This window comes from Cottoperca gobio, chromosome 24 (assembly GCF_900634415.1).
Source record: "Cottoperca gobio chromosome 24, fCotGob3.1, whole genome shotgun sequence".
NCBI classification, from domain to species: domain Eukaryota; kingdom Metazoa; phylum Chordata; class Actinopteri; order Perciformes; family Bovichtidae; genus Cottoperca; species Cottoperca gobio.
Window position 1 is genome coordinate 4,762,209 of NC_041378.1, and position 72,089 is coordinate 4,834,297.

Here is a 72,089-nt window from a genome sequence, read left to right on the forward strand (position 1 = left end):
CAAGGTGGGGATCTTCGCTAAACACAGGCCTGGGAAAATCTGTATTCTTCCACTACAATACTGGCTGATTAATGAATACTTACACGAACACTTATTCAATCTGAAATTTTCTGAAATTTTTTAACTGGCCTGGTTCCAAATTATAGTTTTTCTGATAACTGAGCGAAGAAAAAGAAATGGAGAATAAAGGGTTTTGGTCTTTGTCTCACACACACACACACACACACACACACACACACACACACACACACACACACATACACACACTTCTGCTCAACTTTTTGTGCCCTCTCTTTTCAAGAGTATTTCTATGACTGTGTCTCCTTTCATTGTTCAGCTCGCTCCCAGTCAGTAAGTCAGTCAGTTCGTCTGTTCTGTAATTTTCAGGTGTGTATGACTCACTGTGCAACAGAGCAGATTGATAGTCACACAGTGCCCATACTGGCACACCTGTGACGCTTGACAACAACCTTAGACTGTAGCCAGAAGCTTTTAAAATAAGCGTAAGTATTTTTGAATCACCATAGTAAAAGTAATGACACCCTCATGACATGATCCTCAGTACATATTGTCATTTATTCCTCATCAACATTTTTGGCAATGCTTTATTTTACCAGTCCCATAGTTTCTTATGATTTCATAAGACAATCGTCTCATAAGAGCTAATGTATATACAATTCATTCCAATGAGTTGCTAGAAAGGCCTAGAGTCTCTTAGCCCTTAGTGCACAGCAGGTCAGTTTAACAGGCAAACATGTCAAGTGTCTACAAGCAAACCAACAATTCAACCCATGAATAATACCATGATAATGAATGATATTAACTTGGATATAATTGTAGCAGTTCTTTCAATGAAGGTCCTGCTTATAAATTCAACACGGCTAACAAATATCTTAAACAGAAAAGTACCAGTGCAAAATAAAGCTACATATTTCAATTTAGAAAAAAGGATAGTCTGTCTTGAAACAATGCATTGGAAGAGTTCCTTCCTCTTGTCCATATTTGCTGCAATGTGATCCGTTATAAGTGCGACTCCATTGTAGGACAAAATCTGTAATCCTACAAAGATGCGTTTTTAAGAGCGCATTAAATTAGTCAAGCTACATAAGTGTCATCCAATGTTAGTCTTTTTAGAACAATTTCTTTACCCATAAATCCACTCTCCTATGAGTTACAAGATTAGTTTTTGTAATCTCAAATGCTTACTAGGGTATTGCAATAACACTATTTCCTTTGGTAATGTTGTGCTTATGGTTTCAGCCACCATTATCTGTAAGATGCACATAAATTGCTCTGTTTCTAGTTGACTGGGCCAGAAGACGAACTCTGCAGCACTTTGCTCCATTGAGCAGTTATGCTGCATATTTACCTCAGGAATCGACCTCAGTTAGACATTGCTAAAGGTTACAGAGTATCTGTCAGTGTAATTGGTCCTGTGCGACTGCAGAGAGGCACGCTACTCCACATTCATTTGTTTCAATTCCCAGTCTCCCTCCCTAACGTACAGTATAATCCTCTCCTTTCTCACTCTAAGTCTTGCTTTCTCTTTTTTCCGTATTTTTTATTGTCTCCCAACTCTCATTAAAGAGTACTACCCCATCCTCAGGGGAGAGAAAGGCTGCTGCAGGCAGGTAGTTATTTGGGATACACTTTTTTAGTGCGATTTCAAGGGCGTCATTGAGGCATAGTGGAGTGCAATGCTGTGTTGATACTTTATCACTTATTTTGTATTTGACCTTTTCCGGGTCTAATTAGAAAAATAGGAACATTATTTGTTTTCTTGAGTCTTGACTATCAATTTAGGGGGAATAAGACGCACATTGTATTGTGGTGAGCCATCTGATTGGGTGTCGAGGCTGAGCCCTTTGCGTAACTATGTTTGGATAAATGCTTATTTTGTAAATGTGCAATGCTTTATCTGTCATTTGGTATTTTGTGGGTTTGACTCCAATTGAATGACCTTTGTAAAAAGTGTGACACGCTTAAATTGTTTTTGCTGGCAAATTCCCTACGAGGAGGTTCATCTATATTCATGGTTTTTCATTTGCACAATTCATGATGTCTTTTAACGTCCTTTAACTTTTATCCACCCAAATTAATTGTATGTTTGTTCTACTTATACATCAGTTGACACTTCTCATGTGGCAGTATGACCTCCAAAAAACTACAGAACAAACTTAAAGGCCTCTTTAGCAGTATGTGTGTCTGCGAATGGGAAACCAAGTCAGACACATATACGCTCACCAACACCTGGCTTGTGAAATGGGAAAGACTTTTGAGTTTTTACGTTTGAGTTTCTGCCTATTAGGCTTCGAACACTTGTGTGTGTTGAGTGTTTAAAGCCAAACCAAAGCCCAGACGAGGATGTAATGCTGCTCAAACAGACCCGTCTGAGCATCACACAAACCACGTTAGAGTAGAAGAGATACTGTACTACCCCAAAGCTGCAGATGCTGCAACAAAACACCAAGAGCCAAAGAAAGATATTCTCAAATAAATTGTGGCATTGATCTATGCAGATACTTTGGTCTGTTAGTGCTGCTTAAAGCATTAATAATTACGTTTAAAAATCTCAAAAATAATGTGAGTTTTGAGAAAGTGTTCACAGCGAGGTCTGTGGGAAGGGAAGGAATCAATCGTCCTGTTTTTTCTCTCACACTCACATACGCACACTCACAGAAACATGTACTGTACATGTCCTTATCTCCATGGTGATACAAAGTATGGTCTGAAAGAGAGCGGTAGTTCAACGTCATGGACAAATCGGTTGACAAACGTATACGCAAGCATACTAAAGTCTTTCCTCAGCTCTTACATTGATGGCTGCAGAAGGCAATAGCTGTCACATCATTTTTTAAATAGTTTGTTGAGATGTTGTTTTTGTACATATGGTTCTACATTACATTAATCTCCCAAGCCCCTCAAGGGAAATTCTACGATGTGTGGGATGTTCAAGGTCTTTGGCAGCTAGGTCATGTGTGCCATGGATCCTTTGATGTTATGAAGTATAGTCCAAACAAGAAAACCACGCTGGTGCGTAGTTCACTCCACTCCTCTAATTTCCTCTGCTCTGTCTCTGAAGGCAAGGCAAGAAAAAAACAAAAAACATTTCTGGGGGCACGGGGTTCCTTTGGGGGAATATATATGTATATTCTTTTAATGGTGCGCAATCTACCCGCACTACACTCGCGATCGAACCTTTTGGGCACCCCTGCATTAGACAATGAATGCCTGCAATACTTCAACATTTATTATTGGTGTGGGTCAAATACAAAAAATGCTGGCTTCTACTATTCCCTGATGCAGCTCAATCTGAGACCCTCTCTGCAGGCCCACATATTATAAACACCAAAAGTTTGCAAACAACAGCTTTCTGGTAAAGATTTGAACTATCAAAGCCCAAGATGACGAGTCCTGATGACATAACTAGGGTTGTTTTGGGGAAGGTTTTATACAAAGCCAGAATAGACATAATTCTCAATTTTCCAGGCTGTGTAATACTCCGCAAGACTAGTAAACTGACCTTGAAGTGTAAAATTGGTAAACTTTTGAGAAAAATGTAGCTTCTGAATCAAATCATTGCCTCTAAGTGGTCTACTATGTGACTCTGCAGTAAAATTGGATGGTTTCCATTTGGACTCAATAGACTACCCTGGCTCTTATATAACGTGGCTCTCAAATATAGCCTCATTGTTATTGTTGGTTCCGCCTCTTTGTCTGTGTTATGAGCTTGCAGGCCTTATTGTTCTAAAATTCACAGAAAAATGATTTCCCATCGCTTACCTTTTTAATGTAAAATTTCAGACTCTTTGAGTATCTGAAATTAAGGTAAGATTTGATACTGTAGAACATGTGATGTTGGTTTTTTTCTAACTTGATCTGTTTTTTTCCCTGCTTTCCTTTCTACCATCATACTTTCTCTCCCAGTCCTATTTTCTCAGTTCCTGAGTTGGTCCCACCCAGACTGAATGGAGTTCTTTTTTTGCATGGTTGCAATGCAGACTGCTTTTTAGAGACTTCAACTGTGAAAGTTGAACTTCAACACTTTTTCTGTTCCTCAAGCTGCATAAAGGTACAGCGTCTCTACTATTTATTAAAGAAAATTAAGTTATGTTCTAGAACTTAGTGTTGTGTGATCGCTGCATCTACATGCAGCCGCCATAGTGAATATTATTTGATATAGGGTAGAATATTGATGCCAATGTTTAAAGTTCTATATAAGGAATATTGAACATTTCTACCTAGTATTTCATAGTAAAAGTTAAAAGGCAGCCATCTTTACAACATCTCATAAGCCGTAGGGTTCTGGTGAAATTCTACATACTTACTTTAATTGGTACCATTTATTTTATTGTCATTGATTTAAAATCTTTATTTACATTGAGTCCTATTCATGTTTTCTTTTCTTTTCTTTTTCTATAGCACCAAATGTATCCCTGAGACTCTCTCGTCACTTCACTCAGTGGGCATTATGTTGACCCTAATCTAAACCCATCAGCCGCCCATCCCTACCTTTCCCTCCCATCTCCCCTCCCCACACCCTTTTCCATCTCCATCATGACCAGTCTAAAACGTTCTCAGACAGAGCGCTCGGTTGGGGGTTCAGTGCCGGCTTCTGATGAGTTCTATACCCGCCGCCTGCGACTGCCCAATGGAGGGGCACCACCACCCCGCAGTGAGAGCGCCCACATCTCCTCCTCCACCACTACCGGCACCAACCCTGGTGTCCCAAAGATGGGGGTTCGGGCTCGTGTGGCTGATTGGCCCCCAAGAAAAGATGGGGGAGGAGGGGGTGTATGGCATATCACAGTGGAAACAGACTCACCTAGTTCTACCAACACCACCAGCTCTTCAGGATCAGGAAGTGGAGATAGAGAAAGACTTGTAGGAATGGGAGGAGGAGGAGGAGGAGGAGGAGGTAGTGGAGGAGGAGGAGGAGGTAGTGGAGGAGGAGGAGGAAGTAGTGGTAGTGGTGGCAGTGGAGGAGGAGGAGGAGGAGGAGGAGGTAGTGGAGGAGGAGGAGGAGGAGGAGGGGGGGGGATAGCCGTCACAGCCCACAGCAATCTGTCAGCCAAGCTGGGCCACCTGATAAGCCCACAGGACTCATCTATGCTGCGCAACATCCACAACACACTAAAGAACAAGATGCAGAGCAAGGGAAAGGACAATCGCTTCCTGTCACCAGATGGCTATCTGGGGTCACCTCGCAAAGGCATGAGGCGCATCCGCCAGCGTAGTAATAGTGACATAACTATCAGTGAACTGGATGTGGATGGCAATGAGGGCTGGTCCTTCTCCGGGTGGACACCCATGCACCGTGAGTATGGCAGCACTTCATCCATAGATAAACATGGTGTGTCAGGAGAGAGCTTCTTTGACATGCTAAAGGGATACCAGTCCTCTGAGGCCCCTGATCAGCGAAGCCCTGCCCCAGAGAAGCTAACAGAGCTGCTTACCGTGGCCCCAACAAAACAGGCTGTGCTGGACCTGCCAGATGGACCTTTAGGTCCAGCAAGAGGTAGTCCTGCCAGTCGTCTTAAGGAACGAGAGAAGCACTTGAAGAGGAGGTCAAAGTCGGAGACAGGTGGAGAGTCCATATTTCGTAAACTGCGCAGTGTGAAGGTGGAGGGTGACTCGTCGCGGGCTGGCTCAGATGCTGAAGATGGGGGGAAAGGGGACGAGAGTGGCCCACCTCCCAAACCTTGGGCATGCCAAAAAGGCTTTGCCCATTTTGATATCCAGTCTCTACTATTTGACCTCAACGAGGCAATCCATAGTCGGCAATCTGGGTCCAAACGCAAGAACACCACTACCGGTGCCTCGGCTGCTGCTGCTGCCTCTGCTTCAGCCACGTCCTCCCTCACCTCCAATCAGAGTGGAGTGTATGGGTCACCTTGTGGCTCACAAGAGGAGCTGAGCAAGGAGGGGGCAGGAGGACACGGCACCAACCCTGCCTTGGACCCTGGGGATGATAAGAGCAATGACTTGGTGCTCAGCTGCCCCTGTTTCAGGAATGAAATTGGTGGAGAGGGAGAAAGGAACATCTCTTCTGCTAAACAGGTAGGGTTTCAGCAAGAATAGGAAGATTAGACTTTATAAAAATACATATTTAAATATGGTTATTTGTCTTAATTTTTTGAAAATGATATCTAATATATCTAGGCTCTTCAATTTTAATCTTAATACTGCAGTCTACAATATTAATTCCTGAACTTTCTGGACATTTTGAAAACACCCAAGATTGAAGATTACTCAAAAGTTGATTATTACGGCATGTTGAAGATGTGCTGAAGATTAAATATAATAATGTTGTAACAACATGGTTGTCATCTTCCTCACTTTACTTTTCCATGTCTTCCATCCCCCCAGCCGGGCAGCATAGGTAGTGGTGGGAGCTCAAGCAATTCTTCAGGCAGTACAGAGGAAGGACCTTTGGATGCCACCCTCACTACTAATTTTACCAACGCTGGTGTGGCTGTGTTGGAGGCTTCCAAGGACGGGCCAAGCCAACATGCTGACAGGTCCAAACGTTACATTGTGGAACATGTTGACCTCGGCACCTATTACTACCGAAAGTACTTCTACCTCAGAGGTGAGCAAAATAGGATCGTTAGGGCTTCTCTAGATTCATAGTTCTTGATTATTGATATGTTTCTCCTTGTCTGGTGTGGAAGTTGTCTATCTTAAATGCTGTTGACTATTCACTGTATATTTAAATAATAATAACAAATAAAACTACTCCTGGGAGAGAATATTCCGTTTTCTGCTACCAGCCAAGCTTGTTTGTTTTAGACAATTGGCACAATATTCAGTATTATGCAAATGCTGCATCCTGTATTTCACTATGAGTAAGAGGAAAGTTGGCAAGCAGACAAGGAAGTATTATTTAAGTTATTTTTTTATATGCCAGGGTAATTTTTGTGTCCTTCCTTCCCACATTAGAGTAATATAATTGAGCTTTGGCAAAGTGGCAAAACCGTCCTTTAATTTCCCAAGTTCCCTTCCTTTCTGTAATTTCTTCCTCTGTTTCACATCATCCCTTTCTTTACATCCATGCCTCACATCCCATTGCTCCTCACCCCTAGAACACTGGAACTACCTGGGGGTCGATGAGAACCTGGGCCCAGTCGCTGTGAGTCTGAGGAGGGAGAAGTTGGATGAACACAAGGAGCATGGCCAGCAATACAACTTCAGGGTCATCTTCAGAATGAGTGAGGTACATGGAAAAGTACACATGACGTCTGTATAACGATATCTATTGTGTTTCATTAGCTTGATTTGTTGATTGGTGTGAAATCTCATTTGTTTTAAATTGATCTGCCCATTCACCAGGGTACACTGTATCTGTAGCTGTTCCCTCTGGACCCATGAATGTGTCAATATGTAGTACACTCTGTACTCTCTGTGAGTGATGTTACAGAGAAGCGTTATGATTTCAAACTGTGTAGGAGTAATATGGGATCAGCGCACATCCTTGCTTATTGAAAAACCCAGTTGGAGGGAGACATTTTTAAAGCTTCATCTCAAGGTTGTCAGATATAACTCAAGACCTTAGATGCCTCCGCCGCCATTCGTTAACACCACCTCAAATTATGTTTGATTTAATTTGTAATGTATTCTCCCAATTGTTTATTCACACTGCTTGATCCGAAGTTTGCAGTGATCAAAATTTCTTGTGTGAATCCTTCTTCGGCTTTGCTGCCATCCCCTCCTATAGACACTCTAGTGCCAAAGATCCATGTCCTCCTTCTCTAAGCTGAACACCCACCTACCATCTTTGTCAGCCTTCATCTGTGAAGGACTGAGCCGTGCCATTTCACAGCTAAACGAGACTAAAATAGTGCCAAAGATATTTGAGTAGAAAAGGGAAGGCATTGCTCTCGTATTGAAGAGCACTATGAGTAATAGCCCTTCCAATCTCTTGGGATGACGCACGACCTACTGTGCTGTGTTTTCCTCTATTTCTCTTTCCTTCTCATGACTCCCTCTCTCCTCTGTAATTGCTATTTTCAGAATGGGGAGCTGGGCAGGTATAGACATATATGTGTGTGTCCGTGTGGGAGTGAGTGGGATGTGCTGATGTTGAAGAGATAAGTCCAGTGTCCATGGAGGATGGCTATTGTCCTCTCTTCAGTGAGAGTCCTTCTCTTCAGTTTGTTTGAACCTGAGGGCACCAGCCTTTGGCCTACTATGCTACATATGCCCCTATGTGAAGACACAAAACATATAAGTGATTCTTGAGAGCCATGGGACCACTACGAATATCCAACTGTGTTTATTTGTTAATGATGGATATTCAGGTCCCGGTCCTTCTACAGTCCTCTTGATTTATTCATGGTTGTCCTCGTCGAGTTTGTTTTAGCCTTTAGCTTAAAAGTCTTCATAGTGGAAAGCACAGCAGCAAAACCTACATGCATTCTTTTTTTTTTTGCCTTGCCAGACAGTTTTCTACACTTTGTTTCCCTTGCACTAGCAGAGAACATGGTCTGGCAGAATCAGGTTTTAGCCTGGATTTTATAGAATGAAAGATTGGTTTCATGAACGATGTTAAGCCCATGATGCATTGATGGCTATGATTATCTTTCCTTCCATCTTTTCCTTGCACAGGCCTTTATGCCGTTCCACAGGCTTCCTTGTAGTTTTCCAATCATAGACTTACTAGTGTTCGACTGATGGCTGGTCAGCTAGTTTTGCTTTTGTTACTAGCTATAGGGGGATTTTTACACCAGCATACCACATGGAGCAGAAATGGAAGGACCCAACCAAAAATGGTCCGAACCAACACAGGAAGTATTCAAACAGCAAATATCAACTAAGTTAGACTAAGTCTGGTTCTGTTATTGTGACAAAGCATCTCCAGTACTGCAGTGCAATATGTTCTAAAGATAAAATCCCACTGGGAAGTGTTTGATAACGTTTAACACATTGTATTCAGTAGTTGTGACGAAACTGACCCAGAGAAATCTTGAAGTATTTTATACCTACTGATCAATGGAAAAACAAACTAAATGAATGGGCCATTGTTGTATTTTGGACCACACCTGCGATCATACCTCAAGCAGCACAGGTTTTAATAGTACATCAGTGGGGCTTCACTGTACGATTTTGATTGTTGACTGTGATCCACACATCTGCCATAAAGAACACCAAGACAATGCAGGTCACCAAAAATATAATGATTAACTCAAGCTCAATGAGAATGAGATTTATATAAGTTGTTGTCCTGATCCTTGTATTTCCTCTTTCCTTTTCTCTCCTGCCTCTGGTTTTGCTGTCTCCAGCTGAATACCCTGAGGGGCTCCATCCTGGAAGATGCAGTACCTTCCACATCCAAGCATGGCCTCGCTCGAGGCCTGCCCCTCAAAGAGGTGCTGGAGTACCTGGTGCCTGAGCTCAACGTCCACTGCCTGCGCCTGGCACTCAACACACCTAAGGTCACCGAGCAGCTAATGAAGCTGGATGAGCAGGGGGTAAGGAGACACAGTGAGGAAAAATTGAGTTTTAATGGGTGACTTTGATTACTCATATCCGAAATAATGTATTTGACTCATATATATATTTTTATACTGCAATCCATTCAGTAAAAATACAGTAGTTGCTCACACTTCATATTGTCATTATCAGTTCTCAAAAATATGATCCATTCAGCACAATTGATCATTCTTTGAACTAAAGACACATCTTTCCATTTGTGTTTTATGAATCATGTTATGTGTAGGAGTTTATTTTTCTAAAGGGGGATGTCTCACTGTGGAGCAGAATTATTTATTTATTTTTATATTTATGCCTAATTCATCCATTCATCCACACACACACACACACACACACACACACACACACACACACGCACATCTCGACCTTAAAAAGGAGAAAAATACAAAACAAGCTCTGTGATACTCCCTGATGCAATCATCAAAAGCTGAAAATGTCAAAATGATTTGTCTGGAAAATGGCACCACGATCACTGCATGACAACCCAAGGTGGTTATTCATAAAATGCCAGCATGAGTTCTCCCTAAAATGTCAACATGGTTACTCTGACATGATTTCTGCACAGTAATATACTAGTGTCTCCCCTTTTCATTGCAACGCTCTCCGTTCTCTCCATAGTTGAGTTTCCAGCGGAAAGTGGGGGTGATGTACTGCATGGCAGGCCAGAGCAGCGAGGAGGAGATGTACAACAATGAATCAGCTGGTCCTGCACTGGAGGAGTTCCTTCATCTGCTCGGGGAGAGGGTTAGACTCAAAGGCTTCACCAAGTACCGGGCCCAGCTGGACGCCAAAAGTACGTACATGCAGAGAAATGTCATGTTGTCCTACAAGTACGGTGGAAAAAGCTTCAGACGGTGTTACACTAACACTAAAACTAATGCCTAATCTACAGCAACAGGGAACAAATTGATTGACACACAGTATGTAGAAGATCTCATTGATTAAACAAGTGTTGTGTTCGGTCGCCCAGCAAGCATTTGATGGATCGTGGCATGCAGGAGGTGACCAACGCCTCTGACATGATGCTTATGTTTAATACCTGTTATGTAATATTCATATTGGTTGAAGCGCTGATCGTTTGGGACTGATATCAGGAAGACTGTAATATGTGAAAGTGATACACAAGTGGCAGCATAGTATCATCCCAGAGGTCCCAACTATTTAATAATTTGAGAAAAGTATATCAAGGTATGTGTTTCTGCGCACCACCATGGGGGTCGGAGTTCACGGGAGCACTCTCTTCTTGGAGAACATATGGCCTCTGAAAACATTATGTAGTAATCATTATTTTTAAAATTACAATTCATTACCATCAAGAAACTTGAATCATCAAGACAGGTTGCTAATTTTCTGTCTTTTTTGCACCATGTCATTTAAAAAATAATTTTAAAAAAACATTTATGAAAAAAGCAGATTGTGCAAAGGCACTCCGCCGCAGTGGGATGTTTAAGTCTTGAGTTTAGAGCAGATCCAGAGCCGAGCTCTTCAATAGAGGAGAAGTAGCCACTGTGGGTAAACCAGCCTAGTGTGCACACCAACTCTACACTTCATCGTCTACAGTACTACATGTAAATGCCCTCTCAAATAATCTCAAATCACGTTTGACATCATCAGTAATGAGTCATTTATATTAGGATAAGGACGTGCAATGTGAGGTGGAAATGTCTTGTGCTTCCTCTCTATGCACGGCCTTAAAAACAAAAGTTCCTTTAATGTCAGACAGATGGCTTTGGTGTCGGATTATCCTACTGGGGAAACTGATCCACAATGTGTTCTCTTCTTCTCTCCTTTTTTTCCGACCACCTCTGTATTTGCTATAGACGAGATTGATTTCTACATGATGTCTAATTTGATATTTAACTCCGTACTTTTTAAAATATCAATTAAGTCATCCCCCATAATGCTCTGTGAGACAAACACCCCCAGTCACTTTTGAAGGGTGTAATTAATTAAGGTAATCTCGCTAGGTTAAGTACGGCCTTTTAAACACCTTGTGACTATTTTGCTCTCTGAATAGAGCACATCAATAGACTTTGGAGTTGGTTATTAACATGCAGTGGCTCTTTCTAAGGGGAAGAGCCTGTTAAGAGCTCAGGGAACACAGGGCCATCTGATCAGCATTCACAGCAGAGGAAGATTGGGCAACATAAAGACAATGTCGGGTTAAACGTGTTCATAGTATGGTCATTTATAATGGAGAATTTCAGAGAGAATGAATGCATACTGTTTATTTTGAAGGGTTTTTCAGTTGCATGCTGTATGTCAGTGTTCCTGCAAATGTTATAAACACTCTTCCATATCTGAAAGCAGTAGTTGTTAATGGAAAAGGATATTTATGTTTTTACTAAGATTAATGCTAAATCTGTTTTACCTCGTGAAGCTACAGTTTTAAAATGTTTGTACACTGGCACTATTCTTATAAACATTCTTACTTAATATAAATATATAATATAATATAAATGTTTTCTGAATCTGCTCCAGAATATGATTTTACAGGGCAAATGTTAGCAGAAGAATAAAAAGTCTAGAAGGTTGTGATAATAAAATAATTATTGAGCTATAGCAAGTTCTGTCTTTAAGCCCCATGTGTGGTGCTAGAGAGGGAGAACGATAGCATCTGGCAAGTTCCACCAGTCACACAAACAAACACTACAATATATGAGAATGGTAAATGATCGGGGCGGGCGTGGTGGCACTTTGTAAATGTTCCTGCTTTTTTGGACCTTTGCCAATCACATCCCTTGACATGTTTACCCCTCAGCTGACTCGACGGGCACCCACTCCATGTACACCACTTACAAGGACTATGAGATCATGTTCCACGTGTCTACCATGCTGCCCTACACACCCAACAACAAGCAACAGGTAGGTTTGTGAAAGGGCTCACAGTGCAAACACACATAAGTCTTGATATCCACGAGCAAGTTGCAGCTATTAATATATACTGTAAACATGAAATTCAAAAGTCTTTTAGAAGCAATTGTATTTTCTAGATATCCAGTTTAATAAAACTCAATTCGTGCTTTCTTTGTCTTTTTCCAGTTACTGCGGAAGCGGCATATTGGGAATGATATTGTCACGATCGTGTTCCAGGAACCCGGAGCGCTCCCCTTCACCCCCAAAAACATTCGCTCACATTTCCAGCACGTCTTTGTGGTCGTGCGTGCTCACAGCCCGTGTTCCGACAACAGCTCCTACAGGTGAGATACTCGCCGTGTGTTTATCGAGCCGTCATATGGTGGTGCGTACGCTTGATTTCTCAGCACCAAAACTAGTTTCACTTACAGTGCAGGAAATCACTGCTGTGTTGTATTCCATGATTTTGTAAAAGCCAATACTTTAGTCCACAAGGTTCGCAGGAGCGTGTGAATGTATGTGACTAAATAAGTGATTGAAGAAATGCTTATTATCAGACCAATTATTTAACTGATGGCTTGTGAAAACAATTTAACAGCTGGTAAGAGGCGGTAAAATGGATTACGAATGACAATTAGGCATTAGCTTAATGGTGTTTTAAGCAGCAGCACAGTTAAAAAGAAGAAGAAGAAGAAAATAGTTTACTTTATGTTCAATTGTGAAGATACCTTTTAGTGTTTCTTAATTTTGAACGTATTCATGCAAAAAAAGTTATTTTATAATAGGTAGTCCTTTTGTAATGTGTCATCAATGGGTGTCATGATAACCTTGATATTTATAAATATTAAATAGTTATATCATGATTCAGTGCCTTTTTAAATCATTCTGTGCAGTTATCTCTCTCCACCTCCCTACACTATTTTGAGTAAAATCTTTTTGCCAAAAAAGAGACAAAATGCACAATAAACAATTTATTTATTCGACTGATAGGCGACGATCATGAATTCTTCTGGCAGCCTTCGTGTCATCTCATATTGAAGCCAGGGAAATAGATGCATTTTAAGTATGCACATTACTTTTCTTCATGAATCACTGCTGAAACAATAATGCTCTTATCTGCTGCTTCAAACGGTTGCAGTGCCATCACTCCATCATAGAACAGGCCGTGAGTGGTGAGAGTCCTCTCACCAGCTCACCATTTATTACCACATTGTCAGAGATATGCAATAGGAAATGCAATGTGCCAGCCTGGACTCATTTTTAAGAAATAATGAACTTTCTGCCTGTTGAGCTGTGAAGGACATTTCATTCTCTGTGTATTCCTGCCTCTGTCTTGTTAACTAGTTTTCTGCCATTCTTTCTTATCTCGCTCTCTGTGACTCTTCCTCCCTCTCCCACTAATGGCTGTTTTAATTGCTGTCTGAGCACATTGTGTGAGGTCTTAATTGTCCCCCATGGGGCTACTTCGTTACTGAGCAACAACACGCACGCGAACAAAGAGCCCAGCAGTAGAGTGAATATAGATCACATACTGTTTACACGTGCCTTCTGTGATTCTGAAGTAAGAACTTATTTCACCTCAGCTTTCAGAAATACATTTCCAATTCGAACCCTCCACGGGGGGATCTGACTACGAGTCCTTATGCACTGAGTAAGCATGACCTAAATGCTTTGAAGGTTTGGTGTGTACATTCACACACACACACACACACACACACACACACACACACACACACACAGGGAGGTGAAATACAGCGTACACTTAGTTTGTGTAGCTCGCTGAGACTCCCAAACGTTTTTAGAACCACGGCATCCCTTTAAAGTAAATGTTTTGTCCCGGCACCACGAGCCACTACAGTCAATATATCATGCATAAATGTAAACCAGGGTTACGTTACACTTTCGTCGTAAAAATTCCATCATAATTTATTATTATCTGTCATTTTTTATTTTAAATATTAATGGTAGTAACACATATTTAATAGCATTTAATTTTCATTTATTCATTTTTATAATTAATATACAGAATAAGCTTTTGGATCATGTATAAGAGCATGAAGCAAAAAGACACTTTTCAAGAAGCGGATTCCTAATTGTTTTCCCTGCAGTGACGGGGGAGGCCACGAAAAACTCATTGCGCCTAAACGGACAAATATGCACAAAGCAATTCTACGAAATGAATTTTGCCGTCTTCACCTCGGACACAGGACTTCTCATGGATGTTTTAATTCTGGTCTGAAGGCTGAACCCGCGGCGCTCTGCTGCCACACTGGAGACTAGAATTACCGCCACCGCTTCAGCCACCGTTTTGAAGTTACGGAACATTTAAACCAGGGAAGTGCTGAACCAGTGGAGCAGCTGCACCTCACAGACAGGAGGGGGGGGGAGGAGGAGGGGAGGAGACACGCTCCAAAGCCTCCTGTCCGCTGTGAATCACCCTCAGTGTTCATATCCAAATGATGGACAGCCTTCAGATTTCACCGTCAATGTTAAAAGAAATTCTGTCAAATATTCAGTTAAAGCGACCTCTGATGCTAATTGGTTATAACGTTTATTTATTTATTATATAATTCCACTCTCATATATCCACCTGGTTTTTATTTTCAGATATTTCAGCGCTGCTGCTGCTCCTGTATGTTTAGCAAAGATGATGGGGTTTTTCTTCAAAGCAATATATTGACATTGTGTCATTGCAAACAAACACTTAACATGAAAATGTCCTTTTTCTCCCACATAGATGCATCATCACAGTTATGAGACTTTTACTAGACTAAACAAACAAGCATCACATCGTACGAGGTAACGGTGACACTGAACGTGACTCCCTGTGCAAACATTTCATATGGTGTTAAGAATTACTCAGTTCCTTACGCAGGTTGATTTCTTTTATTATTACGGGTGTTGTGAAATGACATAACATTTTTTTTTAACACTATTAGATCCCATTGAAATCATTTTCAGGGTATGTAGGTAGTAGCGTCACAAAATGTCTAACTTTGAATCAAATTGTCATTCCAAGCCTAAATGACTATTTTAGAATATACAGTATATATTTTCCTGAAAAACAAAATCCTTCCCTGACCTCTTACCTCTTTTCTCACCTCAACACATGTGCCCCAGCCACTATGCAAACCTAAATTCTGTTTAACTAGGACTAGGTGTCACAAGTAGACTGCTGTATGCACCTTCCCCACATCCACAGTACACCTCTTAGCCACCCACTCCCAACAGGTATTGACATGTTCTTTTTCTTGCCCTGCCTCAGTGGGCAGCAGGTCGTGGATACTGGAAGAGCGGAGCTGCCCACACACTAGATATTTATAAGACCACAAATCACTGAAACCACAGGAATGTGCTCTTTCATTTCTACTGCCAAACCTCCTGCCATGCGGATCACACGGAAGCCACACAGCCCAGCAAAACCCCCCCATTGCACTACAATCTCCTTTCCCTCTCTCTTTTCTTCTTCTCACCCTCATCCTCTTTTCTCATTCAATCTCTCTTGTTTTCTCATTCAGTTTTTTTTTTATGCCCTCTCAGTCTTATTCTCTGGCTTTCACGCCTCTTCCTATTTCTCTCTCTCCATCGCTTCTCTCTGTCCTTGCATGAGTCACAGGTGTTTGCTCGACTGGCTCACAGGTTTTTGAGATCAGTACAAGTGCTTTTAGAGCTCCGGTGTAATGTGATGTTTGTAGTGATGGACAAGAATAAGAATACAAGGTCACCTTTTTTTTGATTTCAACCATTATTTCAGCCAGCTTATAACCACTTCAGCTCTCTGAAATACCCTGCATGGCTCATTTGTCATCTACAAAAAGGGGAATATTGCCTCGAGACTGTGTCGCTTACTTTGTACTTCGTATAAACTGTCGGTTTAAAAATTAAGATTTTATATGCTAGTATGCTGCAAGGTGAAAACTGTTTAAAAGGACAATTCTGGGCTTCGTTTTGTTGGACTTTGACTTTGAGCTTCCCCATTTCACATGCACATAGTCATGTGATCCATTGTTAATATCTAACATATGGATCAAACGAAACGTAGACCTTTTTAACTAGAAAGAAGAACATTCAAGTACTTGCATGCTCTTTGCATATCAAATGGAACTAGCCTTTAAAAGACATTTACATCAACCTGCTGATCTAATTACAATTCAAATATATTTAGTGTTCAGGGCTCCAGAATTTCCCATTTGTGGAAGTGTTTCAACTTCAGGATTAAGCAATGCATCTACTAATGTTGGCTGTTCAAGTTATTCAAAATCCAATTTACATACTTACGATATCACAGAATCCAGGATTTGTACCTGCTGCATGAAGTGTGTGGTGCACTCTATGCTTCATTTTAAATTCAAAATACAAAGTTACAGAGAAGTACAGTAAAGCTTTTAACCTCTAGGGACAAAATATGTTTCTTATGTGGTATAAACTCAGCAGTCGGGAACAAACACACAAGGCAAAACGTTTAAAATGAACTTTTTGAGCTTTGAATTTTTATCCAAATCTTTCTCGGTGACTGTAAAAATGATTGAAATAAGGTTCATATTGAAAAGACTTAAAGCGTTACTGTCCTACTTCAGTACATATGTATCCACACTGTGCTATAGAATTATGTGCATTCGCTCTTTCAACCAGAACAAAAGTAGTTTCTTCTCCTACCTCAGTCAGTCAAACCAGGAAAGGTGGATAATGATGTGTCAACAATTTGACGGTTAGTATAATTGAACACTCCGCGTCTCCGGTGAGGACAGGGGGTCTCCGAGGTATGTTTAGAAATATGTGGGTGACATTTTGACTTTAATTGCTTATTAGACAAAACGGTGCATGTCAGCAGGGATGTGTGGGATGAGGGCTCCGACTTCCAGTATCGCTAATTATCACCTGAGAGGGATCTTTGATTGAGCTCATTTGGTCATGAAGAGGTTGTGACCTGGACATGTGACATTGTGCTTCTTTTGAACATCTGCTTTCGACTGAGACGTTCAACAGATCAGGTTTTTGAGTCTGTTTGTCTCACATAACAGAAAAATGCTGTTTATTTTTCCAGTAAGCAATAATGTCCCGCACAGTCTTCAGCCACATGTTCCTTTTCCTTCACTCTGGGGTTTTTGGGCAGGAGATTTGGAATAGTACTCCCCCCCTCCTCGAACGCTCCTTCCTCTCCATGGCTGCTCATCTGAGTTCCTGACATACCAGACGGGGCAAACAGCCTCAGAAGGCCATTCCAGAGACTTAATCAAAGGAGAGAAGAGTTTGGAGGAGGGAGGTGGAGAGCAGGGAAAACAGGGAGGTCCTGTACATGCTGCAGGATTAGGAAAAGGCATACATAACCTCCACACAATAACAAATGTGTCAATACTTCTTTTGAACAGCATTCAGGCAGATAACGATAGCAGTAGACTGGACAACTAATTCGAAGCAGAAACCAAAAATATAGTTTTTGCAAGAGGAGAAAGACTGGAACTACGTCTGCTGCCTTTTCCACTTTAAAATTCCCTTTGAATGTTTTTGTTTTTGTCTGGGATGACAGATGAAGCACCAGTCAAGAATTGTGCCTTTTATCTTCCCCTAACTTGAGTGAGAAAACAGCGTGAGACTTTATATTAAACATAAACTCAGTTGCAGAATCTGGCAGCATTTTAATTTTTTTAATTTGAAATCTTAACGACATAAATACTTGCTTGGATGTGGTGGGACATTCTCAATAGATTTATTGTGTAACAAAGCACTGAATCTAAACCACAGAATCTATGATGTCAGAAACATATACCCACCCTATAACCCCTAACTGGGCCGAGTTGTTGGTCAATACTGGAACTGATTTATTAACCATCAATTCTTCTCTTCTTTCTTCCTGGTGTGCTCCTCTCTCTGCAGTGTGGCTGTCACTCGGTCCAAAGATGTGCCCTCTTTCGGTCCCCCTATCCCAGAAGACGTGACCTTTCCCAAGTCCTCTGTGTTCCGGGACTTCCTGCTGGCCAAGGTCATAAATGCAGAAAATGCTGCCCACAAGTCGCACAAGTTCCGTGCCATGGCTACCCGAACACGCCAGGAGTACCTACGCGACCTAGCTGAGCGCCACACCACCAGCACTCCCATCGACCCCTCTGGAAAGTTCCCTTTCATCTCACTGGCCCACAAGAAAAAAGAGAAGAGCCGGCCGTATGGAGGGGCAGAGCTGCGCAGCCAGGGGGCGGTGACCTGGCTCGTCCACGTTGAGGATCATGGGACCGGAGGGGAACTGGAGGCCCTCCTGTCCATCTCCAATGACTTTGTCATCCTGTTGGACCAGGGGGCCAAGGCTGTGGTGTTTAACTGTGCCACCAAGGACGTGATTGGCTGGACGGCAAGCAGCCCTGCGTCTTTGCGGATTTTCTATGAGCGGGGAGAAAGTGCGTCTCTGAGGAGTATCAGTAATAACACTGAGGATTTCAAAGAGGTGGTCAAACGTCTAGAGGTGAGAAGACACGCACGCCAATACATTACACATGGGATTGTTGTGTGCTCAGCATGCTTTGATAATAACACTCTGAAACATGATCTTGCTTGTAATATGTTTAATAAGTAGTTCTCTCCATCTTCACAGTTATATCAATCTCTGACACTTGTTGGTCTCTACTCTCAAAGTTCAGAGCATGGCAACTACCCATTTAAAATCTAATTAGTTCAGTTCGGCAGTTGCTCAGAGTCTCCCAACAGCGTGCAGCAGTGAGTAATGCAACCCATTTGGTTACAGGGTTACAAAAGAAATATCATTTTGTTAACACTGAAAACTATATTATGTTAATGCCCTTGGCAAAAATGTTTTGGAATAATGGCAAACATTAAAGCTGAAGTTGGTGACTTTATTAAAAAACACTTTTTGTCATATTTGCTGAAAGTGGCACAGTCGTGCCTGAGACGGATAATCTGTCAACAAAACTCGTGTTCCTCTCTCCCCCCCAGTGCTTCTGAAGGCATTTTAAGATAAGCCAAGGAGTCTCTAACACGGTGTCAATCGCTGTAATCATAAACTCCGATCAAACTAGGCAGCGCTGATCAAATATCAATCGAGATTCTGTTACTTTATTATCTATTTCTGGGCTCAAATGTTTTTAGAAACATATTTTAGTGTACTGTTTGGCTGTAAAATGACAACGTTTGCTCCGGCTGGTGGGCGGTGCTTGGTTTTGGCTCGACTGTTTTCAACATGGCGGCCTGGTCACAAACGTTCTAATTGTACAGCTAAACAGTACACTAAAATGTCTTTCTGAAAACATTTGAGACAAGAAATAGGCAGTACAGTAATTGACGCTGCGTTAGAGTCTCCTCGTCTGTGATTGGTTGTTTTCGTTCGGCGTGGTGGAATCTTGCAAATGCCATTAGGAGCACAGATTATCTGTCTCATACACTACTGTCAGTTTACGCAATATGAATAAAGTTATTTTTAATGAAGTTACCAACTGCTGCTTTAATTCTTGTGAGTAGACGAGTACTGAGGAACCAGATCAATGGACTAAAATGCTGTTGGCTGCCATTGATCATGTATCTGACCCACTCAGTCTCTCCTACTATTTGCTGTTGGCTGTCAGTCTGCCAGAATGACAACATGTTTGAGTCTACATGCCAAAGCTGCTGTCTCATTACCGGTCTCAGCTTATTGAGGGAGTTTCAGAAACACCTCTGGACAACATACTTCTAATGGCTCATCATACACCTACACACACAGTGAAGTAGTGCGGGCTCTTCCTTAGCTGTTTCCATGGAAACTGGTTTGGAAGAAATGTGTATTCTTATGCAATCATCAGTGCTTTAGAATACTTTCATTTCCCCAGCCTCTTCCTACCTGCAAAGTGTGTGTGTGTGTGTTGTGTGTTGTGTATTTATATAACCTGGATTGAGTCCACCATCTTTGATTTGCATACAAGCATTTTTGAAAACACACATAGTGTTATTTGGCTCAGTACTCAGAAATGTATCACTTTCATGTTGCATTTCATGCATCTGGCGTTAATCTTCAATCATTTGTACTACCTCGGTGCCAGAGCGAGGAAGGGAAGTGGCCTTGGGCTCTTTCTTTCTCCTCTCTTTGCTCTCTTTTTTTCCTCTTGTTTGTTCCTTATCGTTCCCTTTTTTCTTGTACTCTTTCTCTCCCACGCACACATTCATAAACATCAGAGAGCATCATAACAATTCATATCAGCTGCCAGTCTGCAGCATGATTTATTCACGCATCCTTTTGAGTTTCACTTGAATAGAGTTTTTGCTACGTCCCTGTTAAGATAAAGAAATACAAGGTGAAGCCTTCAGGAGTGTCACAAGGGGCAAGAAGAGAGGGATGAGTTGTGACTGACCACAATGAAGTAGTCAGAAATAAGGATTGGCTTTACCAGATGCTTTGTCAACTTATTGGTTGGCCTTTGCAGTTTGACAGGTGATGTTGGCACTTTGTAGTTCCTTTTCTTCAACTTTTCCATCTTACTCCCTGTGAAAAAGAACGACAGGCACTTAACAGCGTTCCCCGCCTGAATAGTCACATCCTTCCAAGAAAAAACATGAAGTTCAAAAGTGTCCTCACCTCTGTGTGAACACCGCCTAAAGTGTTTCAACAAGAGAGACACCTGCTGTCATTTCTGTCATCTGTGTGTTAATGAATGCATGCACTAGTGAGAGGTGTACTGCTTAAGCTGGAGCACTAGTTCATGTTTATTTATGGCATTAAATCTCTTAGGGATCACTTAAGTTGTTTACAAAATCTCATCTTCAATGTGTAAGATATGCCATAATTCAAACTTAAAACATTGAAACAATGAACTAACATTATGAACCGAATGTGAAGAGGTAACAGTGCTGACGTTGTGTCGAACACGTCTCTGTGTGTTGCAGAGATATCTGCTGAAATCAGCGTCTGACTGACTAGTTCTGCTCCGTCCAGGCTGTAATACCACTTGTTCCTCTAGAGGTGATAGTGAGTCACTGTAGCTCCAGTCTGACCTCAGACCAGAGGGAGAAATACAGTTGTAAGTACATGCTGTAAATATTACAGCCATGTTGCGTGTCTGTTTTATAGTTTGTTTATTGGATTACATTCAGAGTGGCTAGAAATGAGAAAAACCACCCGCACCACCTCACTTGCCGGGAAACGGCGTAGCTTCAGTTAGCGGTCAGCTCGAGTTCAGCCACAGCACCGGGGAACTGCAGACTCCCTGTTGCTGCCGTTCCTCAGGTCCACCAGCCCGCTCTAATTGCCGGTGGTTGAGGTTTGTTCTGGCTGAGCTCAAGTCTCTTCGGCCGCTGACGGGGGCTCCATCTGACGGAAGCAGCTGCCAAAGTGCCGGCCCGACTGACCTCTCTCCTCCTCCCGGCCGGCTGCTCTCCAGGCCACCGGGAAGACGAATATACAGGTTGTTTTCTAGTTTCTGCCACTTTGGATTTAGTCCAATAAACAAACTAACGTAACGTTGCTCGGACTACAGACACAGGTGGATCCGTCCCACGGGAAGATTATAAGTCAGCAGTGTTTCCTGACCGGCTCTCAGAGTTTCAGCAGTTTGGTTGAATTTTGATATTCTTGCCCACTGATGGGAGTAAATGCAATACACAATATAAAGAATACATTAGAACAGAATAAATAATATGTACATGCACATTAAATTAGTGTTTGCTTTTGCAAAATTGAGGCTGTGGAAGATCAGATACATTCATTGTCCTTTTTCACTTTTTTCCCCCGCTCACCTCTTGACCTGTTTGGCTCTTTTTCATCATCTCTCTTCTGATCATTTGTGTAAATGAATCTTTCATGTGTACTTTCTCTGCCCTCCCTATGTCCAGTTCCTGACTAAGGGCTGTGAGACATCAGAGATGACTCTTCGTCGAAATGGCCTGGGGCAGCTCGGCTTCCACGTGAACTATGAAGGCATCGTGGCTGAGGTATATGTCCGCTCATAACTATGTTCCTCTGATAATGTACTCTAAAGAAATGTAGTCCATTGGAATAGAACACGTGTTTCCATTGAAGACACTGATTATGTTTAATGAGACGTACTCTACCTGTTAATGTGATGATCTGCCCTTGTAATTGCTCTTTTATTGGATTGGTTCCTATTTTGTAGATTTAAAGTGTTGTACTGTAATGAATCATTAGTTACAGCGTGCAGAGAGAGAAATTTGCCATGTTGCTTTCAAAATTGGTATAACAGTAATCAGTATAACAGGGTTTCACATGTTTCATATTTAACAAGCCATTACCGGGAGACATCTTTACACCTTTTCTCTCCCTCGTTTTTTTTGCAAGGGTTGAGCTGCACCTTTAAAAACTGTCCTTTTATTTGTCTTCTTCTCTAGTGCAGTAGTCAGGGGGAAAGTAAAGTGCAGCAAGGAAGCACACGGAGAATAAATAAAAAAGATGACATGTGGTTTTCATGAATTACCTCATATTAGATGTGCTGTGTGGTTGCAAAATATCTGAATAAGAAAAGCCAGGTCATTCCTCTAAACCCCACAGTAGGAAAAACAAATGGTGATTTATTTATTCAATTTGTATTCAACACAACTTGGACACTTTGACTATCTGCGTTGAACTGTTTGAATAATGAAGCGTCTCCCCGCTGCAGCTGTAATGCCATCAAACTGTGTTACTAACAGGTGGAGCCGTACGGGTACGCCTGGCAGGCAGGACTGCGGCAGGGAAGTCGATTGGTAGACATCTGCAAAGTTGCTGTTGCAACGCTGACCCACGAGCAGATGATCGACCTCCTGCGGACCTCGGTGACAGTGCGTGTTGTAATCATCCCGCCTCATGATGACGCCACTCCACGCAGGTAGGTGGGGATGGGAGCGGTGGCGTCATTTGTTGTTTCCTTAAAGTTATATATAAAGTTGTAAATATATATATTCAGTTATTTAGAGATAAGTTAACATAATCTTTGTCCTTTTATACCTGAAGTTCAGTAGTAGATCACATAGTCATATATTTATATGTATGTGCAGATATGCTTTATTTGTGTCATTGGATGTTTAAATAGTCACAAATCCAAAACCTTTTTCAACCCCTCACAATGTTTGAGATTTTCTTCTCAAACTAAATTCCTCTCCTTCTACAGGGGCTGTTCAGAGCTCTATCGGATGCCTGTGGCAGATTACAAGGGCAGCAGCAGCGACAGCGGCTCCTTCGAATACAAGTTCCCCTTCCGCAGCAACAACAACAAATGGCAGAGGACGTCCAGCAGCCCTCAGCAGTCACTGACTGCCTCGCCACAGCCGCACACGCCCAACCGGGCCATCAGCCTGGGGAGCACAGTGGGGAAGACTCTGTCAGCTGAGCGGCTGGAGAGGGGCGCAGTCATCCCACGCAGTGTCAGCAGTGACGGCCGGCCCCTGGACCCCAAGAGGTTAGAGCCCCTTCCCTTTTTAGATATGCGTTATTGGAATACAATATTTCTAGAAGGAGGAGGGTGGGGGGGGAAACATACTCTATGGCAGATTATCCAGATTACCTCCTTTTATTTCTTCATTAAAATAATAATACATCATTTGAAATGAAACAAAAAATCATTCCAAATTCTGCAAGCTAGTGTATCCACAAAGGGCAGCCATGGGGTCTGGAGCTGATTGTGAAGCAGAAGGTTTGAAGTATTCATGTTATGTTCTTCATCCAGCCTGTGTGGGAAGCAGCAACCAATGGAATTTCCTCTGAAGGAACAACTTTGAACATTTTGCTGTGTTTATTTCATTCTTCCTTAAGTTCCTCCATTTCCACGTGCCTGTACATTCTTACAGTTCCTGTGTATGTGCGTGTGTGTGTGTGTGTGTGTGTGTGTACCAGGATGTCTCCGGGCAGTGAGAGCTACAGTCTTGCGTCCTCCATGGCGTTGGGTCGCTCCCCTCACAATCGCAGCTCTCCCAGCAACCTGTCTTGTTCCAGTGACGCCTCCGGAAGCTCCGCTCACTGGAGACAGAAGTCCATGCCTGAGCAGTAAGGAAGAGGGGAAGGGGGGGGGGGGAGAGGGAATGTGTTTTTCTGAGGCTGGGAGTATTGTTTTATGTAAATGATGATATATCATATTAGAAAACCATATCAGAAGAAACACATTTCCTCAGTGTCAAGAAAAAAGTATATCTTTAGTTATTAATGATAGAAACATGTGTATTATTTGTCTTTACCTCTCATGATTGTATGATCATGTGCTGATATATTATAGTGCTACAAAGAGCGGTTTTCATCTTTAGACAGTATAATGTATTTCTAACAAAAAACAAAATAACTTCCCTGATTTTGTAACACTACTTCTACTGGAGTACTTGTTTTACATTTAGAAGGCTGATTTATTCATTTGTAACAGTGTACAACATTAGTGTAGGAGAGTGAGGTGATAGCGTTTGTGTCTTTGTGTATTATAATGCTCCCACCCACTACATCCTCTGGTCAAATGTATCGTCTTTCCAACTCTGTTATTCCGTTATTTCTAGCTCTGAATTTGTAATAAGTGGAAACCCACATTTAGCTGATAAAAAACAGCTGACTCTGAGTTGTGTGCTCATTCAACAGGTTTGCAGGCAGCCGCCACTCTCCGATGTCTGGGGACAGGCGAGAGGTGGTCGGAGAGGGCGGGTCCAGTGGAAAGTCCACTCCCAATTGGTCGAGAATGGAGGAGGGGGGAGGAGCCGAACGAGGATCAACAGGTGAATATATCTTGTGGAGAAACAGGGAAGTTAATACTGAGAGGATGGTGCTCAAGGTAGATTCTAATGTTTGCAGCAATGTAAACCTGTTTTTTTACTCATGCTGGTTTTCTAAACATCAGCCTGTGGTTGTGTGTGTATGGACATGTGTTTTTATATGTGAGGGCACTGCACTCGAACAGCGGGGGAGGGAGGCACAAAGCATCCATATTTATCCATATTACTTAATGCTATGAAATGACAGGTATCCAGAATAGTGTGTGTGCGTGTGTGTGTTTGTGTGTGTGGTGATTGTGTGTGTGTGCCTCCTCATCTGCTAGTGACAGTTTTCTGGAGCTGAGATACCAACTTCGACAGCATCCACAGTTCCCCTCCTGTTCCTCCACCTCCTCTGCAAGCTGTGAATCACATTGCCTTCACAGTGCAGGTCTTAATGTCTCTGCAGACACAAAGGTGGGAAGATAATGAGACAAACAGAAAAAGGAAATGAATGAATGAATGAGGGAATTGAGATCAAACAGTGATCTCAGTTAAATCGTATGGCGTTTTCTCCGTCACTCTATTCTATATTAATAACGGGGGGAAAAGAAAGAAGAGACTTTTCTTTCCTGTCGACACAGTTGGCCAAACTTCTCTTTGTGGGCCTCCATTTTAATTACGAGTATTCACCCATGCACTGTTTCTTTTGGGAGTTTCCTCCTTGTTTTCCAATTCGGCCACAAAGACGGCATGCTTCCCTCGCCGCTCCTCTGATCCCAGCAGGATGTTGTTTGGTTGATTTTTTGACCAGCCTACTTTCAGCCTCAACCTGTTCCTGACCGCCAAAATCACAGAGAATGGCCCTAGTCTCTCATTTTGTGGTTGTTTACAGCACTTAAGTCTTTATCGGTCAGGGTGGAACAATGTATGCCGGGCCAGCTCAGACTGTGTCAGCCAAGTGTCCTGCCCGACTCTGCTGTCTCCGTGGTTTACGCTTCTGTCCTTTGCTTTTCCTCCCATGTGTACCCCCTTGACCGTTAGTCCTCGGCAGTGATGATGTGGCCGTGCTCTGTCCAGAAATAACACGAGTCATGCAGAGGGCAGAATACTCACTTTTGCTCTCTGAATTCCTGTCGCACGCAAACGGGACATTACTTGAGTCTTTTTAAGTATTGGTTCTTTCAAACAAAACAATCGCATAAGAGAGAGTTGTGTGGCGCCTAACAGAGCGTGGGATCATGGGGGTTTGTCATTGCAGTCAACTTCTTCTGGTTATCTTCGTTGTTAGATTTGTACCAGGAGCCGAATTATCCGCAGATGTCTCCTCCTGTCCAAAACAAACGGACCCGGTTATTAAAACCCGGTAAAGCCACTAAATAAAGCAGTTTCCCGCTAACGTTTGCTCAGCTTGTTTCTCTTAAGATCCACATGTTCGCTGACTAAAATCCGTCATCCAACGGCCAAGATATAAAAAGTGTATTGTAAATATGTGGCTTAAAACGGGATAAAAAAGTCAATCTATGACAGCTGTTGGCAGACAACTACAGCGCTAACGCGTGCACAAAGGGGATACGTCGCCATTACATGTGAAACTGACCGTTACCTGAATTAAAAATGCAGATGTCTCAGTTTTTAAAATTGTTGGAAAATGTTGGATGTCAGTGCACAACTCAACAAAACATATAACATAGGTCCAGTCATGTCTTTAGACATTTGAATGCAGAAATATAACTTTAATGTAGCCTATACAGGGTTGTGCATTAGAGTCATTTCCATTGCATCTACTATTTAAAAAAGCATTTTTTTACTTTTTCTTTTAATACCCTCGGGCAGGTTTATGATTAAGTCATAACGCATGATGAGATGAGGTGGTGAGATGCAGAGCATTGCTATTTGTCATGACTTCCCTTTGCAATGCGCAGACATCTTTAACTACCTTATACACAGGAGTGCACACATTAACCCAAGGTGCTGGGAAAGTTGCGTTTTTGGTCACAACATATGTCAGGCTTTTCATGCCAAGACATCTGGTTGACCAATCACATCAATAACAACTCTTAAGAAACGAAACAATATGTGGTCACATGCACTGCTTATATTTGTACAGGCACGCAAACAAGCAGGAATGCACACATGCAACCATCTGTAATTAGTGCAGAGAGCCCTACGGGCCGCTATGCAGGGAAAACTATGCAGAGTAATGAATATTCTAAGTGAGTTATGGAAGGGGGGGGGTTCACTACATTGCTAGATTAACCCAGCAGATGTTATGATACCTCCCTTAGCTTTGCCTCTCATGGTGCCGTGGTCATTAGCTGCCTACTCCGTATGTCTTTGTTGCATAACATGAAGACAATTACACAACAGTCCCATTTATACCCTGAGTTTAGCTTCAGGACAAATGCACACATTCCCTCACGTGGAAAAGCTTTCCCAGAACAAACGGAGCCAGCAGGGGCCGTCAGGGGACGACTTTCTGTTTGATGTACGTTACATTAGATGACAAGTGATCTGGGTGTTTGTCCATGGACACGGCCGAGGCACGAGGACAACGATGCCATCGTTATGAACCCCCAGGAAGCACGAGTGCTGTCGTAGCAAAATATACATAAGTGAGCAGAAAGGAGAAGAACCTCTCTGCTGAATCATCAACAGATCCTCTGTTTGTACCTCAGGCTCTGTGCGTGTGTCTGTCACCTACCTCTGCTCACTTCGCCTCTGCTCTGTTTATTGCAGAGGCCCCAGTCTCCAAGTCTGGTCAAGGCTACTCTGGAGCTCCACGCATCCAGAGGCAGGAGCAGGTCATCCACGTGTCCCCGAAGAAGGGCAGCCAGGTCAGGAGCCTTACACCATCACTTACACCATCACTTACATCATCACTTACATCATCACTTACACCATCAGAACTGTAAACAGTAAACATGGAAATCTTCCTCAGCTTTCATTTCCCCTCACTTTTCCACTTTCTGTTTGTTCTGGCAGTCGGACGGCCCGTACTCCGGGCACTCCAGCAGTAACACTCTATCCAGCACAGCTTCCAGCGGGGGCCACAGCGACAGCGATAAATGGTACGAAATGGGAGCGGGTGGAGGCACCAACCCTGAGCAGGGTGAGCCTAATGGGCTCGGAGGAGGAGGCTACCTCCAGGGGGCGTCGGCCGACAGCGGCATCGACACCAGCTCTTATGGAGCCTCTCACCACACGCACCCCCACTCTCATCATGGCAGCACCACCTCCCTGCTGGCTCCCAGCGGAGGCAGAGAGAGCAGGGAGCGGTCGGCGTCTCCGTGGCACAGCCCCACCGAGGGAGGCCGCAGGATGCTGGAGAGGTCGCCGGCCGCCGCCGAGTCCCCGGGCCCTCCGGGAGAGAGGAGTCTGGACGGGACAGGTCGAAGCCCGCCTACTCATCTCCTCGTGAGAGACAGCAGCACCTTCAGTCTGAGTGACACCGGATCACACTCGAGGTCGGTCTGTGTGTTTGTGTATATTGAAGTGTTTGTGTGAGGAGGAGTTTGTGTCTGTGTAAAACCTCAAGTACAGTCAACAATTTAATGTGTTGAGTGATGACCAACCTGCGAGGCGAAGGAAAACATTGGAAACACGCCTATTTCCCCTCTTCATTACCCCCACTACTCTGCCTGCTGTCACAATGAATTACAGCCATCTCATCATTTCTGATTGTGATTCAGATCTGCTCCGACATGTGTCGAGTGCTTCCTTGGCCCACGCTACACCCTTCCACCAAGTTTCATGAACATTTCCCATAATCCTGCTGAAAGACAGACAGAAAACAGTATGTTCCGCAGCAGTGTTTCCAACTGTCATTACTCAAGCCAATATGTCTTTGCCCAGGAAGAACACACACTAGACCACCTTCCTCTCAATAAGTCTTTCGTGGAAACCAAGCACAGGGAGCAATTTCACCTCCCTCTTATCTTTCCACATTGGGCCTCAGGAAATGTGGAACACATGTCCAACATTTCACAGCTGAACTGGTGTCCACAGCTGAGAGAACTCCAGTTTCACGCTCTTCCTGTTAGAGCAAGTCTTAATTCACCCCTTCAGATAGAGTTACAGTTCACGACCTGAGGCCTGGTACTACGAGGTTAGCGAGGCAACTTCAGGGTTAACGCCCGGGTTAGTGATAAATTATGCTGTACACCTAATTTGCTCCGGAGCAGGTTATGTTCCAGATAAGAGATCAAGTCTAGTCAACCAATCACAGCTCAGTGCACGGAAGCCAATAAGAAGAAGTTATAGGCTGTGTTATATCATAATCCCGGCTTGAAAGCAACAGTTTAAATTAACAAACGCAGGAAGAAAAGCCGGAAAAAAGTCTGTGACTGTGAATGAGGCTTATAATATTACTGCCACATGTAGGGCGTGTATCTGGCTATAATTACATGTGTGTATTCCGTTGAATTAATGTATTCTTATGGCGTGTGTGACAATATATTAGTCTTTCCTTTCAGCTGCAACCCCGGACTGAAAAGAAATATGTTAAGTATTAACATACATGTCATAGGTTTTGTGAAGAGGATGAATAAAGTATCTTCTATAAGAATACATCAAAGCAACGCCGTTACACAAATGTAATTATAGTGAGATCTGGGCAGAGATATCATATATCTATTCATTTACACATTCACACAGTGGGAGATTCTTTGCCAGCTGTCCTTCCTGCATTTAGCAGTTTAAACTGTGTTTACTTATAGCCTGGATTATGTGTTTAACTTCTAATATTGTTACATTTGTAAAATATGCCGCTCTGCTGACGGTACCCTGGTCCCTGTTTGTGAAACCCTGGGTTCACTCACCGAGTTAATAACCGCAGTCGGAGGACAGTTCTCCTCTCTAAACAATATATAGCGATGTGGGGAAACTGCAAAGCAAGCAAGCTTCCATCTGCAGGATGAGTAACCCCTCTCACTCTCCCGCCTCTGTTCCCCTCCTTTGTCCAGCAGCGCCAGGCACTCAGGCCACAGCTCACCAAGAGAAGAGTCCTCCTCCTCCTCTTCAACAACCTCCCCTTCATCCCAGTCCTCATCGTCCCCTGGGCCCAAGAGCTTCTACCCCCGCCAGGGAGCTCAGTCCAAGTACCTGATTGGCTGGAGGAAACCCGGTTCCACCATCAATTCTGTCGACTTTGGAGACACACGCAAGTAAGCATTTGGAAACAATAAAGTGTTTATTGTTCCCGGTCACTCAGTGGATTTAAACTGTATGCAGTCGCACAGTTATTTGGAGTTTAAAATGTATTGCTTAAAGATACAATAGGTGGCCCCTTGAAACCTCTTTGTCATCTCGACATTCAATTTCTGCAGCAGTTTGGTCCGAGTGGATTTGTAACAGTTTACCTAGAAGTGAATGTACCAACCAATCCCTGCTGGGTGTGTGGACAAATGATCACAAGGACTTGGACAATATAATGCAATTTATTCACCACAATGCTCAATCAATACTGCCTTTTGTAAAGCTTATAATGCTGCATTCATGTTGAGACCGTGTCAGAGGTGATGATGCAGTGTTGCTGGGGTGACAGGATTGAACATCACGAGCTTCATGATGATAGTATTTATTGTCGGGAAGCTTTAGATCGCTGCATTTGATCCCATTCCCTGTCCACCCACTGTACAAGATCACTGAACTGCTCTCATTGTCTTTTGGTAGTATTAATATGAATACTACTTGATTACCCCCTTGTGGTTGAAGAGGGTATTACACTAAATGCAGTAATTGAATGCAGTTTGCCAATGAAAGGCTCTCCTGTTGAAGCTGCACTACCACATATCTTTATTATTTATCAGTCTTTGGATTACAATAAGGCATACGGCAAGAGTTAAAGGTTAAGATTCTGAAAATGAATGATTCTAACGATACGGATTTAAATGATATAATATTAATATATCATTTGATGGCAGTTTGTTGACGCAGACGTTTTTGTCCTCGTAGGAGATCAGAGCAACATTTATAAATGGATGCACAAGGGTTAATCGTCTGGCCGTGTCCATGTGTGTATTAGGAAGTCTCCAGGAGAGGGTGGAGGGGAGGTTGCTCCAACCCCAGCAGCCAGGCCTTCTCTTCGGGACATGCACTCGCCCCAGCCTCATGCCAAATCTACTATGGAGGAAGATATGAAGAGACACAGCACCCCAGACAGCCCTCCACCGCCGCGCAGACACAAGGAAAAGGTGCGTCTGCAGACATACTTGTGAATCTTGTTACAGGAACAACCTCTTAATAAACTCATAGGAGCATATCCTAAAAGTACTAAACTGCTGCTTGCCAGGTTATTACAGATGTCTGAGTTGATAAACAACATTATGGAAGCTATCGCCATTTAAATCTGTACTAGGCTTTAGACTAGGATTCTGATCCTTAATGTGTGTCTCTTTCAAAGAAATCTATTAAACTTACATCCTGTTCATTATTGGTGTAAATTGTTTCAGCAAATATCAAAGTCAAAATCAGTATCAATAAATGAAACGGGCAGAAGCATTGATGGTCTGTGAACGGGTGTCGTGCTTTAGTAATATTACAATAACACTTTCCTTCATCCTGTGCAGCACGGGCAGAAATCTCCACAAAGTCAGCCGCTGGGCCGCCGCCGCTCGCTGCACCGTACCCTGTCAGATGAGAGTATCTATCGCGGCCAGCGTCTTCCTCCCCTGTGCGACTCGGTGGCTGAACAGACACTCGGCGCTGATGTTCTCTTCAGCTGCTCCACCCTCCCACGCTCTCCCACCACCCGCGGTGTTCCCCTCCGACGGCCTTCCTATAAGCTGGGAGTCAAACTCCACGGTAAGAAGGTTTCTTGCCAATAGAATTATTGATAACAGCTGGAGTCCGTCTACATTTAGAGCAACTGTTTCTGATAAAGTTAAAGTCTTTTTTCATGCTGAAATGCTTTTTATGGAGCTTTTGTGTCGCATGAAACTGAATATCTTTGGGTTTAGAACCGACACAACGATTTAAATTTAATTTAAAGACTTCACCTTGAACTTTGAGAAAGTAGGATGAACATGTTCCACTACGTTCTGACATTTGATATACCAAACGATGACTCGAGGAAATTAATCGGTAATGAAAATAATTGTTAGTTGCAGCCTTATTCATATTCAAAACTTTTTTTAGGTGCTTCTATTGATACGTAAAACTATGTTGTGTAACAATAGTTCTTTTTTATTCATGGCATGTGCAGGACAAGTTTGTTTTTGGTTAAAGTTAAAGAAGCGTGTATCTTCTGCCCTCTTTTGATTAAATAAAAAACACAATGGCTATAAAAAGGTTAATTTCACGTTCAGTTCTTTCCACAACTTCTTCTCTGGTTATAGGAGACCTTTCAGCCTCTGACACGTCATTGGTGGATTTGGTGGAGCGTCACCGTGGACCCCTCCCTCAGGAGCTGATGCCCCTCCCATCTCAAGACAGGGACAGCCCCCTCGAGTGGACACACCTGGTGGACGTGGCCAACACCTTTGAGACGGAAAGAAACCCGCACTACGGTATTACCAATTACTAATAAGTGCACGCGTGTCGATATCAAAGTATATTATAAGTATTTAAATAAATCATTCCAACAGAGAGTCACCGCAGGGAGGGTGATGAGACTGTGCTGTATAAATATACACATTTACATGATGAATAGATTTGCATATCATTTCAGTAAGAGGCATCTTTTATTCATTAAGCACTTTCCTGCACCTGCTGCTTATTTTGTGTATTTATAACTTTATTTTTAATTTTTCTTCCAGTCCAGAGAAGTTATGTTTTCGGGGAGTCAAACCACAGAAGCAGCGGAGCCTCCAGTCCCCAACAGTCCCACATAGAGCTGCAGCCCGCTCCCCTGTCCCGGCCCTCTTCTAGGTAACAACATACGCTCACACACAGGAAGTATGCAGGAAACACATGTGGCCTCAGACCTGCAGCTTGTTGTTCTGTTTGCAGCCAAACAAGACACGAGAGTAAAAGAGGTATGTGCATGTGTATGTGCATCTCAGAGGTAAAAGACAACTTTATTGTCATTGCATGCAGTAAGAACCAGTACAAGAGGATTCAGTTTAGTGCCAATGGGCAGTGTGGTCAGGGACACATTGTGTAAACCGTGTTCACTCAGGGTTCTGCTGTGAGTTTCAAAGTTGAGGTTGAACATACTTGACAATGATTATCCGCTCTCTAGTACTTGAGTGTATGAACAAAGCCTTCTATGTGTTTCCTTCTGATCCCCAGTGAGGGTCACATAGGGCTGGAGAGGAAGGTGACCAAGCTGGAGACCATGGTGAAGATGCTGCAGGAGGACCTGAAGAAGGTGGGAGAGAAAACACAAACACAAACACAAACACAAACAAAAACACAAACACATGCACGTTCTGCACGTTCTGCACGTTCTGCACGTTCTGCACGTTCTGCACATTCTGCACGTTCTGCACATTCTGCACATTCTGCACATATACAACGCAGTGTGGAGAACCAGTCATTTACTCCAGTCATGTACTTAAGTATACTTTTGCAGTACTTTACTTGAGTATTTCCATTTTCTACTACTTTATTCTTCTAATCCACTTCATCTCAGAGGTAAATATTGTACTTTTTACTCCACTACATTCATATGATAGCTTTAGTTAATTAAATTATTAATACAATTATTAAATCAACTAATAAATGATGATCTATGTATAAGTTAAGCAACCCAGCAATATATAAAGTAATTAAATTTAGCTCCACCTTTACCCACTGCAACATTAAAGTGATGAACAGTTATATAATCATTCTGAAATGGGCCACAATGAGTACTTTTACTTTTTGTACTTTATCGTTGCTAATACTTTTATACTTTTACCTGAATAAAACTTTTGATGCAATACCTGTAACATCCTATTTACTTAAGTAAATCACCGGAATCAGTCACCTGGAAGTAATAATAATAATAATAAGTTTTATTTGTATAGCACCTTTCATACAAGAATTGCAGCCCAAAGTGCTTCACAGCTAAAACATAACAATTAGTACAAAATTATACATTTACAGTACAATAATCACAGTGTTGATGTAAATGTGAAATAGCATTAAAAATAGTATTAAATAGCAGAATAACAATAGTAAATAGCATTAAAAATAGCATTAAAATAGCATTAAAAATAGCATTAAATAGCAGAATAACAATAGTAAACAGCATTAAAAATAGCATTAAAATAGCATTAAAAATAGCATTAAAAATAGTATTAAATAGCAGAATAACAATAGTAAATAGCATTTAAAATAGCATTAAAATAGCATTAAAAATAGCATTAAAAATAGTATTAAATAGCAGAATAACAATAGTAAATAGCATTAAAAATAGCATTAAAATAGCATTAAAAATAGCATTAAAAATAGCATTAAATAGCAGAATAACAATAGTAAATAGCATTAAAAATAGCATTAAAAATAGTATTAAATAGCAGAATAACAATAGTAAATAGCATTAAAAATAGTATTAAATAGCAGAATAACAATAGTAAATAGCATTAAAAATAGCATTAAAATAGCATTAAAAATAGTATTAAATAGCAGAATAACAATAGTAAATAGCATTAAAAATAGCATTATAAATAGTATTAAATAGCAGAATAACAATAGTAAAAGTGGAACGCTTTAATTCTGCTCTTGTATTTTTATCAGAATCATTTAAACTAATGGCCTTAAAAGATTTCCCATCCACTCATCCTCTTCTCCAGCTTGTGTCTCCATTTGACTTCTTTAGATGTGTTTGATGCATTTCACTGTTTGTCTTTGTCTTCAACCAGTTCATCCAACTCTCCAGTGCCAAACAATTCTTGCATATTTTTGACGCCACATTTATGCAACAAATATCATTTTCTCCTTTAGTCAAATTACAAGGAACCATTTTCAGACTGTTTGCCTGATCCCAGACCAGATATTTGCACCAAATTCTCCTTATAAAAGCTGCATCAGGGAATGTTCTTAGCAGACGGGACTGAAAGCTGAAAGGTCATTTGCTTCCGTCGCTCTCTGTTGCTTTAGAAATGTGAGAGTTGTTTTGTGCTGCTAGTTGCAGACTTTGAGTGAAGACTTTTTCCTCCTGCAGTGTGGTTGTGATTTATTTCTTACGCAATTCTTACTAAATTCTTTGCTGTCTGTGAAATACTGGAAAGCATTAGGCTGTCTGCATTTTTTAAAAAGTTTAAAGTAGCGGTAGATCAGTTCGACACCAGGAAATTCAAGTCAAATGTTTTATTTATTAAGCCCAAAATCACAAATCAAAAATGCTGCCTCGGGGGGCTTTACAATCTGTACGCCGTTCGACGCCGCCTGTCCTTTTCGACCTTCCTCTCGGTTAAGTAAAAACTCCCCATCAAACCCCTTTGACTGAGAAACTAATAAGCTTGCAGCTGACTGCCAGCATGAAGCAACGCTCCCCACAGTTTGCGTTTCCTTTAACTGGCAAGATATTTATGTTAATTCACCCAAATAGTTTTTTCTTACTGTTGTTGTGCTTTCGGCAGATTCAAAATGTCAACTGATGAAGTCACGACGCTCTTTGTGGTGTGATTCAGTGCCTGCAGACCTGAGATGTTTATGTAAACACCCAACAGATAGTGTTTATTATATTTACACAGAGAGTGAGGTGTTTACGTTGAATCTTGAGTGTTCAGGGATTCTGTTTTTATTCTACTTGTGAGAGACTCATTCCATTATTATTGTCTCCACAGTTAACTGTTTACTAACCGATTCCCCCCCCCCCCGACCTTCCTCCACAGGAGCGCGACGAGAAGGTGAGACTTCAGGGTCAGATCAAGAGGCTCTGGGAGGACAACCAGAGACTGCAGGAGGAGTCGCAGACCTCCGCCGCCAAGCTCAAGAAATTCACAGAGTGGGTCTTCAACACCATCGACATGAACTGACCCCGACCTGCACGTTCTGACTCACGCACACATCTACACAAGCGCATACATCCGCACACACGGTCGGGGCCGAGAGGCAGAGGGGGGTGGGGGGGGGGGGAAGAAACTGCGCACAGGAAAAGTGGAGACTTGTTGTAGCCGACCATCTTCCTTTGGCTTCAAACATCAGCAGGTAATATTGTCGAGCGGCCTCCGTCTCCACGGACCTTCTGTTGAACTCAGGATGAAGGACTGACCTCTCTAACGGGACCTCGAGAGCGTTGCTCATTTGATCTTTCTCTTAACTTGCTGTGCCAAAATCATTTTTTGCAAAATTGCCAACCAAGAGGAAGCTCCCCCCCCCTCCCTTCTCCTTCCTAAGAGGTCAGCGTTGCCTCTTCCTGATGTGGACGTAAAGACTCCCCCCCCCCCCCCCCCCCGTCACGCCTTCTCAGTGGATGAGCTTCTCTCTGGCTATTTCCTCTTTAGTTCCTTTTTTTTTTCAGTTCCTTTTTTCTGCCCAGCTTCTCCCAAAGGTCAGGTGACGTAAGTCGCTTGTGCCAAACCCAGCCCGCCACAGCAGAGGGTAGCAGAGACAGCCTTGTCACTTAAGAGACGACGTCTCTGAAATGCCACGCAAAGTCACGCGGGTGAGCGACAAATCTGCCGGCACCGCCGCTTGGGAGTTTCCTGTAACGCAAACGAACAGGCGTATAATGAATCTGAAGCCTCGAGACCACTGACTGGACACGGAAGAGCTTTTCATTTCCTTCACATGTAAACGGGAGTGTAAAGAAGTTTAGTGTTTCCTCAAAGCTTCTGACCTCTGAAGGGTCATCGTGGCAGTTTGTCCGTCAGCCACAGACGTGGAAGCAGCCGCCTCTGAACGGGAGGGAAACTTGGATTTGTACAGCGTCTTTTCTTTTCTTCTCCTCTGTCACTCAGATCTGGATTACAGCCTCCGGTCTGTCTCTACAGCACAAACCAACACCCGACAGAGGAGTGTATTTATAAGCCATCGGCAATGGGTGCCATTAAAAATGACTGAAATCCAGAGTGCTTTGGTCCATCCAAATTGTATGTGTCTTAAAAGCAATAGGAAGAAGTCAGGACTCCTCTCTCTCTCTCTCTCTCTCTCTCTCTCTCTCTCTCTCTCTCTCTGTCTCTGTCTCTGTCTCTGTCTCTGTCTCTCTCCCTCTCTCTCTCTCTCTCTCTGTCTGTCTCTCTGTCTCTCTCTCTCTGTCTCTCTGTCTCTCTCTCTCTGTCTCTCTGTCTCTCTCTCTCTCTCTGTCTCTCTCTCGCTCTCTCTCTGTCTCTCTCTCTCTCTCTCTCTCTCGCTCTCGCTCTCTCTCTCTCTCTCTCGCTCTCAAAAGATAAACGGGGGAGTTTGCTCTGGGAAGAAGTTCAATGTAGGAAAATATGTTTTAAAGGTTACACAAAAAAAGACGCCAGTCTCTGCTGCACAAGAGCCTCCATCTCCCTCCGTTAAAGCAGCGAGCGTCGTGCTTCGGGGGGGAAAGGAAAGAGAGGACTCCACTCGACACCCCACCTGGAATACAGAGAGCCAGCTGATGAGAAATGACAGACATTTTTGGAAAGGGAAAAGTAGGAGGGGACTTTTTTTCCCAGCTTAATTTATTTAATTGTATTATAATTCCAATAAATAAGTTGTTCTATTCGTACAGTACAACCGACATCAGTGTTTAGTTCCTCAAGACAAAGGTCACTAGCTATATTATTTAAATGGCTTTCTTTCTCTGGCTTAAGCCTGACTATATGCTTTTTATTCTGTATTATGTTGTATTTCGTGGTGCCCCAGCCTGCTGTCGTGTTGCTTACAGTGCCCTCTAGTGATGACCAGTGGAAATGTCATGATTATTAAATGTGCCGTCAGTCACTCTGTATTTTTCCCACGCCTCTTCAACAATAAGTCAGACATCGACCTGGGAAGGCCACACAAACGCAGAACAGGAAGAACAATAAGAAGCTTTGAGAGACAATCAAAAGGTGGATTTGTGATAAAGGCAGCAGACCTTAGGTGTACTCGTGTGTACTCGTGTGTTTTCAATGTTAACATCTATAGTTTTCCTCAGGTTCAGTATTTAGTTTGAAAGGTGAGAAAGTAATTTAACAAAACAATTACTTCTAAGGGGGTTAGATAAAAAAAACTGCCCCATGATGAGACGAAGCTGCAGGACCAGTGTGTGTTGTCATTGTGTGAATGTACATCAGTCTATCCAGCCGTGCCTACAGTCACTTATTTTGGTCATTTACTCCCAGGCAGAGCAGGGAAGTGCCTTTGAAACAGCACCTGGGGAACAGATGAAAGGGAAAGGCTCTTCTTCTTCATCCTGAAAAATAAACACATCTGGTAACACACACACACACACACACACGTATTAGTTTTAATCAGCTTCATACTCACAGTTGTAGACCTCATAAATGTTTGTACGGGGAATCTGCTGCCAGGCTTCAGCCTTTCTCTTGTTCACATGAATATTTGTAATCAGACTGGCCAGCCTCCAGACGCAGGGACGACGAGAGTGTGTGAAGTGTATGGAAATGTGTCGGTGTGTGTGTGCCTTTTGCATTCAGTTACATGCAGTATATCTTTCAGGGGCAGCTGGCCCCTGTAATAAGAGTGTATTGGAAGAAATGTGTGTGTCCCCTCCCCCCCCCCCCCCCTAAATCACATAGCTACTTACAAACCGCTTCCTCAGCCAGGTGTCTGTGTTGGGGTTACTTCAGGTCGCTGACGTGAGCATGTGCGTTGTTCACAAACGTGGTGTAAGCCTTAATTCCTTCCCTGTCCTTTGCTATCAAAGCCATTTTGATGAAGAAGAAGAAAAAAAAAAACGCTCCCAGTTTTTTTTTAATCTCGTAAAGTAAATGTGCGTCTTTAATTGATGCAATTAAAACCCCGCAGCCCAGAACGGCACCCGGTCTGAATGTAAAGAGAATATAAACGAGCCTAAAGAAATGTGATGTTTACGACACACCTGACTTTCAGCTCTGCAGTTTTGCAGGGAGATGAGTGAACTTATACAAATAAAAGATGTAGAAGGTTCTGTTTTAGGAATCTCTCATCAGTCTGTGTGGATTATAACGACACTAGTAAACAGTCAAGTGCTCAATTGTTTTGCTTGGTGACATTATTTGGTTGTTTTTAACAGTTTAACAAGTCGGCCAGTTGTGAAAAGCAGTCTAGTAGTCATCCAATAATGTGAAAACCTCAAAATATACACACAACATGAGTTAGATAGGCGGGAATGTTCCCGATCCAGGAAGTTTTGTCTGCAAATTGTTCAGAACTACAGTATGTAGATGCTTAAATGATGACAAATAGGTAATGTTTCGTATTTTATTGTACATGGAAAGTGCTCTAGTTTTTTGTATTTCAAATTTAAGTATGGCCAAATGACAAACTGTGCAGTGCAGATGTTTTGCTCGCATCTTTAAAAGTGTGCATCGAGTTGGATGTTAGATACAGTTGTCCACCTTATACGAAGGCATAAACACACACACACAACAGTTACTCCAGTGTGAGTTGTTTTACAGTTAATATAGTTTTTCTTTTCCTTTCCACAGCTTTGGTTTTGGTGCTTTTCAGAGGGATATGGGAAATGTGAATGTCCAAATGTTCCATTTTGTAATATATGTTTTATTTTTAAGACCCTTTGCACAATGTTTTATAAAAAAAAAGGTTTGTGTTGACAGGCTTTTGGGTAAGAAGGGAGAACTGATCCATTCCTGTGCAATCGTGTGTTGATGTTGCTCCTTAGTTTTCCTGCCAAACAGAGGAAGGTGCTCGACTTTATTAACTTAAAAAGAAATGTGAACCTTTCTTTTCCTCAAGCGTCACTGATCAGACGAGAGCGGGCTGGATGTTGTTTGTGCCGTAGGCGTGCTGATTTTTCATTCGAGCAACAACCTGCGAGGTTTAGTGATCGCAGCAGGGGGAGGAAGGTTTCACAAAGCTCAAGGTCACGGCTTTGTGAAGGTCACGAACCAAACTGTGAAGCGTTCAGCTCGGACTGGAGATAAAGCACACGATTTCAACAAGACCAAACGTTTTTTGACATAATTGAAAATGTAGTTTACATCCCGGATCCATTGTCTTTGTAAAATGTAAAGGTATGAAAAAGACATTTGCAGTGATCACAGTATTAAAGTTTCTGAAATAAATAAATGCCGTATCGCTTTGTGGTGCCGTTGACTTGTTTGTGTTTCTGCTCTAAACTGCGTTTACCCTTTTTATTTGTCTTGACTTCTTCTTAGTAAATAGAAACACTATAAAATAAACTGACAGTATAAAGCTACATACAGTATATAGCTTTATAATGTCAGTGTTCAATATTCCAGATTAAAGCGAGATCACAGATATACTAGTATATAATATAATACAATACATATAAATACTATGGATCAATATTGATAATATAAGTGTGAAGTATAATATAAATTAAATATAAATACAGTTTAATTATGTAAATATATCTTTGAAATATAATTACTAACAAATAAATACAATTTTAAAAATAATGACACGAATAATGCAAACAAAAATATTTAATAAATAACTCCATTTATAAAAGCAACTATAATGTTCTGATAGTTATTAGTTCCTGCGTCCAGCCTCACGGGGCTAACAGAAACCAATATCATTGTTTCATAACACGATAACAGCAGTTCACTTTGGCTCGCCGTGGATGTGGCTTTACTTTCTCCTGCAGAGCTTCTGTCTGATTGTATCGAGCAGACAGTGAGTAGAGATGGAGCGGAGGGTGGAGGTCTGGGATTTGGACGGCTGTCTGCTTCAGGCTCTGATTGTTCCCCCATCACATTGATTCACCTGATTGCAATTTAACTGCTCTCACAGCCGGAGCCAGAAAAGCACCTCGGCTGTGTTTTCTTCTACAATCATTAGCTGAGAGAGATGATTGGAGATGAAGGTAACATCATTCAACATTCTTTTTCTACCTCTAAACTTTATTGAACAACTCCCTTGCAACACTGTGATAATGTTTTACTGAACACTTCCAGGATGTGACATTAAGTGTGATTTCAGGAGCTATATTATTACAGAAATAAATGTTTTGATGCCATAAATGGGTAAAGTTTATTATTTATTTATCTATTGTGTGACATGAATCCCTTCTGCAGTGAGAAAAGCAACATCGCTCCTTTTTATTATGCTATAGATGTTGGTATTTCCTCTGCTGGTACCGAACAATAACAAGCCGCCTGTCGTCTCTGTCGTCTGCAGGGAAGTGAACAATAACCCAAACAAGCCACGAGCCGTGTGTGTATAATCTGCCATGTTGACATATTAAACCAGGAATTAAAGACTCAAAGTCGCCTCTATTCTATGCTGCCATAGTTATTATCATCACATTGATAACATGGCCTTGTGCAAAAGCCTTTTGAAAGCCATTTATTAGGAAATCTGCGAAGTATGAATGAATCCTTGCACAGATTCCTCAGGACTAAACCATTTCACTCTCCAAATCAAATCAACAAATGTCTCTGACTGTCAGCATACACATCTGGCTTCTTTGTGCACAAGTTGTGCAGCTGAGACAAATATGATCAGACTTGTTTGTCTGTCCCCTCGACTGACCTTTGCTTGTTGTATTCTGTCCACCTGCAGCGATTGTTCAGGGCCGTTTGAGGCCGGCGCAGCGGTGACTGCAGTCTCGCTGCAGAGGAGGAGAGCTTTAATGCGGAGGAGGCCACAGATTAGTCATCTTTGGTACAGGTGGAAAATGTGTGGGCTGAATCACCTGGGGTTCCTTTCAAGGATTTGCTACAGAGAGAAGTGTGTGTGTGTGTGTGTGTGTGATCAGGGAGAGCTGGAGCCTGATGTTTATTTGTACCTGTAAGAGTTCATCTGCAAAGAGCTGTGGGTTTAAGAATGAGGACATCATTCAGTATCTCCCAGAGTCCGGGGTGTACAGGTTGTAACAGAAAACACATGTGTGTTAACATGTCCTGTGTCACTGCAGGGTGATGACACATCTTGTTAAAGAGAAAACAGTGTAACTCCTTTGTGTTCCTGCCAAATCAGTTTAGATTTGATTGGACGATCTGTCTGCCAAGAGTCCTCAAACATAAAAACCTCACTTTAATAGATACAAACAGAAATAAACAATAATTATTCAAGTGAAACACTTAAAACCCACAATTATCCCCGAACAGCACTTAAAATAACAATAACAACAGAGTACGATAATCAGTTTAGGGGGATAAACCTATAACACAATTGCGTGTCACTTTCTGAGCTGGTAAATTCAGATTATATGCACATAATCCGCCTGTGATGATGTAAACATATTCTCACTGGCCACGTTGTTGCAGCACAACAAGCTGTAAACGCAACACTTGACATATTATCACCTTATGAAGTTGATTTATATTCAACAGCTAACATCTTACGCTTTAAACTTTAGTGCCTCGATCACTCGAACACTGCACACTCTGCATAACGAGACACCTTTACAGATTCCTGTTTGATAGGATACACATAAGACGTTGACGTATTCAGACTCCACAGGTTGTCCACTCTTGTCCTAACGTGGCTTCGTCTCCATTTCATCTGTACTGCCATGTGACAGGAGAATAAAAAGAATGAAACGTCTCTGTTTACCGGCAGCCTGTGGTCATCGCTTCTTCTTTTCTTCCTCTTGGGTCATGCGTGGACCCTGCATGCTTTCATCCCACACTCTCCAGCAGCCCACTCAACGGTCTCTGTGCAGCTCTCAGCGTTTATGAGGCACTCAAGAAAAGAGGAAGTCGAGGTGTCTTCTTTTGTTTTCTTGTTCTTCAGAGGCAGAGTTCTGTCTTTGCTGTCATTCCAGATGGCGATCTGTCGGTTTATACAATACCTGTCAGTCTGTGTGTATTCAGCAGGCTGTCCCCGTGACCCAGACACATCTCTGGCATATCCACTATTTCTATTTTTAAAAGATGTGACGCATCGAGTCCATTAACAAAAGAACAGCCTCGACAAACTAAACAAACTGGATTAATTGGATGAAACTTGCCACAAAAATGTTTTAATTTAGTAGAAAAGGAAAATGAAGTGGAGAGGATGAAGTCACCTCTACATGTTCTGATGAGAGTTCACTCCTCTGAGTTCATGCTCTCTCCACCTCCTCAGCCTACTCCTGCGTTATCCTTTAGATTTAGCTCCAAGCTTTGAGGAGTAAACAACAACAGGAGCAGCTGAGAGGAGTGTCTGTCGCGGGGCGTCTGACAGTGCTCCTCCTCTGCATTGAAAGGAGCCAGTTAAGAGGGTTTGGGTGTCTGATTAGGAGGCACATCCAACAGGATTTCCTCGGGGCAGACCCAGAACACACTGAGGGATTATATTTCCCATCTGGCAGGGAAACGCCTCGGGATCCCCCAGCAGGAGCTGGAGGAAGAAGCCAGGGAGAAGGGCATTGTGCTGTAGCGCCGCCCCAGAGCCTGAAGAGTTTTTATCTTCATGCTATCATCTCTGGCTTTGAGCGAGTCCAATATTTTCTAAAGAATTGTCCATATTGTATCGTGAATGATTATGAAAATAACTGTCCCACATATGGAATTGCAGATATCTAAAAAGACCAGATGTAAGAATGCTGTGTCAAATATAGAGAAAGTAAGCTTATAAATAAAGCATGAAATGATCGACTGTGTTGTATTTTACACATCAGTAAGATTAAAATGCTACGTTACATTACTTTCTTAAATATTATCATTTATTGTTTATGTTTTCTCACCGAAGTTACGAAACCTCGAAACCTTTTAAAGTACATATAAAACAAAAAGTCAATATATCCTGTGTCATAACACTTTTTTATACTTTGTATTATTTCTCTTGCCCTCAACTGCTGCAAAGGGTGCTAACACACTGAGCCACAGCAGGCAAACGTGCACGTGTGTGTGTGCGTGCGTGCGTGAGTGTGTGTGTAAATGCATGACATGAGACAAGTAGCAATAAACGAGGACCAAATGTGGGGCAACTCCCACCCAACCACTTACCAACACACACACACACACACACACACACACACACACACACACACACACACACACACACACACTTCCCAGTGGGATATTCTCTTCCTGTTTACTGTTGCTCAATAATTCAGTCGGTCCAGAGTGGAGGCTATAGTAGACAAGTGTGTGTGTGTGTGTGTGTGTGTCTGTGTCAATCTGTCAATCTGTCAATCTGTCAGACCAGAGTGCTCCATTAGTATCAATGTTGTTTTTGACGACAGTCAGCTGGTAAGTGCACGTATTGATTTGTGCGCAAATTGATGTCCATTTCTTCCATTTGCACATTAAACGTCGGGTGAAAGTGAGAACGCAGAGAAAGAGAAACAGCTGGCTTCTGAAGCGCGCTGTCACTTCACACTCTGTCCCTGTAATGTCCTCTTGAATTAGGGCAGCTAATATTTTTAGTCTCCAGCAGCAGCAGCAGCAGCAGCAGCAGCAGCAGCAGCATCAGCAGCATCAGCAGCATCAGCATCAGCAGCAGAGCAGCAGCAGCAGCAGCAGCAGCAGCAGCAGCAGCGGTGAGATGCCCGAATCGGTGTAAACACACTGCGTGTTGACATGCTTAGTGTGAGACTTGGTTGCATCCGCGCACACGCGCTGCAGTGAGGGATGTGACCCCTCCTGACTACAGTCAGCAGCCAGTTTCCTCCCTCCAGCCGTCGTTGCATCAGATGCTTTGATGTGCCATAAAGTCCCCTTCAGCTCAGCTGTTCGACCTGCTCCTGTTCGAGAGGCGACGAGTTGAATGTGGGGAAAGTTTCAAGGAGAAGAAAATAAATGAGTTGAGGAGTTTATTGGCTTTGTTGCATAAGGAGAAGAGTCCAGAACAGTTACCGTCAGTGGACAGTATTAAAGCTCGTGAGTGCACTCGTCTCAACCGTTTTAAAGTGCTCCTCTCAATTCATTTCAGATCCAAACCCACACAAGTATGGACGCTGTTTGTTTTTTAATCCTTTTAATCTCAGGATAATGAATTCATTATCTCAAGTTGATAACAGGATCATTTAGTTGTCATCTCGACCAAAACACCTTTATTTTTTTCTCCAGCTAATTGAATAATGAACTCGTTACCTTGAGAAAACAATCGTGTTTCATTGTGCAACTTCTAAACAATGCAGTCACTGAAAGTGCGGCTAAATGTTCGCACTATGTTGGAGTAGAATCTGGGAGCAGATAGACACGACAGCTTCAATAATACACATCTGTGTTATATGTGACCCTGACAAAGGCCGTCAGAAAGTACATTCAGCGACAGTGTTTGCCTCGGGGCCGCGAAACACATCAGACATCCGGAATTTAAAAATAAGTCATAATCCTCACCTGGGGTAGGAAGGACCGATCCAGAGGACGTGATGTGTGATAATATAGTCCCCTCACAGAGCGATTACAATGTTCTCTGTGTTAAGAGGAAGAAGTCTTAATAAGATGATGAGAAAGTGCTTTAAATGGATACTTTACGGTCAAAATGTGGTATTATTGTAATATATTTTAGGTACAAAGGTGCGTATGGTTGATGTGTTTGTGTATATTTACTCTAATAGTAGCCTAAACAATATTAACTTGTAAGTAAAAGTATACAAAAGTACAGTGCTGGCACTTAAAGCCTATTTAAATATGTTAATTTGTAACTGCTTGTCACAGGTTATGACTGTGACTCATAATCACATTAATTTCGGGGGATATTTTGGTAGTTTTTACACATCAGATTGAATCTTTCATTAAATTATATTCATTCCATGGAGACTAAACTTAACCAGAAGGAAAAGACTCCATCTTTAATGGTTTACCAGCTTTCAGTACCCACATGTGAAGATGTTCCTTATTGTTATTGTTTATATATTATGTTGTAGTTTATATTTTGCTCACACACACCAAAACAAGTTTGGTGTGTCCTCACAATGTTAGCAATGCAAAAACAAACACAAACACACACACACGCACACACGCACACACACGCACACACACGCACGCACACGCACACTCACACTACAGAAACACAACAAAAATGACTGCATATTAGTGGTGGAGAGAGCAGCAGCTGCTTCTGATCCCCAGCTTCTTTCTCTCTCTCTCTCTCTCTCTCTCTCTCTCTCTCTTCTCTCTCTCTCTTCTCTCTCTCTCTCTCTCTTCTCTCTCTCTCTCTCTCTCTCTCTCTCTCTCTGTCTCTCTCTCCTCGTGTGGTCTGTCTCTCTGTCCCTCTCTCTCTTCCTGTCTCTCTCTCTCTCTCTCTCTCTCTGTGGTCTGTGCCTCTCTCTCTCTCTCTCTCTCCTCTCTCTCTCTGTCTTGTCCTGTCTCTCCCTCTCTCTCTCTTCTCTCTTCTCTCTCTTTGTCTCTCTGTCTGTCTCTCTCTCTGTCCTGTCTCTCCTCTCTCTCTCTCCTCTCTGTCTGTCTCTCTGTCTCTATCTGTCTCTCTCTGTCGGTCTTCTCCCTCTCTCTCCCTCCTCTCTCTCCTCTGTCTGGTCTCTCTCTCTAGATCTCTCTTCTCTCTCTATGTCTGTGTCTGTCTCTCCCTCTCTCTAGCTCTATGATCTCTCTTTTGTCTCTCTGTCTTGTCTCGCTCTCTGTAGGTCTCTCCCTCCTCTCTCTCTCTCTCGTCTGTCTCTTGTCTCTCTCTGGATCTCTATGTCTGTCTTCTGCTCTTCTCTCTCTGTCTCTCTCCCTCCCTCCCTCTCTCTCCTCTCTCTCCCTCTCTCTCTCTCTTTTACTCTCTCCCTCTCTCTGTTTCTCTCTCTGTCTCTCTCTCCCCCTATCTCTCTCTCTCTCCCTGTCTCTCCCTTTCTCTCTGTCTCTCCTGCTTTCCCTCTCTCTCTCTCTCTCTCTCTCTCTCTCGCTCCCCTTTCCATATCTCTCTCGCTCTCGAGATGTTCTCTACCCTCTCTCTCTCTCCCTCTCTCTTCCCTCCCTCTTTCCCTCTCTCACTCTCGCTCTCGCTCACTCACTCTCCCTCCCTTTCTCTCTCTCTCTCTCTCTCTCCCTCTCTCTCTCTCTCTCTGTCTGTCTCTCCCTTTCTCTCTGTCTCTCCTGCTTTCCCTCTCTCTCTCTCTCTCTCTCTCTCTCTCGCTCCCTCTTTCCCTCTCTCTCTCGCTCTCGCTCACTCGTTCTCTACCCCTCTCTCTCTCTCCCTCTCTCTTTCCCTCCCTCTTTCCCTCTCTCGCTCTCGCTCTCGCTCACTCACTCTCCCTCCCTTTCTCTCTCTCTCTCTCTCTCTCTCTCTCTCTCTCTCTCTCTCTCTCTCTCCCTCTCGCTCCCTCTTTCCCTCTCTCTCTCTCTCTCGCTCACTCGTTCTCTACCCCTCTCTCTCTCTCTCCCTGTCTCTCCCTTTCTCTCTGTCTCTCCTGCTTTCCCTCTCTCTCTCTCTCTCTCTCTCTCTCTCGCTCCCTCTTTCCCTCTCTCTCTCTCTCTCTCCACTCGTTCTCTACCCTCTCTCTCTCTCCCTCTCCTCCCTCTCTTCCCATCTTCTCTTTCCTCTCTCTCGCTATCGCTCAACTCACTCTCGCGTTCACTCTATCTCTCCCTCCTTCTCTATCTCTCTCTCTCGTCTCTTCTCCTCGCTCTCTCTCTGTCTCTCTCTCCCTCTCTCTCACTCCCTCTTCCATCTTTCCATCTCTCGCTCTCGCTCTCGCTCTCGACTCACTCACTCTCGTTCACTCGACTCTCTCCCTCATCTCCCTCTCTTTTTCTTTTTTTTTCTTCTTTTCTCTCTGTCTCTTCCTCTCTCTCTCTCCCCTCTCTCTCACTCCCTCTTTCCCTCTTTCTCGCTCTCGCTCTCGCTCATTCACTCTCGTTCCCTCGCTCTCTCTCTCTCTCTCTCTCTCTCTCTCTCTCTCTCTCTCTCTCCAGTGTGCAGCAGCGCGCTGGTGAATCCGCTTTTTGGCTTCGGAGCTCCAAGCGAGAGAGAAGCCAGCACTGAGGTAAGTAAGAAGGGATGGAGGGGGGAAGAAGAGGGGACGAAGGTTAGAGAGAGGAGCCTTAAGAAAATGAAGACTGTGTTTCTGTTGCGTTGTACGCCTCAACGTGCTCCATAATGTTACTGTCAGTGCTGCGATGTTAATCTCAGAGTGAGGAACTGGGGGGTGCGTGCGTGCATGTGTGCACACCAGAGAGATGATGTTAATCCCACCTGTGATTGAAAGGAGCGTGCACTTGGCTATTTAGACAAGTGACACTGGAAGGACACTGCGTATGAAATGAATGCATGTGCACGCTACAGTCTGCAAGCGACTACAAGTGTGTGTGTGTGTGTGTGTGTGAGAGAGAGAGAGAGAGAGAGAGAGAGAGAGAGAGAGTGTGTGTGTGTGTGTGTGTGTGTGTCAGGGAGAGTCTAAATTAGGCTGCAGCGCTGCTGGCTCTGTGTGTTTGGGGAGTGGAGGATCCTGTGAGAGACCCCAGACAGCTGTTGTATGTAGATGTTCTAACATTAATCTTTTTATTGGCATCTGTGGATCATTGGATTCTGTGGGGTTACATTATATTGGATATTAACATGTGACCTCTATCTGTCTGGTTATTCTTTATGGTCAAAGTATTGGGACTTCTGTGTTCTGACTTTAATGCTTTGGCCTGTCAGTTCATATTAAGGTACACCTCAATGATCCAGCTTACTGTGCACGTGTATTCAGTGTATATTGTGTCATTTGCCTCAAGTCAAGTCGAGTCACGAGTCTTTAACTTGCACGTCCAAGTCGAGTCTCTTAACGCTTTTATTTTAAGTCAAGCGAGTCATCACATGTGGGATGCAGACCGGTCAGTGTTGGACCTCAGTAATCCTCTTGTGGCCGAATGGGAGCAAATCCCTGCAGCCAGGTTTTTTTGAAACTTCGGCTTACAGTTTATTACTGCGACCTGGACCCCTTCGCATTGCGTACTGTTTTTGAATATTAAAAACAATGTGACACTAAACTGATTTGGCTTTAATACACAAATCATGTAACAGAACCTTTATCATGTTACCTCCGTGTGCATAAAAGATGGCTCGCTGCTGGATTGATGGTGTCCTTTATTTTTGCAACCACCCCTCAGCGTAAAACGTTCAGACATCCTCATCCAGTCTCGTGTGGAGCGTAGAGGGGTGGGGGGTGGGGGGGGTTGCGGTGTGAGACTCTGGGTGTGTGTTGCACTGTGGATGGTCCAGAGGGAAACAGCTAGACGTCCCACTATGCATCTACTTCCTGTCATCACAGCGTGTGACGAGATGAAAGAAGCTCTAAGTGTAATCAGGTTACTTTGGAGATATCACAACACTCAACACTGTTTTTATTTTATCATAAAGTCAACGTTTGCCTTATGGAAAGATCCTCCCACGATGAATATCCGTTTATTCTTACATTTTAAATACCACAGACTGGACTTGTTTCATTGTGTGTCCTATGCACCGTGCAGTGTGAGTGCACATCTTTATGCATCCTCACTATTTTAAGAAAGACACATGAGATATGACATCAGATGTGTTTGCATGTTTCTCTCGAGGTGACCACAGCGTCATGTCTTTACAGCAGTTAGGTCTCTGTGATTCAGAAGAGCGTATTCAACCTGAACATTTCATTTCTATGCTAAATGTTGGAGGTATTGATCTCACGACAGCTACATGTGATTCCAGGAGCAGCGTGGAGCAATGTGTACACTGTGAAGTTGAGCATAACTTGGGAAACAAATCAGGCGTTTCTATCGATTCCGAGTTGGAAGAAGTGTGAAAGCAGATGGCACGCCGATAATGAAGACAGCAGGTTGAAAGCCATTGATTCAGAAAGGCATTAAACTCATCTCCCATTTGGATTTTCAAACACATGCTGCATGTTCTTGTGTTCACACGTAGCGGCGCTCTGGGGCTCAAACATGCACGCTCCGTTTGTACGCGCTCCCGCAAACGTGTCGCACAAACAGCTGGCTGATGTGAGGAGTCTGTTGACATGGCGCTAAATGCCTGTGCCAATAGCAAAGACGCACGACGCACGCACGCACGCACTCACAGAACAAATGAGCAATGCTCTACTTAGAGCTCACAGCAAGCCAGCAATAGAAGTTAGTTTTGAAAACTGAAGCACATTGTGTTTGAGGACAATATTGATGGTGTCATGTGAAACAGCTGTAAACTCAAATACTAACAGTGTCAGGTGTTGCACCTGTGGTGTTGAGTTTGAGGGGGTTTAAAGGAACAGTTCAATACGTTTGGAGATATGATTATTCACTTTGTCTGTTTTGAGAGCTTTATTAAAGGTGCTGGAAGGCAGAATTATGATATGATATGATACTTATGATAGAGCCGGGCCAGTTGTTTCCCCTTGCTTCCTTTCTTTGCTTTATTGTCAAGAGTTAGATGAGAGGATGAATACCACTCTCAAGCCTGTGTGATACATATGAAGTTACAGCCAGTGTATTTACTATTTCTTGGTGTTGTTTTATAGTTATACTTTCCTTTTTATTATCTTTTATTTTAATTTTATGCTTTCTTTACGTATAAATCTATCATTAGTTTTTGTGATGTGTTATATTTATGGAACCTTCTATGTATTTGGACTTTAGAACTACAAATCTGAACTGCGTTTCCCATGAGTACTTGCATGACAAAGCACATTAAATGCTCTGGGATTCCTTTTGTCAAACTGTTGCCTGATGGAGGTCCAGCAAGTGTGTTTTCACTGTAAGTGTCTTAAACCTTTCAGGAGTATTTACCTTTAATCTGCCTGAAAACAAGAAGTCCGGCCTCTTTTCAGAAGATTTAAATGTAATCACAGTTTTGATTTGTAAATTGAACCAACTTTACTTCTTTCCATCTTTTAAATGCGTCTTTGTTTTGTTCCCTATTTGTTTGTTGAATACCTGTTAAGAATATGATTATATTGTTTGAAATGGAGACGTTATTGACAATACAATCTTATTTTGTGCAGGAAATCTGCTGGCTGGAAGGTTTCGTCTTTAATTTAGGACGGGCTACATGGGAGGAGAACTGGTAGTTGGACGAGGAGAGGGATGTGGAGGGATATGGGAGGATAGAGTCCTGCATTTCTTCTCGTCTCTCCTCTTGTATTGTTGTTCTTCTCACTTCGTCTCAGCTCATCTGTCCTCAGGCGTCAATATTTTGACAGCTTTCATGAAAAAAAGAGCCGACAAGCCTCAGTTATTGCATACCATATGCTTAGATTTGAATCATTTGTGTTTTTCTTTTGCTTATTCTAGATACCTTTATATCATTATGGCTTTGATTTATTTGTACAGGTACATTTAAACAAATGACAAACAAATGTGCAGGTTTAGGGGTTTCACCATAAAAAGACTTAAAATGATTTATAGATTTTCCCCTACATAAAATAAATAAAATAAAATAATATATAAAAAGTTAAGTGTTTACAAGTCAGAATATTATTATTATCTATAATGGAAAATTAAACTCGTATTGTTCAAACATCCCAAAATATAAACATTATTGAGATGAAAAAAGAAGCCGCAGGGACAATAAAGGAGTAAAACCTGAACATGATGTCCTAAATTCTCCTTTAACTTCAATCTCAACCGCGGAGCTCGAGGAATTGCAGAGAAGAGATAACAGAGAAAACTAGGAGATTTACGATGCCTTGATTTCATCCATCCTGTGCCTGCTGACAGAAGACAAGTTCAAATAAAAACCAGAGAGATGAGAGACTGGAGCCCAGTGGTTGTTGTTGTTGTCTAATTCATCTCTCTCTCTCTCTCTCTCTCTCTCTCTCTCTCTCTCTCTCTCTCTCTCTCTCTCTCTCTCTCTCTCTCTCTCTCTCCTTCCTGTACAGCAGTTTCTACACTGAGGAGACATTACAAAAGGACATAAAGGAGGAGGACCAGGAAGACTGACGCAGATAAAGAAGAGAGGATAACTCAGGACGCAGGAGAAGACTGAAAGGGAGACTGTAGTGATGGCCGAGGCACCTCAGCAGCAGCAGGAGCAGCAGCAGCAGCAGGAGGAGGAGGAGGAGGAGGAGGGGGGGGAGCAGCCGAGCACTGTGGAGGCGACGGAGACCGATGAAGGGTCCGAAGAACCGAAGGAGAGCGTCCAGACGACCCCGACCCCGACCCGACCTATGCTGTCTATGAGGTCCATGAGCGCTGTGGACCCAGACGACGACTCCCCCAACATGATCATCTACAGAAAGGTAAGAGCAAAAACTGAAAGTGCTTTCCCACCTCTCATGCAAATGAGAAACACACAGACTGTGTAGTTGTTTAGTATCTTCTTGTAGTTGTTTTGTGTCTTTTAGTAGTCGTTACACATCCCTCTAATAGTTTTGGTCTTATTGTAGGAATTTTTTGTCTGCAGTCTCCTCTTTTGTAGTCATTTTAAGTCTCTTTGTAGTTATTGTGTGTCTCTTTGTAGCTGATTTATGTTTTTGTAGTTCTTTTCTGTCTCTTTGTAGTTCTTTTCTGTCTCTTTGTAGTTCTTTTCTGTCTCTTTGTAGCTGCTTTGTGTCTCTTTGTAGTTCTTTTGTGTCTCTTTGTAGTTCTTTTGTGTCTCTTTGTAGCTGATTTATGTTTTTGTAGTTCTTTTGTGTCTCTTTGTAGTTCTGTTGTGTCTCTTTGTAGTTATTTTGTGTCTTTTTGTAGTTTTTTTGTGTCTCTTTGTAGCTGATTTATGTTTTTGTAGTTCTTTTGTGTCTCTTTGTAGTTCTTTTGTGTCTCTTTGTAGCTGATTTATGTTTTTGTAGTTCTTTTGTGTCTCTTTGTAGTTCTTTTGTGTCTCTTTGTAGTTATTTTGTGTCTCTTTGTAGCTATTTTGTGTCTCTTTGTAGCTGATTTATGTTTTTGTAGTTCTTTTGTGTCTCTTTGTAGTTCTTTTGTGTCTCTTTGTAGTTCTTTTGTGTCTCTTTGTAGCTGATTTATGTTTTTGTAGTTCTTTTCTGTCTCTTTGTAGCTGCTTTGTGTCTCTTTGTAGTTCTTTTGTGTCTCTTTGTAGTTCTTTTGTGTCTCTTTGTAGTTCTTTTGTGTCTCTTTGTAGTTATTTTGTGTCTCTTTGTAGCTGATTTATGTTTTTGTAGTTCTTTTGTGTCTCTTTGTAGTTCTTTTGTGTCTCTTTGTAGCTGCTTTGCGTCTCTTTGTAGTTCTTTTGTGTCTCTTTGTAGTTCTTTTGTGTCTTTGTAGTTCTTTTGTGTCTCTTTGTAGCTGCTTTGTGTCTCTGTAGTTCTTTTGTAACTCTTTGTAGTTCTTTTGTAACTCTTTGTAGTTCTTTTGTGTCTCTTTGTAGTTATTTGTGTCTCTTTGTAGTTATTTTGTGTCTCTTTGTAGTTGTTTTGTGTCTCTTTGTAGTTCTTTTGTGTCTCTTTGTAGCTGCTTTGCGTCACTTTGTAGTTCTTTTGTAACTCTTTGTACTTCTTTTGTGTCTCTTTGTAGTTCTTTTGTGTCTCTTTGTAGTTCTTTTGTGTCTCTTTGCAGCTGCTTTGTGTCTCTGTAGTTCTTTTGTAACTCTTTGTAGTTCTTTTGTAACTCTTTGTAGTTATTTTATGTCTCTTTGTAGTTCTTTTGTAACTATTTGTAGTTCTTTTGTGTCTCTTTGTAGCTGCTTTGTGTCTCTTTGTAGTTATTTTGAGTCTCTTTGTTTTGTATGTATTTTTTTTGTCTCTTTTCTAGTCGACCCTCATTCTTCTCCTACACACCTGTCGATGTTCAGTTCTTATGTTTCAGAGTTTTTATTTACCTCTTTCAGTTTCTTGAGATATTGAATATATTTCCTGACGGGCGTTTTCTTTCTCTGAAGATGTGTTTTGAGCTGAGCGTGGCACTTCTGCCACGTTTGACAGTTCTTCCCTGTGGCTGAAGCACGCTGGTGTGGGACAGCTAGTCCCCCCCCTATTCACAAAAACACATAAACCAAGTAAAGCTTCCAACACACCGCCTGAGTTTAGTCATTTTGTCTGGCTTTGGTTACGTGCTGCAGAACCCACTTTTGTAAACTATATGGGAACGTCACATGTGTGTGTTAGAAGTAGTATATCTTGCCAAATCTGGAGCTGTTGGGTCAGATCAGCTGGATTCCCTTTATAGCACAAAAAAAGAGGCGAGCCACACTGTTGTTGTTGTTGTTATTGAGCAAACTGAGCTGAAGCTTTTGAAGAGCCTCTAGAACAGATGCTGAAATGAGTGAAAGAAGTATTTGAAAACAAAGCGAACAACGAATGATTATATTTTAGGAGAGCAGGGTTTAGGAAGTAGCAGAATCTCTTTGAGTCGAGCGCTGAGATACATGAGCAATGTGGGAGAGAAGCTGTGGTTCACAAGACTCCACCTGAGCCAGCTCTGCTATCAGGTTCACAATAACTTCTCACTGATAATTACCAGGAAGGAAATAAACCCCTTCAGCACCACATCTGTCATTTTCATCAGTATGAAGTATCATCTTTTCAAAAGGAAATTTCTCTTCCACTAAAGTGATCTGGGACATGTGAATATAGACAACTCCCCCCCGCAGTGTTTTATCATGATGGATGGACTGTGAGAGAGACTCGGGGCTTTCTTGGTGCCCCGGTGCTGTGTGAGTCATGGCTGCAAAACACACATCGTGCAGGGAAGAAGATGAGACACAGATTGAAAAATGGTGACATGGAGCTAACAAAACTGTCTGTCTGGAGGAACTACATGGGGGGTGGGGGAGAATCTGGCTTTTAGCTACCTGTCTCTGTTGGGGAGTGCCACTACACTCTGCAAGTTTTGCAATTCATACAGATGAGAAACATCTCAGTGTAATTCACATTTTAGTGCAGTGTTTAGGATGCAGCAGGGTGACAGCATCCAGATACAGACAGAGCAGCCTCAGGCTTCAGCAGTGCAAACACAAACTTAAGTAGCTGTGTCACGCAGCGCGTCTCACCTTGAACTAGAAGCTTGCGTTGGACTCTGCGTCTGCTGCCTCCAGAGTGCGTGCCGAGTGCAATAAGTTGGAGCTTAAAAACTTTTGTCAAAGGTTTCTAGAGAAAGTGGAATCCAAACTACATGACTGGAGTGACTGGGATACATACGCGGGTTCCATATTTGTAAAAACAAGTATAGCATTGCAAAAACTACAGGATGAAACATGATGATCTCTGTGTGTGTGTGTGTGTGTGTGTGTGTGTGCTCAACAGTAAGTCATTGTATTGTGGCGTTGAAGGTTCAGAGAGAACTTAACCCACCTACAGTATGTTTACCAACCCCGTCAGGGACGCTGGTATTGTTTTCAACATGCGAGTCTGTTTGTGTGTCATCATGGCAGAAAGCTTTCCCAGGAGTCTGCAGCAGGAACTAACACAGAAGCTGTTTTGAGTCATTTGCCAGGTGTTAATATTTCTGTCTGTCTGCGATAGTGTTGCAAGACGCAGTCACAAAACTTTACAGATTTGTAGTTTGACATCATGAATGAAGGTTGAGTTTGAAACTGGTAAGAAGTGGGGAAGGGGACATTTAACACTTTCAATTGACAGCCATTTTCAATATATTGATGACTGGCACAAAACATATGCTGCTGGTGGACTCACTGGAGACTGGAGGTGTTGTTTCAGAGTATTCTTAGATGAGCTGGTGAGGCTCCTGTTATCTCTTGTGTTGCACATCTGGATCTGATGATATTTGTAATTGCAGATGAAAGGAAGCTTCTCCTATAACGAAGCCTTTAAACACAGACCAATGGGATTATCATGAGATGTGAAGCCACTGCTGCCTCTCTGCATTAAAACAACACTTGGTTGTAAGCGGAGCTACTGATTCACAACATTTGCTTTTACACCAGAGATTGCTTTCCTATGAAATATGTATGTCCTGGACTGCAGTCCCATTAGTCCGTCCGCACGAGCCATCGATCAAGCACGAGGGGGGAGTGACATGGAAACCATGCTTCCTGTTCGCCGTTTACAAATCAAAGTATTGAACTCCAGTTGAAATTGATAAAGAGTTTTGAGAATTTGTTTTTACTTGATTTAAACTCGTACTTTGTAGCAGATGTGGGAGCAGTTTTAGTCGTTAGAGCGTTAGATGAAGGGGGGAACATGAAAGCTGATACTGGGTCAGTGCTGGAAGAGTAATTAGGATGAGGAGAGCCAATCATCTGCTGGAAAGATGGTGTACGACTCGATGTTTCCTTTTTCTTCCTCCTTCGTCAGGGTTAGGGTTAACTAATAATTCATTCTACTCTGTGTTATTCTATTTTATCTTATTCTATCCTATTCTGTCTTACTGTTTGTCATACATCAACCGCCAGATTGTCTATCTAACATCTAACATCTAACACACACACACACACACACACACACACACACACACACACACACACACACACACACACACACACACACACACACACACTCACACACACACACTCACACACACACACTCACACACACACACACTCACACTCACACTCACACTCACACACACACACACACACACTCAAGGTGATGTTAAGGTGAATAGATTTGATGCTGTTGACAAGAGTGGAAGATGTTGACTCACCTTTTCATCAGCACGGATTCAAACCTGTCAGCCCGCATCTGCTCAGAAACTGTGTGTGTGTGTGTGTGTGTGTGTGTGTGTGTGTGTGTGTGTGTGTGTGTGTGTGTGTGTGTGTGTGTGTGTGTGTGTGTGTGTGTGTGTGAGAGAAACGGCAGAATGCAGAGTATTTGTTTATGCTGCTGTTTGTGTGTATATATTCCAGCGTATTGCACCTTTTTTCATTACGCTGTGTTCTCCAGTCTGACAATAGCAGCTGTTTAACTGCAGGCCTGTTTACTTAACAAGCTGTTTATACAGAGACCTGTTTCCATATTCCTCTGAGCTGCTGGAACAAGCCCAGAAAGAGAGCTCGGAGGTTGGAAAGCCGCGGTCAGACAGTTTTTGGATTCTGCCCCCGCAGCAGGGTTCACCGCTGCACAAACCTGAGTGCCTTTAAAAAAAGGACCTTCTCAGCAGAGTGTTTTGCATTTGGTGCCACAATGAACACATTCTGCACACCAGTTTGCATTGAAAGGCAACATTTATTTTAGTGTTCGTTCATTTTTCTCATTCAAAATGGCAAAAAAGGCATTTTATTTATTTCAAAACATAATGTCATGTTCTTAAAAAATTATTAATAATAATAATAATAATAATAATCTGCTAACAGGGTTGTGGGCATGGTACATTTCAGAAAAGTCACCACAAAGATTCAGGTTGTCAGGAAAGAGCAGTTTATCTAACATAAACCTTTAGAGCAAAAAGCATGTTTTGGTTTGTGTTTTGTTGAGGATGGTCTCAACCTGCAAGTCTCTGTGACGAGGAGGAAGCCAGAGGCCAAAACATCTTCAGGGAGTTCAGTGATGTGGTCGTTGGTTTTGGGAGCGTTCACCACCTGCCTCCTTCCTTCAGGGGATCAGTATCACCTCTACATCACAATCTAATGGGTTAACCCTTGATTTCAACGACATCATGGCCTTTGCTCTTGTACCACCCACATTTCTGACCCCATAATCGATACAGCGTGAAGAGCAGCCAAATCCTTGGTTTGTTCCATCCCACACTCTTTTTGTAGGGATGTGCAACGAACAGCCTCAAAGACATCAGCAGAGGGGGGTTTGTCTTGGTATTAAAACACGCCACACATTCCTGCAGGTGGATTAGAGTCGTTATCCTTATTCCAGTACAGTTTGATACAGGAAGTATCTAATATCATCTGAATTCGAGGGATTCAAATGTGTCAATATCATGAATCAGAATTAAAAAAATTGAGAAATCTGATATTATTATTATTAGTATTACTATTATTATAAATATAATAATAATTATAATAATTATAAATATTATTATGACTATTATTATAATTATAATTATTATAAATATGACTATTACGATTATTATAAATATTATTATCATAAATATAATTATTATAATTATAATAAATATTACCATTATTATTATTATTATTATAAATATAATAATAATAATAATTATTATTATAATATTATTATGACTATTATTATTATTATTATTATTATTATTATTATACATATGATTATTACAATTATTATAATTATAATAAATATGACTATTATTATTATTATAAATATAATTATTATTATTATTATAAATATTATTATGACTATTATTATAAATATGACTTACGATTATTATAAATATTATTATCATAAATATTATTATTATAATTATTATAATAAATATTACTATTATTATTATAATTATAAATATAATTATTTATTATTTTTATTTTTATTTATTTTTATTTCTCAAACCTGATACTGAGAGCCCACACAGAAATGTCAGAAAGTTGATGCAGTGCTTTCTCTCCACACACATCAGATCTCTAAGTGGAGAAAATATTGATCACATGTCAATCATTTATCCATTATGTTCAAAACTAATGGTCAACATTTACTCTGTTTACAACCAGTAGAGGATTGGTTCAATACAATCCATAAATCCATTCATGCTCGTTCTCCAGTTTCATTTGGTTTCGTTGAAAGGTTTCTCTTGCAGCAGTGAAACATCCTGCGAAAGGTTGTGAGATAAATAACGGGAGATTTTAGGACTAAATCTCAAATGATAAGGAAACATTATTTAAAAAAAAAATGAAAAGTGTCTTCTGCAGAGGTGAGAGTTTCTGCTGCAGCGTATTTACTCCAACTTTACTGCTGCACCAGCCCTTCAGCTGTTAGCAGAAAGATTCAAACTGCAAAGTCTGTGAAAATGACTCTTTGAAGAGAGCCTGAGTATAAGTACGAATTATTTATTGTTGGATGCTCAATTCCCACAGGACATGCAGCGTCTGCGCTCGTATTATTTTGCCGTTATGTTGCAAATGCCCCCAACAAAATGTCCAGAACACTTCAAAGTAGTCCTGATGTTTTCACACTTCAGGAACATGTTGTTTTCCACGTCAGCTGCTTATCCTTTCAAGTCTACAGGGTGACTTTGAAGCCCTTCAGAGGCAAAATGCACACGTGGCTGCAAGAACGGGTACAGAGAAACACGAGGGAACCCCTTGAGAGCAGAGGAATCTTCTGATGTCATTTAAATACAATTCCAGCAAATAAGAATCACAATTGAACGCCATTGATGATGTATAAAGAATATAGGACATTTCTTAACCGCTCTGTGCAGCAACGCAAACTGTTCATTGTGATTTAATGTTGAACTATTTAGTCTTGATTTAATAATTGCATTGTTTAGTGTTAACATGACATGCAGGCTGCACAAGGTGATGACTTATTTTACGCCTTTGTGCTTCTGAAGCCCCTTTACGAGCAACACATTTCAACACATGCCCAGTCACCGCCATCCGCCGCATATTTATGAGGCAATTTCACATGGCAAAGATATTCATAGGCGAGCAAGAACATGAATCATAGCTCGCTGAACGCCCAACACAGCTTTCTGAACTCTGATGGCATCAGTATCCAAGCAGAAACTGCGGATGGAGATTGTTAATTTGATCACGTAGGAACGTCTTTATTCATTTCTTTAGAAGGAAATGGCTGAACAGATTTTCCTTCTCGTAGCTCGCTTTATTGCCGGCTGGAGATTTTTCCATTTGGCTTTAAAAATGTGTTCGGTGTGCAACAATGTGGAACGGCATAAAGAAATCAAGTACACTCACTTGCAAAATCTACTTAACTCTCATAATGTGATCATTTTAAAGCACAACATGTGGGAATATGTGCATGCATACTCCTACTAAACACTTAGTTGTTTGTGCTTTTGCATAAGTTAGGAGAGATGTTTTTTATATGTGTGTGTGTGTGTGTGTGTGTTCATGTATGCCTGCGTGTGCTGCTTGTCACTTAGTGAATGACTAAGCACATCTAATCACAGCGCAGCCGCCTGCAGATATCTGAGGAGAGCTCATCACAACAGAGCAGGTAGAGCGCAGCAGGCTAATCAAATCAAGGTGATGGGGAGACGCTAATTGGGGGGAGTTTAAATTGCAAAGTTTAAGATGACAGAATGAGCGCTCTTATCACACGTTTACTTTTATTTTTCATTCGGCTGTTTTTTAGGGAATGTTTGCTCTAGTTTGGTGACGTGTTCTTGAAGTATTGAAGGCTACCAATGGATGGTTTTTAAGTGAGCGTGTGTTGCAACAGGCCAATACTGTCTATATGTAAATGTGAGAGCATAAGAGATATGATTTTAACATTAAGTTGTAGCAATCCACATTAATATTTAATGCAGATTTCTTTGGGCTGCTGGGTAAATCTGGAAACGCAACACTGATATAATATCACCTTATAAAGATAGATGTTGGCAAACATAATAATTCTCTGTGGGACATCGTCCACATTAGTTAGAGCCATTGTTAATATATAAATGTTGATACCTGTAGATTTAAATTACTACAGAGTTTTATTGCTTTTCCTTTCATCCCACGTTTTTATTTTACTCCAATAATTCAAATTGAGATACTGTAGTTAAAACACAACACAAGTGTTATTTCTTTAAATATGAAATAAATCAGAAATACTTGCTGCAGAATCTGGTGCTGGAAAAGTGTCAGCATCCCTTCTCCACGAGGGAGTGTTCCCCGGGCCGGCAGAAATAATGACATCCTGAGTCCCCACTGAGTTCCTGTATCACTCGGTTCTAATCCAAACTAATCCTCCTCCCTGTTCTCTTACAGCTGCACTGATTCAACGTGCTATTCCTCATTTTCACTGAGTAACCGACATAATGGATGACCCCCCCTTTGAACAGATCTGAGACACAAAATGAGTGTTTCTGTGTTTAATCCTTTGTAAAGTCAGGTTTAAACTGTTGATCCTTCCCACAGATTAAAGAGATTGATTAGAGACAAAGACACTAAAGTTTGGATTATCTTTGATCTCTAGTGGTTTTGAGTGACACCAACAACTTTACAACAGGTCGCACTTGAATGAGTCCGATCCGAACCAGTTCCTTTGTAAACACGTTCACTTGTTTACCTCTGTGTGACCTGCAGAGCCGGTGGATTTTGCGGGTCTATTGAGGCATCAACGTGTTCGTCGTGCTCTGGTTGTGTCGGACAGCAGGTGTCTGAGGAACCCACTTGGCACCGCTTCTCTGTCAACACTTTGGATTTTCACCTGTTCGTATGAATCTAAAGTGACTGCAACCAATCTGTAGCTGTGTGTGTGTGAGTGTGTGTGTGTGTGTGTGTGTGTGTGTGTGTGTGTGTGTGTGTGTGTGTGTGTGTGTGTGTGTGTATTCCCTTGGCTGTTTTTAGACTGACAGTGATACTATACACTACAAGATGATAAATAACATTTGCTAAAGTACAGTTATAAGGTCGCTGCTTTATACTTCTACTCCTCAACAGTTCTTCCGTTTTATTTAATCGTGTTTAGTTATTTTAATGAAGGCATCTTGTCACGCTTCAGAGGTTTCATGACTCGTGTAAACCTCTCAGATAACTTAACAACACTTTAAAGGAACAAAGAGTTTCATCCAATATTGTAGATTTAATCATAAAAGAAAACATCGGACAAAAGTCCATTTAAACGTTACTTAAGTACGTTTTCATTTTGATACTTTATGTTTTGCTCATTTGTTAAATATGAGATCTTCCACTACAGTTCTGGAAATACAAAGTCTGCTCACGACCTGACGTAATATTCAGCTTTATTATTATTATTATTATTATTATTATTATTATTATCCCAACAAACATTTTGATCAGCGAGGCATTAATAAACGCGTAGATCACAGGAAAGCAACTAAAAACAATCTGTAGTCAAAGTCAAATATTTAAATATTATAAAAAGCACAATATGTATCAAGCCAATCATAAACCGTCAAGTGTTCCACATCTAATGAACCCACAGGTTAGCTGGAATAATGCCGTGTGTGTAGGTGTGTGTAGGTGTGTGTAGGTGTGTGTAGGAGTGTGTAGGTGTGTGTAGGTGTGTGTGAGAGATATTTATGATGCAGATGGTGACTCAAAGGAAATAATGAGCCACAGAAAGCGAGCAGTTTCTCTGGGTTTCGCAGCTCCATGATTCTTTGTTGTTCACACGGTGGTCTTGTCCCGAGAGCAAATTGTTTAATCCCTAATTAATCTCGCAGATATTCAAGCTTTAATAGGGATTAACATTTTGTTTTGTCAGAGAAACAATCACTCAGGCATTTTCTGGTTTGCAATCAGGCGCAGCGCGACCTCCTCTCGCTTGTCACATTTTGGCAGAAATTACAAAGGACTTGACATCAAAGGAATACAACTAAACACTTGAACACACACACGTTTATACACAATTATAAAAAAAAGGAGTGTGAGAAAGAGAAACGGAAAAGTGGAAGCGAATATATTCAGAAAGGTGTTAATATTTGGACGCTCAGCAGTGAATAAATACACCTGCAGCCATTATTGTGCTAATGCGCCGTAGAGCTGCTTCAGCCCGACGTGGTGACACCTGTTCTGTTTATGTGAAGCTGCCCAAAATAATGAGGCAGCCCGGTCCATTCAAAGCAAGTCCCTCTCATCGTCCTCCAGCTGGGACGGGATGCTCTTCACTAAAGAGGTGCCGAAATATTAAATATGTTTCAAATAAAGGCACAACATGCGGAGTGTGAACATCAATAAATCATCGGCATAGTTAGAAATATCATGACGACACAAACGGTGTTAAAAACCTCGTCCAGTCTTTTTCTGCTGGATTAATGATGTATGAGGAGGAGGAGGAGGAGGAGGAGGAGGAGGAGGAGGAGAGAGAGTCCTGCAGATGTGTGTCCTTCAGAGAACCTCAAGAGCCACACTTAATATTCCCCACGAGTAACCGGACGATGTACAACTAAAAGGCGCTTTGTCTGACATTTTAGTAACGCATGAAACGGCGTGCTGCTGCAGAGAGAAGACCTGAAGCTCCTGCTGTGTGGATCCAGGCCAGTCTCGTGCGTTGGGTGGAGTGTGTGAGATTATAGCGGGGCGTTACTCGAGGGAGCTCGGGCAGCGGCAGGTACTGAGGTAGCAGAGGTTGCGGCGCCAAGTGCCAGGTCATGACTAATGAATGTGAACTTTTGTCAGGCACGCTCCCCCACATAGAACCAGGTCCATTAGAGACTTTAGATGGACACACACACACACACACACACACACACACACACACACACACACACACACACACACACACACACACACACACATACACACACACACACACACACTTAACTGATGGATGATATGGAAGTAGGGACACACATCGTTTTTCCATTAGTGTCTCCTCTCATTCAGCTCTGTCTCTTCTTCTGTCTGCACCAATCAATCTTCAGCTGCACGCCTCTCTCCTCTTCACTTCTAACATCGATGACGTGTTGTTTGCGTTCTGTCTTTTATTCTATATGCAGCTTTGTGTTCATTTACGAACAGAAGCACACATTTTGCAGCGGACACGGACTCCTCTGCTTCCCCAGTTTATGTGATTTGGTTCTCTGTACACTGGGTCACATGGTATATTAATAAAAGCTAAAGGTGACATGAATAACACTCGAGAACAATATCGACGCACCAAGAGCGGATCAGATTCCTGCAGCGTTACTCTTCATTTAGTATTGTAATCCGTTTTTTCCCCTTTATGAATCATTGCAGCGTTACCTTTGCGGTGCCATTATTCTTACACAATACAGACATGAAGTGTATCTCACGATGTGTACCATCGGGGAGGATTCTGCACAACATATGCTGCATTTATTTACAGCGCAACAAAAGCAAAAGTCTGTTCATTGTGAGACCTTCAAAGGGTCTGTTATTGTAAACGGAGCATGTGGCCCACATTCACGTTTGTGAAGGGAAACAAAAGGTTGTTTGGGAAACGAGGAATTCTGAGAAACATTCGTAACCGAGACTGAGGTCATCGATCAGCTCGAGCACAATGCTGTTTGTTAGAGATGAAAATATTTCGCACATGAATACGAAACAACATGTTCGAGCACTTTTCATTTGCTTTGCCAACTAGGCCATAAGGAAATGTAATCGACATTATTTAATACAATGCAATACAACTTTATTGTCTTTCACAACACATTGACAGCATACACACCCCCCCCCACCCCACACACACACACACACACACACACACACACACAATGTGTCTGTTATTGTGCAATTTAGTCTCCGTGCTGGCGGAGAATAATACTCCAGCAAAGTGAGAAGTAGGCCAGTCTCAGCTCCACTGGGACCAGAGCCAAGGGAAACTGAAGCCCAGTGCAGGAGGAGTTATTGGGGTTACAGCAACGCTCATCTCAAAGTTTGACCGATCTAGATAAAGACGTCCGATACCCATGTGTGCAAGGACGTGTTGTGACTGAGCCGCAGCCTGATTAGCTCAGAGCTGGTGAATTAAGAGTTGCATGAGATATGTGAATGAACTTGTCACATGAAATGGTAATGGCATTATTCTCCTCTCTACGCCAGCTCCCCGCTGAGGCAAAGCAGTATATCCGCCTAAAATAACAAGCAGGGAGCACGGCAAGTAATCCCTCCGATGGGAACGCGTTCAGAAATAAAGCCCCCCCAGGGTGCAGAGACAGAGAGCAGGATGTAAGCAGGTGGAGGCTGAGGTGGAGGAGGCTCCTGCCAACAGCGGCAGCAAAAAACACTTGTCGGCACACAGAGTGAATGAATGTGAGTGGGGGATTCCTGTCAAGTGGCCAAAACACTGCAGTAAGGTGTGAGGTGTGTGTGTGTGTGTGTGTGTGTGTGTGTGTGTGTGTGTGTGTGTGTTAGCTGTCAGCTGAACGTTTAAAGCTTGTGACGTTTGACTATCCTAACCTAAAATAAACAGCCAAGGTCGCCGTGACCTCTCGTTTAAAAGTGAAGCGTATATAAAGCGAATAAGGAAGCTACATGGTTCGTGGTAAACCTTCAAGTATTTACAGTATCTACATGTGGAGAGCCCTCACTTCTGTAGCCAAACATCAAATCCCACCACGCCAGTGTTGTCGTGTGGAGCTGCAATGCAAACATTTCATTGCATGTATGATCAAACATGTGTTGAGGTCTGAGAGGAACACGAATGATACCTAAAGTGGAAAACTCAACAAAGTTTTAATTGCAGTCGAGTATTTAGGAGTTATTCTCCCCAAAGCGTGTTTGAGCTCATGTGACGCAGAGACGGTACAGCATGTTCAAAAGCTGCACTATTTCTCTCCCTGACGCACGCCGCACCTGCACTCCCCTCTCCACACGCTCTGTTGCTTGATAAACACATTGGCAGAGACTGACGCCAACCTTCTCTCGCTCTGCGACGAAAGGTTATAGCATGTTTAATGGCTTTCATTTTACTTTGTTCCCCTCAGCTGAATTGTGATGCTGACCTTCTAGCAGAAGCTCAAGTTGTGGGGAAATTGCCGTACCTGGAGTTTTGTGATTGACACAGAGGGAGCAGCAGCTCTCAGGCGTCCATATAAAAGAGAAGGAGACATGAAGCAAGATTAGGGGGGAAAAACCAGCACTTTATGCAGGGGAGTGCTCATTTAATAGGACATTTTGCAATCCTCCTCAGCCGGCCTCCATTTAATTGAGCTGCAGTCACACTTGACAATGTACACATTAAAAAACACATTCAGATCTAATATATCTTCTTGTCTGAGATACGTTATTATATAAAGTGTCACATACATGATTATCTTAACGGTCCGGCTGTGATTGTAATTGTACGATCCGAGCTGTCGTGGGTGGATGTGAGCTTCCACGGGTAAGTGTAATTATTTCAGGAGAGGGAAGCTATGTGATTTTAATACTTAATACAATTTGTGGAAAACTTTATAACAAACACAAGAAAAGCATCGACTTCCTAGGGATTGAATGCAACAACTTTTGCAAAAAGATATTATTGTATTAGAAGCCGAGCCAGACGCTCTCTTTCTTCTACAAGTCCACGATTGGCTGGTTAGCATCAGGTGTGGAGCACACATTGAATAAACTTCCTTAAAGAAGCCCAATGCATGTACAGAAGCAGGATTTATGTCACTCGTCCACGAGCAGATGCGTGAATTCCTTCTGTGCCGTAATAAGGTTGACGGGTGTAGTTAGGGAGAAAGAAAATAGTTCCTACATGAAGCTGCTCACAACGAGGAGTGTGGATAATGTCGAGTACCCGGGTCATGACATTGCTGTTGAGTTTTTCCAAATGTATGTTTTTGCCGCTTTGAGCTGGTTCCGTTATACTCCAGAGACGACTACAGGAGTTTAGAGTTTGGGATGATCACACAACATAAAACGATGATTTCTTAACGGTTTTGGACGGCACAGACGAATTATGTCGATCCGCCAATACTGGCCTCAGATCAGAATACGACGCTCATGCGTGTCGAGTCTGAAGATATCTTAGTAGACATCATGCACATAATAAAAGACACATTCGTTACTTTGTTTTTATTGCCTTGGATTTGCTTTGTTGACTCAAACACTCTTGTGAGAATAGAAACACTCCTCCTGCAGGAAGTCTCTGAGGGGGTGAATGCATATACACGCTCTGTCAGACTACATTATGCAGATGTCATTATAAAGTCCTTATACACACACACACACACACACACACACACACACACCTATATGTGCCTGGAATCTAGTTTAATGCTCCTAAAAGTCATTTTAATAATCTTCAAAGACATCAAACATATTAGGAACATAAACCTCCAGATAATATTCATGTGTGATAAAGATGTGAATATGATAGAATATGATTTAATGTTTTTCCGTGATGCAAAATGGTTTCTAGTAGCTTGTCAAAGGTAACTTCATGCTCAAAGCAAAGCTTGTAATAACTATGGCCATTTATTGAGCCAAACTGTTCTTTTTGAGCAAAACTGAATTGGAAGCAAGCCTCTAAAAGAAATGTCTGTGCGGAAAGGAACGGAGAAAAGAGGCATTTCATTTGACAGCTTTCCAATTTTACTCAAGCGAATAAATAAAAAAAAGTGGAGGCTTATAAAGAGCTTGTGAGTGACGGTAAGAATTCCCCAAATCCTCCTGCACACAGAATAAACTGTCTGAATAAGAAGCGCTCAAACATGAAGATCTCCACGCTGAGCAAACTGATTATCTTTGCCAGAACACTATATATATTGTAAGTCAACATTTTGATGTACTTTAAACAATTTAGTCGTGAGGTTTTTTAACAGTCTTACAAACAGAGCGCTCGTCTCTTGTATCTCCTCCTGCCAGTGCTCCAGTATCTCCTCAAGCCGCTGCACGTCGGCTTCCTGCTCCACTCTGCATCGTGACCACCGAAGTGAGTCAGCAGAGCAGGGACACAGTGGGGGTTATGAGTTCATTTATTCATCTTACTTCTGAGGATGATCCCACAATGACTTTGCACAATCTTTAGCCACATGGTTCTTCAGTTAGTTCGACGGTATATTTGGTAAAATAAAGGGTCTTTTGGGAGATCATCCAATGAAAACTAGACGTAGTTCTGTAATGCTTAATACAGGAAGGTATGTGGTGGTGGGGGGGGGGGAGTTTGTGCCAACGTACATTAACAGCAGCAGTAATAAGTGATCAGCTGCAGGACGATTATATTCTGTATATGATGAACACTTTAAATGTTTCGCTGCAGACAAACTTTAACTGGATCTCAGACTTCTACAACACTCAGATGACAAATCAACGTGCGCGTGTGCTTTTGTTTTCAAACGTGCATGATGCTATGAGGATGCATCTTGCCGAAGCTTCTAGGGTTAGACGTGTCTGTCAGTAAGTGCATTTCCATTCATTTCGATTTGCATCTTTAATTTGAGCATGAAAGAACTTCAGTGGATAATGCCAGACAAGACAAACGGAATAAAAACAAGAGATGGAAAAGTTTATCAATAAAATAGAAACAAAGTGCAATGCAACACGTGAAGCATGTGACAAACATCCGAAGACGTCCTCGGCTCCACCCAAGAGTCGAAAGATATCTGCAGATGAAAACGTGTCCCGCAGCCGGAGGACACTTCTTGGACATTTTGTCAGCGAAACAATATAACAGTAGAAAAACCGCATTGTTAAGATATGAAGGCTACTTCGATCACGAGTGTAACTGCACTGACAGCACAGACACATTAAGGAAGAGACGCGCTTCAACCACCTCACGACCGCCTCACGGCCACCTCACAACCGCCTCACAACCACCTCACAACCACCTCACGGCCATCTCACGGCCATCTCACGACCGCCTCACGGCCATCTCACGGCCATCTCACGACCGCCTCACAACCGCCTCACGGCCGCCTCACGGCCGCCTCACGACCGCCTCACGACCGCCTCACGACCGCCTCACAACCGCCTCACGGCCATCTCACGACCGCCTCACGGCCGCCTCACGGCCGCCTCGCGGCCGCCTCACGGCCGCCTCACGGCTACCTCACGACCGCCTCACGACCACCTCACGACCGCCTCACGACCACCTCACAACCGCCTCACAACTTTGCAATGTTCCTCCAATCGAGGAGGATGAAACAAACATTAATGCCATCGTTTTCTAAATAGTTTTCCTCTGTTTGAGGTCATTTTGTTGCGCCCTCTTCTTCTGCAATGCTTTAATGGCACCGGAAGAATTAGCGCGACCAGCTGTTACCTCAATTACCCGACTCCTAATATTCACATATCTGTAGTTGATGGAAAAGTGCATTAATTAGCATTTCCTTTTTCAAGTTTTCTATAAATGTGCTTAAAATGTACATTGCAGTTGGATGGAAACTCATGGGACAGAAGATATCGAGACAAATAAAGTCAAGAAGGAAAGAAATGAGAGGAGGAAAGCGTGACCCTATTAGGCGTAGTCAGCCGAATGGCAATTAGGAAGTGGGAGCTGTAATGTATGAAGTGTCATGTCATGGTTCCAGAATAACAGAAGTGAAAAAGGAGCTCAACAACAAACTGAGGAGGAAGATGAATCAAAGACTGGGATCCAGATAAATCTGCCAGGAAAGGTAGACGGCAGCTATTTCCCCACATGGCATTCCCCCTAATGCCGAAAGGAGAAGATGGAAGAGGTGTTGACACGGTCCAGATAAGTATTGATTTCATAGATCTTTGCTTCTTTGCATTGTCTGTCAATAGAGCCCATTAAGATGGAGACATAGAGCCATCCATCAAGAGGACGTTCCTGCTCTATCAGACCAGCAGGCTGATCTATTATGGCACGCCGCTTGTTCAATTATATGAACCCAGTCTCGCTCTCTTTTTCCATTTCAATCTGCTTTTTCTCTCCACATGCAGCATCACTCTCTGTCAATCGCGAGGATGATGGTGAGCCCAAGAGACTCAGCTAGAGACTCATCTCAGTTCGTGTCTCGAGACGGGGAGGATGGGCGGGGAGACGCTCTGCCACGTAGCGAGACGAGCGAGCGAGGAGCGGGCGGGCAGAGCGCGAGCGACGACGCGCGGCAAGCGCGAGAGCGGAAGAGATGCAAGCGGCGAGATAGCGGCTGGAGCGTAGCAAGAGGGAGCGAGATCTGAGAGAGCGAAGAGAGAGAGATCGGCGAGAGAAAAAGAGAGAGAGAGACGACAGAGAGCGAAGATAAGAACGAGAGCGAGAGATGAGAGAGATGTTCGGAGAGATAAAGCGAGAGAGAGGACGAGAGACGGAGAACGAGAGAAGAGAGAGCGAGGAGAGAGAGAGAGGTCATTATATACTCTCCTGATCTTTTGTCTTGTATATCTCTCTGTCTTGTCTCTCTCTCTCTCTGTCTAGACGAGAGAGAACGAGAGAGAGAGACGCGCGATAGAGCCTTCGAAGAGAGAGCGAGAGAAGGGCGAGAGCGAGAGAGAGCGCTCGAGATCCTCTCTCTAGTCTGTCTCTCTCTCTCTTCTCTCTCACACTCTCTCTCTGTCTGTCTCTCTCTCTCTCACTCTCTCTCACTCTCTCTCACTCTCTTCGCACACAGCTCTATCTCGCTCACCTCTCCACTCTCTCTCTCTCCTCTGGTCTCTTTTCTCTCTTCTCTTCTGTCTCTCTCCTCTGTCACTCTCTCTCTCTCTCTCTCGCTCTCTCTCCTCTCGTTCTCCTCTCTCTCTCTCTGTCTGTCCTCTCTCTCTGTCACTCTCTCTCTCTCACTCTCTCCTCTCTCTCTCCTCTCTCTCTGTCCCTCTCGCGACCCTCTCTCTCTCGCTCTCTCCTCGCTCTCTCTCTCTCTCTCTCTCTCTCTGTCTCTCTCTCCCTCTCTCTCTCTCTCTCTCCTCTCTCTCCTCTCTTCTCTCTCCTCTCTCTCTCTCCTCCTCCTCTCTCTCCCCTCTCTCGGCGCTCTCTCCGCGCGCTCTCTCTCTCTCTCTCTCTCCTCTGTCTGATCTCTCTCTTTCATATCTATATCCGCATATATCCTATAAGTCTCTCTCGCTTCCTCTTCCTCTCTTCCTCTCTCTCTCTCTTCTCTCTCTCTCTCTCTCTCTCTCTCTCTCTCTCTCTCTCTCTCTCTCTCTCTCTCTCTGCTACAAATCATTTACACACACTCAGAGGAGTCTACAATCCTTAACTCTCCTCCTGTGTAATCCTTTCTTTATTTGTTCTCCCTGTAAGCCTTCAGGCAAACTGCTGTTGCTTTGTAGTGAATCTGCTAATTTGCTGCTTCAGTCCAAAAACATTCTCCTAATCTTTGCATCGTTGCCGCCGCTGGAGACATTTCGCTCGTGCGTTCATTGTTTGTGGAAAGTTCCCGTTTTTTTAAGAGAGCAATCATAAGAAGCCTTTTGTGAAGATGAGCATAAAGACTGAATGTGGATTTATTCGCAGAGAAATAACAGAGGCTTACTCAACTTGGGTTTAGGGGATGCCTAAAATCCAAATCTTCTCTCTTCTCAGTTTGGAGCACCTCACTCCATAAGAGGCATTGATCCATGAGATTGGCCCTGTGCGAGGAGGTGTTAATATTTCATAAGTTTGAGATGGTGCAGGGATTCAGATGGTTAGACTGACTCACTGAAAGTGATCAATATTCATCAGGGACGAGCCGTAAGCATGAGTGCTGGGTGGAGAAAGCCCGGCAGCAACCTAAGGAGAGCTGATAGACACGCAGTGGCGGAGACTGTTGATCAGCAGGACGTGAGGAAAGCAGACGCTTCTGTATCTCTCGGGGCAGGGAGCAGCGCAGAAGAAGAAGTGCTCCAGGCACTTCTTAATGCATATCAACATCAAACTTCTCCAGTTGATTACTTACATTAAAGCAATTATGTTCTATATTACAAGTCATCTGAAATGAGATGTTTAAATACAACAATGAGGCATTATGGTATTAAATTAAGTCTGGTTAAGACAGCAGGGAAGATTATGGAGACGTCCTAACCCCTCAACCCCGAAGATATTTTTTAGCGCTCTTTACTCTCTACTATACAGCAGACCCCCTGCAGTGTGTTGAACTCAGTTTGTGCTAATGAATCCTGCAGGGAGGTGTAGGGTGCAGAGAGGTGCAGTGCAGGGTGGTGCAGGGAGGTTTGTAGGGTGCAGAGAGGTGCAGTGCAGGGTGGTGTAGGGAGGTGCAGGGTGCAGGGAGGTGCAGTGCAGGGTGGTGTAGGGAGGTGCAGGGAGGTGCAGGGTGCAGAGAGGTGAGGTGCAGGGTGGTGTAGGGAGGTGCAGGGAGGTGCAGGGTGCAGAGAGGTGAGGTGCAGGGTGCAGAGAGGTGCAGGGAGGTGCAGGGTGCAGAGAGGTGCAGGGTGCAGAGAGGTGCAGGGAGGTGCAGGGAGGTGTAGGGAGGTGCAGGGAGGTGCAGGGTGCAGAGAGGTGCAGTGCAGGGTGGTGTAGGGAGGTGCAGGGTGCAGAGAGGTGCAGGGTGCAGAGAGGTGCAGTGCAGGGTGGTGCAGGGAGGTGCAGGGTGCAGGGAGGTGCAGGGTGCAGAGAGGTGCAGGGTGCAGAGAGGTGCAGTGCAGGGTGGTGCAGGGAGGTGCAGGGAGGTGCAGGGTGCAGAGAGGTGCAGTGCAGGGTGGTGCAGGGAGGTGTAGGGTGCAGAGAGGTGCAGTGCAGGGTGGTGCAGGGTGCAGAGAGGTGCAGGGAGGTGCAGGGTGCAGAGAGGTGCAGGGTGCAGAGAGGTGCAGGGAGGTGCAGGGGCAGAGAGGTGCAGGGAGGTGCAGGGTGCAGAGAGGTGCGGGTGAAGGGAGGTGCAGGGAGGTGCAGGGAGGTGCAGGGTGCAGAGGGGTGCAGAGAGGTGCAGAGAGGTGCAGGGAGGTGCAGGGTGCAGAGAGGTGCGGTGAAGGGAGGTGAAGGGAGGTGCAGGGAGGTGCAGGGTGCAGAGAGGTGCAGGGAGGTGCGGTGCAGGGAGGTG

The 72,089-nt window shown here is 42.8% G+C and overlaps 2 protein-coding genes across 2 annotated transcripts in view; both read left to right on the forward strand.

Moving 5' to 3' along the window:
* The first annotated feature begins 5,065 nt into the window (after positions 1 to 5,065).
* On the forward strand, positions 5,066 to 36,286 carry sipa1l1 (signal-induced proliferation-associated 1 like 1). The gene is made up of 22 exons (XM_029425705.1): positions 5,066 to 6,060; positions 6,370 to 6,592; positions 7,086 to 7,216; positions 9,282 to 9,470; positions 10,111 to 10,285; positions 12,254 to 12,357; positions 12,535 to 12,692; positions 18,223 to 18,802; positions 22,156 to 22,254; positions 22,969 to 23,144; positions 23,427 to 23,714; positions 24,149 to 24,298; positions 24,872 to 25,005; positions 27,721 to 27,818; positions 27,967 to 28,448; positions 29,946 to 30,146; positions 31,007 to 31,175; positions 31,551 to 31,785; positions 32,319 to 32,489; positions 32,739 to 32,850; positions 33,214 to 33,292; positions 35,745 to 36,286. The coding sequence occupies exons 1-22, from the start codon at positions 5,110 to 5,112 to the stop codon at positions 35,886 to 35,888; spliced, it is 5,049 nt and encodes a 1,682-aa protein (XP_029281565.1). The 5' UTR covers positions 5,066 to 5,109; the 3' UTR covers positions 35,889 to 36,286.
* Positions 36,287 to 47,729: 11,443 nt separating this feature from the next.
* rgs6 (regulator of G protein signaling 6) overlaps positions 47,730 to 72,089 on the forward strand; it is a 66,700-nt gene continuing 42,340 nt past the window's right edge. Inside the window, 2 exon segments of the mRNA XM_029425782.1 lie at positions 47,730 to 47,818; positions 51,671 to 52,027. Of these exon segments, the coding sequence (XP_029281642.1) occupies positions 51,791 to 52,027 (237 nt within the window). The 5' untranslated portion in view covers positions 47,730 to 47,818; positions 51,671 to 51,790.

Coding starts and splice junctions, on each gene's coding strand:
- sipa1l1 (XM_029425705.1), top strand. CDS start 5,110: ATGCTGCGCAACATCCACAACACACTAAAGAACAAGATGCAGAGCAAG. Junction 23,145..23,426: donor GATGACGCCACTCCACGCAG/GTAGGTGGGGAT, acceptor CTCCTTCTACAG/GGGCTGTTCAGAGCTCTATC. Junction 23,715..24,148: donor CGGCCCCTGGACCCCAAGAG/GTTAGAGCCCCT, acceptor TGTGTGTACCAG/GATGTCTCCGGGCAGTGAGA.